Here is a 72,089-nt window from a genome sequence, read left to right on the forward strand (position 1 = left end):
CCTTCATGCTTACAAAATTTCAATAAGATAAAAAATTAATAGCTATGTCATCAATTAAATATTTAAATTTTGAGTTTTTGTAATTTAAAATTATACATAAAAATAAGTTTATAAATTGAATAGTAAATAACAACCAATTAACATAAAATTTAACTTAATAACTTTTTAAAAATATAAAAAACATTTAATTTAACGTGTTTTTTTTAACCTACTACCTCACTTTTTGCTCTTTTCTTTATTTAATCAGCCTGTGAATCTCAATACAAATTTTGAAACTTGTGGTCAGTTATGGAAGTGTAAAGGACAAGGCTTTACGTACGTTCACTTTTCACCCATTCAAATGGTCACCGACTCACGTGGCCTGTGGAGTATATTTTTTTCCTTTAACTTGGTAATAGTACAATTCTGATCTTTATAATACAAAAAAAAAAAAGTACAATAGAGTATATATCACAATTTCACATAAAAATAATTTTAAAAAAATTTCTAAATTAATATTTTTACGAAAATTTTTAAACATTTTTCTATATATAAATACTATATTATTATAAACTATACATATTATACTTATAATACAAGAGTATTAACTTTATTTTAAAAAAATTGTATTCTTATTATTAATATGGAATTAACGATAATTTTGAAACAATATATCATATATGGATAAATATTATTACCAAGTTGTCATTTTTCAAATACCATCCAAGAAAATAGTCAACAAAAAGGCCAACAAAGAAATTATTAAATAAAAAAGTAATAAGGTTCATGGATGCATTTAAATTATAAATTAGTGAGAAACCATGCATTGCACTGAAAAGTTTAACACAAGATTTCTTAACTTTTTTTAAAAATCTAAATATGAAATTTGTTTTTACATAAATTATAGATTATAGTATTTTTTAAGAGATAATTTTTAATTTATGACATCCAGTACTTCTAATGATTGCTTTTTCTAATCAAACCAAGACACCAATTGATTTTAGTATAGATGGGGAGCGAACCCTAAAATTTCTTATTCGATGACAAGCAACTTTACCAATTGAACTAATAAAAACTCACGTTATAGATTATAGATTATAGGCGGAAATGTACTTTTCGTCTCCACATTTTTCCCCGATTCCCATTTTGGTCCTTACATTTTATTTTTACTATATTTTTCCATTTTTAGAAAAAAACCGTCCATTTTAGTCATTTATGTCAATGCCCTAACAGCAAAATCTTAGGTGGCAAACGAAACTATTAAAATAATAATAAAAAATTATTTTGGTATTAAAAAATGGCACATCATCATCTAAATTTAAAAAATTAATTTATTAATTTTAACTAAATAAAAAAAATTAAAAATAGAATTAAAAACCAAAAATCACATGAATTGAAATCTAAGTGTGTCTTGAACAAGAATAACAAGAACACAAACCCAAATTTAAGAACAAGAAGAACATTTGCCTTTATTTGACATTTTTTCTTAGAAAAAAACACAAAATTAATCATTCACAAACCCAAAAAATTAAAATAAAACCAACACAACACTCCTACTCTCTCTCTCTCTCTCTCTCTCTCTTAACTGCTTAGACTCTTTCTTTTCTTCTATTTTCTTCTCTCTATATACAATAGTTATCTGAATCTGTAAAATTGAAATCAAACATATAATATATATACAGAAAACCCGATGAATAAAAAAAACCCAGAAAAACCTAATCTGATTTGAGCAACAACCCAAAAAAACCCAACCGTGTCTACATCCTCGACCTTACTCCCACTCCTTCCTCCCCTTTCGTAGAACTCGCCTTCTTCGACACTGTCTACAACGATTCTCTCTTTTTCGCTGCCATAGCTGATGGCTCTCTCAAGATCTACAATCTATCTCTTCCCACAATCTCCAACCCAATCCGCTCCCTCCACGAACACTCTCGCAAGGTCCAGTCCGTCGACTACAACCCCGTTCACCGCTACTCCTTCATCTCCTCGTTGTGGGATGACTCCACCATTAATGCCCATTTCCGTTCACCAATGAGAGAGAGAGAGAGAGAGAGAGAGAGAGAGAGAGAGAGAGAGAGAGAGAGAGAGAGAGAGAGAGAGAGAGAGAGAGAGAGAGAGAGTCTGAAATTGCATTTTGAAGAAAGATAGCTTGAGAGAGTTTGAACTGGTTTGGGATTTTTTTTTTTGGTTGATAATACTGGGTTGGGATTTTGATTTGGGTTTGTGGGTTTCAAATTTGTGTCTATATTCAATGTCTATTTTTTTAATGTGTTTGTTCGCCAAGAAAGTTTTAATTTGCCAAGAAAAGTTTTAACTTTGTGAGTTAAAATTAGGTTTGTGTTCTTGTTGTTCTTTTTCAAGACACACTTAAATCTCAATTCATATGATTTTTCTTTTTAATTTTTTTATTTAGTTAAAATTAATAAATTAATTTTTTAAAATTTAAATACTGAAGTTGTATTTTTTAATGCTAAAATAAAATTTATTATTATTATTTTGATAGTTCCATTTGCCACATAGGAATTTACCGTTAGGGCACTGACAGAAATGACTATAATGGATGGCGTTTTTCTAAAAAGTACTAAATGTGATAAAAATATAATGTAAGGACCAAAATGAGAACCGGGACAAAATATAGGGACGAAAAGTGCATTTCCACCTAGATTATATACCAATACAATTTACAATGACTTTTCACATTAAGCAGAAAGCACTCTCCCATTGGGAAAATCTATTTATTGCAAAAGTAAAAGTATTGCAATAGTTGCATATAATTATCACAATTAGACTCAGGGATAAAAAAAACAAAGCACAATTATAACTGGTATAATATTTTTGAATGAATTTAGAACAAAACTTAGGTTACAATAATTTAATTGCTATTTTATAAACAAGAACCACAAAAATAATTTAGAAGTTTTATCTAGAAAGAAATAAAATGGAAACTATGCATTGTTTTCAAGAATCCCACCCAAGTTGCATTTTTATTTTTTTGAAAGACACGGTAATACTTAGGGGTGGCAATTCGTATCGTATCGTGACAATTGTATAGGTCAACACTAACTTGACATATTTATTAAACCGGTCAAGATTCCTCAATCCTAACATGACTCATTTATTAAATGGGCCAATCGAGTCGACCTATTTATCAGATTTTATCAAAATAAGAAAAATTGTATTAACCAAATTGAATTATGAAAAAAAAAAATTTATATAAAATTCAAAACTAAAAAGTAACTACATCAAAAATAATAATTCAAAATTAAGGCATATCTCAATATCACAAATAATCAATCATAATATGTCAAAGAAAATAAAACATAACAACTAATAAGTTTATATACCTAGAATTTGAAGGGTATATTGGTAAATTTTTATTTAATTAAACGGAATAGTTTCCATGGATTAGACAATAATCCAACCTGTTTATTAAACGGGTTAGTCATGTCAACTGGAATATGACACTAACCCATTAAGCCTCAACCTATAACCTGTTGATTTCGTGTTATGTCGTGTCATGGGTTGTGTCTAATTTTGCCACCTCTAGTAATACCCATAATGGTCTTTTAGGAATAATCAATACTCTGTACAAAAAAATAAATGAAATACTTCTTAATTAAACCACAATTCTTTTAATATAAAAAATTGAATGATAAGTATAAGAAATAACTGATTAAGCATATACTAAGTTGCAATTAAAAAAAGAAAAGTATATAATGAGAATTTATAGTGATGGTGCTAAAATTTTATCTTTTAAAAATACAAACAGTTATTTTTTATTTATTTTACTATCTCACTTTACAATACATTCAATATCAAATGTTCTATTTTAGCATACAACACATTAAAATAATATAAACATCAAAGAAATTAACATTTTCTAAAAAAAATGAGTCATTTATTATATATATATATATATATATATATATATATATATATATATTTATGGAAAATTATTTCATTTTCCTTTGTTTGGTAATGTCCTTAAAAATGAAATTGAGTTGTTTTTAATAGTTTCTGAATTGCCTCTTAACTTTCTTTATTTAGAGTGGCATGTGATAGAGTTCTTTTCTAGAAATTTTAGTGAAAAACAATTTCTAAAAAATAAGTTATAATTTTAATAGTATTAGGTACATGTTAAAAACATTGAGCTATGTTGTACAAGCACGTTTATTAGCCAACTTTTATTATTATTACTCCATCCGTTTCAGTTTGTTTGTCCTTTATTCCATTTTGGGATGTCCCAAAATATTGTCCTATTTCTAAAAATAAAAGTTATTAGTTTACTAATGTTCCTATTATACCCCTACTTTATTTTCAAAACTATTTGAAAAAAAAAACTAACAAATATTTAAAAAATAATCTAATTGGGGCATCTTTTTAATTGCCTCATTAAGAATAACTCTTTTTTAAAAAAAGCTGATAAATTTATTTCAGGGTAGTTTTGTAAACTTATACATTTTTATAAGGTAGACAAGACAATAAATGATGTTCCCTTAAAAAATTTGACTTTTCAAACATGACAAATAAATTGGGACGGAGGAAGTATTTTTTTTTTTTGAAGCCGCCAACTTTTATTATTATAACAACATTACTTATGCTAATATACGATTAAAAAATAATACTCAAAATTTCTATTAAACTCCTAGAGATCTTTGATTATTAAGAGTAGTTTTTCTAAAATTTTTGAAATAGTACATTTAAGGTTAAAAACTAAAAATGTTGTTTTTCTACGTGACATGAAGAGAATAAAAAAACAACAAAGAGTAATGTTAGGTATTCAGATCTATAAACTATTTTTAAATGTTTTCACAATCTATTGATGTGAGTGGTTTATTTTTTTTGCTTATAAAAAACTAGTCACCACATCAACAGTTTATAAAAAAATTTCTATCTTTAGTATTTTTCAACAAAAGGTCACATATTTTGGTTGTTAGTTGAGCAATATTTTGGGAGGTGTGGTGAAGTAATAACTTGTACGTACCTATTTTTCGTAAAAAGGTAAAGCTACGTACTTACAGCAAATTAAATAGTATACGTTTGATTCTAAATTAAAAGACGAACTTATTTTACTATAAAAAATACTGAAGGTTGCTCTCAGATTAATAGTTAATAGTCTATTTAAAGAAATTTTTTATAAGAAAAAAAAACAATTAATGTTTTGACAACTTTTTTTCATTTTTCATAAAAGTTGTGTCAAAACTTTCCTAAAATAGATTGTTAACCATTGCCCTAAAGGTACTCGTTAGAATGACTCTTTTACTATTCAGCTTATTTTTGCTACTATTCATGGCCCCACTGCACTTTTTGGTACTATTTATGGATCACACTATACTATTTCAATTAACTTTTACTTTTATCTACGGTACTTTTAGCAAAAAATTTTTAGTTTCAGCAAAATAAGTGAATCACAAATAAACCCTAATGAAATATTTAACAATTCATTACTCTCTTATAACTCGAGTTCATAAAACTCAAATTTTACATGTAATCCAAGTTCTGCCCAATCAAGTTTCTTAAAAATGTGTCATGGTGGCACCGCTAATCTAGCATTTTTAAATTAAAAGTTCCAAAAAATATTTTTATTTTTATTTTTATTTTTTGGTTATTTGGTTTTTCAAAACTTTAATTGATTCATCCCCGTCAATGTCAGGAGTCAATGTTGGGGTCAATGATGGTGGAGAAATGTTAGGAATACATAATTTTTCACAATTTTGTGCCACAACTCATCACGTGTGTGTTCTGATGGATAGATGTGTGTCCTCACATGGCTCACTATCACACCTTTACCAATTATAATTTGCCACGTAACAAATTGTGGCACAAATATGTGAAAAATTATGTATTCCTAGCATTACTCCACCGCCATTGACCCCAACATTGACTCCTGACATTGACGGGGTTGAATTAATCAAAGTTTTGAAAAACCAAAATTGCCCATGTATTGTCCCTAGCAAATTGAACAATAATTGCCTGCGTATTGTCCCTATATATATATATATATATATATATATTTTTTTTTTGAAAGGAAACTTTGATATATTTCACCAAAGAAAATGAAAATGAAATACAAGCAGAGAGAAAGCCAAAGAAACAAGAAATACCAAAAGGGCCTTTAACACTTAGACCGATCAAGCAGAAGAGTTTGCTGCAGAAAAGGAGAGTCTATCCCGAACCAAGTTTGAGAGGTTTCTGCAGATCTGGTTACCTTGGCTAAATCGTGCGCAACTCTGTTGTAGTCTCTTTTCAGATGTCTTGCATTCCAGCTACTGAAGGAATCTAACGTGGCAAGAGAGCCTTGTATAATGGGGCCAATGTCTCCAAAGCCTAATTTTGAAACTAAGGCTTGGACAACAACAGTAGAGTCAGATTCTAAAATTACATTTGACAGCTTCAATTCACAAGCCAACACAACCCCTTCTTTAATGGCAAAAGCTTCAGTTACTTCCGCTGAGTAGGTAGCAGGTAGAAATTTCCCTCGTGCTGCAACCACACAACCTCTGCAGTCCCTAATTACAACTCCAACACTAAAAGGCTTTCCATTCTCTAATGTTTCTCCATCTCCATTAATCTTATATATATATTTGGAGGAGGAGCTGCCCATCCCACCTCAAGAGACTGTTGACTAAGAAGAGTTGCTGAGATGGCCCCCCTGAAATCACTCATTAATCTTTGAGCATATCCCTAAATTTGCGCTGATGGAAGCTCCACAGCCTCATGAACTACCTGGTTAAGGTTGTACCATATGGACCAAGCAGTGACAAAAAATAACTTCAAGTCATGAGAGGTGCCCTTCTCCAAGATTTGCATTGCAACATCTATGAAAGCATGGTTTTCAACCAACAAGCTTATAGGATAGGTTTGCCAATGCCACCATACTTCCCAGATTTTTTCACAGAAAATCAAGGCATGTTGGGTGCTTTCAGGGGCTTTTCCACATAAGGGGCACAAAGCATCAGTCCCGATTCCCCAATTGCTCAGGTTTACACATGTTGGTTGGCCATTTATACATGCTCTCCATGAAAATTTTTTGACTTTGGGGGGAATCTTAAGTTGCCACATTTTTTTCCATAACGGGGTTCTGTAGTCCCCATTAGAGAGCTTTCACCCCTCTCTATCTTGTCAGTTAGCAGAATGGCGACATAATAAGCACTTTTGACCGAGAAGACACCTCGCCTATTTCCAACCGAAACAATTTTATACTCCGGGAGGGAATAGCTTAATGGAATTTGGAGGATGGTGTCTGCCTCAAAGGGAAGAAAGAGGGCCTGCACCAGATCAATTTTCTAATCTTCATCAATAAGTGAGGAGACCATGGGGAAATCATCAAAAGTATGTGGGGGTGAGCATACTCTGTATGTGGTTGGTGTGGGTAGCCATTTGTCCTGCCAAATGTGGATTAACTTTCCATTACCCACATTCCATCTTGTAACTCTCCTAATGACTTCCAAACTGCTGTGAATACTTCGCCAAGCATAAGATGGGTTGCTCCCTAATTTTGCTCCTAAGACATCTCCATTAGGATAATACTTGGCTTTGTATATACGAGCCACAAGTGAGCTTTTATTTGTGAGGAGTCGCCATCCTTGTTTAGCTAACATTGCAAGATTGAAAGCTTGTAGATTTCGAAACCCCATACCACCCTCTAACTTTGACGTACACATTCTTTTCCACCCAACCCAAGCTATTTTTGCTTCTTCACCTTTCTGCTCCCACCAGAAATTTCTAGTCATCCTTTCCAAGTCTTCACATAATCCCTTTGGTAAAAGGAAGCAACTCATTGTATACGTTAGGATCGCTTGTGCAACCGCCTTGATTAGGATTTCCTTACCACCCAAAGACAACATTTTTTCCTTCCAACCCGATAGTTTCTTAGCCACCTTTTCTTTGATTTCTGCAAAAACTTGAATCTTGGATTTTCCAATCACAGATGGGAGGCCAAGGTATTTACCATGCCTGGAGTCCTGCATAGGGCCAAGAATGCTAAGAACTTCACCCATTTTCTCACTGGTTGTGTTCTGGCTAAAGAAAACTGATGATTTATCTGCATTAATTTTCTGCCCCGATGCTGCTTCATAGTGCTCTAGTATTTCTACAAGTTTGTGACGTTCTTGGCTATCTGCGTTACTGAACAAAAGTCTGTCATCAGCAAAGAACAGATGAGTGACTTTTGGACAGCCCCTGCAAATAGAGATACCACTGAGCCCATTTTTGTTATTAGCATCCACAATAAGAGCTGAAAAAGCTTTAGTGCATAAGAGAAATAGATAGGATGATTGGGGGTCACCCTGCCGTAGTCCCCTAGATGGAATTCTGTTGCCATGTACTTCCCCATTGATTAGGACCGAGTAGGAAATAGTTGAGATACATTTCATGATCCAAGCAATCCATTTTTCATGCAAACCCAGCTTCTTCATTACTTTTTCCACAAAAACCCACTCTACTCTGTCGTAGGCTTTGCTCATGTTTAGTTTAATCACCATATAGCTTTCTTTGCCTTCCTTCTTGTGCTCTAGATAGTGCATTACTTCAAAAGCAACAAGGATATTATCCGTAATCAACCGTTCTGATAAAAAGATACTCTGATTTTTTGAAATAATCTTAGGAAGCACTGCTTTGAGACGATTAGCCAGCACCTTGAAATCAACTTGTAAGTAACATTGCTAAGGCTAATAGGATGAAATTCCTTCATTCTAGTGGGGTTTTTAATTTTTGGCACCAGGGTTATATTTGTTTTATTAATCTCATCCATAGGCATATTAGAGTTCAGCACATTGAGCACCATTTTAGTAACATTTGAGCCAACAACATTCCAGAATTTTTGGAAAATTATAGCAGACATACCATCCGGTTTGGGGGCTTTTGTTGGATGCATCTGTTGGAGACCTGATCTGACCTCTTCTGCTGTGAACGCCTTGATGAGGTTCTCGTTCATATCATAGGTTACCTTAGGATGGATAAGGCTGGTCACTTCTTTAACTCGACTAGGACGTATGGTGGTGTAGATGTCCTTAAAGTATGATATGGTAGTGGTTGCTATGCTGGCTCTATCATCACACCAAGTTCCATTTTCACTCCATAAGCCAGTGATAGTTTTCTTTCTCCGTCGTTCTGAGGCACGATGGTGGAAATACTTTGTGTTTCGGTCTCCTTCACTAAGCCATTGGACTCTTGACCTTTGTGCCCACCAAATCTCTTCCCTGTCAAGAAGTTCATTAATTTCGCGCCTTAGTTGATTTATTTCTGCTCCATTCTGTCCCTTCTTATCTTGGATAATCAAATTACTGAGGACCTTCTTCTTCTTCTCCTTAATCTGTTTAGAAGTGTGGCCAAAAACTGAGTTGCTCCAATTTGTTAGGGCGGATGCGCACTGCGTAATCTTAGCTGCAATACCTCCTGGTGTGCTTGGTTCCATACTTTCATTCCAATTTTCTTCAATTAACTCTTTACAATTAGCTCTTCTAGTCCACATGGCTTCGAAATGGAACCTACGTCCTCTACGTTGTCCATTGGTTATGGACTCAGTTAATAAAAGTGGACAGTGATTAGATGTTGTGTCAAGTAGGTGGTGTACCTTAATACTGCTAAAGTGGTCAAGCTAGTCGACTGTTGCAAAAGCTCAATCAATCCTCGAATAAATTCTATTGCCCCCTTCTTGTTGGTTACACCAAGTAAAATCTAGATCACAATAACTCATATTTTTAAAGATAAAACTGTAAACCGCATTGCGAAAACTATCCATTTGTTGTTGAGGCTTTGAGGCACCTCCCAATTTTTCCTTTCTTGAGAGAATCTCATTAAAGTCTCCAAAACATAACCATGGAAGCTTGTATTGCCAGTTTAGAGTTTCCAAAAAGTCCCACGACTCCTTTCTTCGATAAGTTTTCGGATGCCCATAAAATCCAGTTATTCTCCACCTAAAGCCAGTTCCTTCCTCTGTTACCATAGCATCAATATGGTGCCTTGAAAAACTTTTGATTTCCAAATTCATTTCCTTTCTCCAAAACATTGCCAATCCCCCACCCTTTCCTTCTCTCGGGGGATCGAATTGATTATAGAAACATGAGTTTAATTAGTCGATTTATTAGTGAACAAGGAAAGATATTATCTAGACGGGTGAATAGATTAAACTTAAAACAACAACGATTAATTACTATTGCTATCAAGCAAGCTCGTATTTTATCTTTGTTACCCTTTCTTAATAATGAGAAACAATTTGAAAGAGGTGAGTCGGCTGCTAGGCTGAACACGAGGGAAAGATCATTTCTACCGATGCTGACAAGATACTTTTATCGGGCAAGGTGGATAAGGGGGATATTATAAGCATTCCATTAATTATGTAAACATAAAACCCATTTGCAAAATTAATTTTTTCCTTCACTCTCTTCATTCTATTAATTTTCATCTTTGTCTCAGATAAGAAGACAACTTTGGGATCCCATCGCCGCACATATTCACGCAGCGCTCCAACTGTCTGGGGGTTCCCAATTTTCTGGCAGTTCCATCCTAAGAGATTCATGGTGCTCGGCGGTGCTGGCCAGTAGCCACCGCCGTTTCATTAGTCAGAAAGGTATTACCTGTGTAAGGTCCTTCTCTGGCTCTCTTCTACCTTTTGCCTTCTTCTATCTCCTAGCTTTCCTCTTTATTTGTTCTTTTAGACCCAACATCATATTCTTGGACCTTCATAACAGTATCTCCTGCTGGCCTTGCTCTCTTGCCATTTTCTTCAAACTCCCTTTTACTTTTTGCTTCCTTTCTTTGTTTTGGGCCACATCCAAATACCCTATATCTTCAGACTTCTGTATGGCTGTATTAGGCTTCATTGGGCTTGTTATCTCTGGCTCATCCCCTTGTTTTTTCTTTGGTTGGCCCACTTTTGAACTTTCATCAGCCCATATCATATCCTTCTCTTTTGTCAAGTCAAACCTAAGAGCTTTCCGGAAGTCACGTGCATACTCTTTGCTTTGTGTACTTGATGTCGCCTTTTTAGAATTGTCCCATCTTGGCAACTGACAAGCCACTCGACCACCTGACCCCGCTTCCTTGCCTCTGGCCCCTCACTTTTCACTATTCCCAACTCCATACTGGCCATCGGATTTCTGGGTTCCTCCGCTGTACTCCACCATCGGACTGCTTGTATCTTCCGATGGTGTTTGAGACCTTGTCTTTTCCTTTCCATCATTTGATTGGTTGCTGCTCTCATTCCTGGGTTTTACTTTTTCTGCACTTCCTTTATAGTTTCCTTTTGCTCTGATCCAATCCTCATATTGGTGCTTCCTTTGTTGCCCATTAGAATATGTTGGACAATGTCTATCATCGTGTCCAATTCTTCCACAGAGAAAACAAATTGTTGGGAGCCTCTCATATTTAAATGTAACTCATGACCTTTCACCATCCAAGTTTGCTACTTGTCCTCCCCTCCGAAGAGGTTTGTCCACCTGCAATTCTACTCTAATTCTCATAGACTTGGCTTGATCAGACTGCCATGCTCTCATATCAGTTTCAATGTAGTTACCTATTTTACTTCCAATATCCTTCCCAGTTTCCTCAGACATATTTTCAAAAGGTAAACCCCATACCTGAACCCAAAATGGAGAGTGTGAGAAATCTATGTTTGTTACTGTTAATCCCTTTTTCCACCGTCGTAAAAGGATGAGGTTGTTATCAAAGTTCCAAGGTCCATTTTTTTCCACCCATTCCATTTGATACCTTGAACTGAAGGATATATACCATAACCCACCTCTACTATTCTGAGATCTGATCCCATTTTCCACGCTGATCTCAGTGTATTTTTGAGTTCACAGTGATTTTGCTGTCGATCTGACTGTAGTTTTCCAAAAAGACTCAACGAGCATTCCTCTAGCAGGTCCGGTTTGCTTTGGGTTATAATCTGGATGTCTTCTTCTTCTTCTTTAGTGAGTTGCAGATTTTGCAGCCCATCTAAAATTGTTTGTTCCATACTGTTAAGATTGGGAGTTGATCATGCTTCAGCAGTATTAAAACATGACCAAAGAGAGAACCCCAAGATAGGAATCTTAGGGAGGGAGAGTACTCTTACGGAGAGAGGGAGTGAAGCTCCTACGAGGGAGAGAAAAAAGTCCCTATATTTATAAATATAGAAGTGGATTAATGATACTGGCAAGAACTATCATGCTTCCTATCTCTCTTGCTCTTTATTTCTTTCTAAATATCAGTCACGAATCCCAGACAATCATGGCAGTAATCTAGAAGTGGATTAATGATACTGACAAGAACTAGCAGCATGTCTATTAGGTTTATGATTTTTATGAATTTTTTAAGTTAACTTGTGGATGCTATGTATTTGGTTTTCTTTGGAACTTCCATGTGATTTCTCCAGTATTTGTCTTCTCTACAGTACTCGATATTTGTAAATCGAATTCATGTATAAAAATTTCTACATTATACACTGGAGTTCTATGTTAAAATTTTTAAGAACTTGAGTTTAAAGAGCTCTAGTTTTATATTACAAAGAACTCGAGTTTATATAAAAACTTGAGTTTAAAGAGCTCTAGTTTTATATTACAAAGAACTTGAGTTATATATATGGGCCTTAATAAGTTAAAAAAAAAAAAAAAAAAAAACCCTAATCTTTTACCTTTTAAGCTACACGTGTATATACATACGAGGTTTCCTTTTGTTTCAGCCGTAACACATTATTGAACTTTTCTTTTCTTCACTGTGGTTGTGCATGGAAAATATAGGTATGTTTTTCTCCTCCTCTAAATTTAGGAAGTCTGAATATTCAATGGCTAGCAATTGTCCCACACTAACAAGAAAGACATGGGTTTGCACATGAAGTTATTTTAGTACCTAGTCCATAAACCTAATCTATCATTATATTAATGGAAAAAAGACTCCTATGATTGTTATCATACTTAGACTAGGCAAGTACATATAGGCATGTGTCATGGAATCGAGTTAAGAGGCGTTGATTTCATGAACCTCCACCTATCCTTATATTAATGGAAAATGAAAACTCTCACTTAATGTATAAAACACTTGTGAATGTTTAGACCTCTAAACACAAGTTTTCCAAAGCAAGCTTATATTCAAATAATAGATGTGCAGAATATGAAATATAAGCAATACCCAATTTGGAAAACTACTTTAACACATAATTAATTACAAACACAACAACAATTAATGGTTAAAGAGTAAGGGAAGAGAGATGCAAGAACAAGATAACACCGGCATGTGTTATCAAAGAGGAAACTGAAGAATTAGGGGAAAAACCTCTCTGCTGCCCTCCAAGCGGTAAATGATCCATTACAAAATCAGTTGGGATACATGAATAGCAATAGACCCTATAAGCCTAATCTACCCGATGCACTTAAGCCCTTCAAGCTTCTTGCTCCAACAAGATTAAATCGAACTGTGTCTTCTCTAGCTTTTCGGATCTCGCAATAAGCTTCATATTGCATCCACTATCTTTGGCATATTCCAATGCTTCCCAAAGCTCCAAAACACTCTCAACACTTTAATAGTTGTGGGTAGTGTTTGGGTACATATCTCCTTTCAATGGGTATAACAACGAGAGAGGGAAGAAGAAGAGATTACAAAGATTTCTCTCTAAGAATGAGTAGCTCTCTCTCTAACAAGGTGGGTGTGTTTTAGAAGCCTCTTTTAGGGTTTTTCTCTCAATGGGCTCCTCTAACATTTCTGTGAGTAATAAGGGTATGTATAGTATGAGTGATGGGCAAATAAGTCACACTAAAAAATTCTCTAACCAGTGAAATTCGCGGGTCACTCTTGGGTTGCCTGAGTAGCGAAATCCAGCTGGCACAGCTAGCACATGACTCTTCAACTTCCATAGCTGGCATTTGACTCTTCAGCTTCTGACATGTGCTCCCCATGTGACTTTTATCTGTCTTGATCAAATTTCGACTATCTAATACTAAACTCATTACAAATAAATCCCACAAAAATACAAGAAAATAAATTTATGCAATTACAACACTTTTTGTCATGGAATAAGCCAACACTAATGTTATGAGAAAAAGCATAACTTAACAGAAAAGATGTCCTATAATTGTTATTATATTAGATTAGGAATGATGCACATAGCCTTTTTGTAATCCCCCTGTTTTCATCATCAAATATAATCATGACCCTTTCAGCCACCAGCAGGTTGAGATTGCTTCTTAAAACAAGAAATTTTCAACAAAGAAAAAAAATCTAGATATTTCTTATACCCTTTCCAATGACATCAAAATAATGCCTTCATTGTTTTTCTATATTAGCAAAGAAAACATCCACTAACTATGAATGAAATTGGGCGGAAACGAGGGAAAAGAAATTTGAGCAGACCTACGCCCTACATATAGTTTGAATTATAAGGCAGCCTTTAGTAATTGCAATTAGAGTGGCGCAGCAGAAGTGTATCTCAAAGAATCTAACATCTTTGTAGGCTTTAATATTGATAGATAAAACTATTTAAGTGTGAAAACATATTTTTAAGTGGGAAAATCATGTATTGATGGACCTATTTTTGGTGTTGCTAGGTTCTAATTCTACTGATTTATTGTGACTCAAGGGTAGTTGATTTTATTGTTGAAAATAAGAGGTAAGTGGTGTTTACTAATTTTGGTGGGTTTTATCAAAACAGTTTTGATTATGAAACTATCCTTATATCAAAGAAATATGTTGATATTATTTAAATATATTGATATCCTATAAATGCTTGATGTGCACATTGTATGAAAACGTTGACTATTTGTTATATGAAAAACTTGTGGGACAACTTAAACTTATTTAAATTTGTATGTGTGGAGAAATCCTTGTATTTTGAGTATTATGACTGGATTATTTGTTGAAGGCATCTAAAATTTATTTTGAATCCTATGGCAAGTTGTGATTAAAAGCTTAATGCTGTATTAGTTCTTAGTAAGGGACAATCATACTGTAACTAGTCTTTAGCAAGAGACGATCCTAGAAAAGGGGACAGTGCACATTTGGTAGCTCCTTAGCAAGACAGAATACCATTAAGGATCCGAAAAGGGAGCTCCTTAGTAAGGGAGTACACCTTTAGGTTCCAAAGGAGCCACCCTTAAGAAAATGGATGAAAAGAGGGTTCCAGCCCTAAAAGGGGACAACACAACCCTGTTAACGGGGCGTAAACATTGATCACGAGAAAAACCTATGAAATTATTTATATGATGGTGTTGGTATATTATGATGGCTCACAATATACACTACAAAAAAATGCCTATTAGCGACCAAGAATTTTTGACGAACCCAAAAAGCCCTCTAAAAAAATATTATTTGCAATGACAAAATAAAGTCCTCGCGCTTGGTAAAATGTGAAATATTTGTGACCAACAAGAAAAGCTGTCGCAAATATGTGTTATAGCCGTTACAAATACTAATATTTTGGAGGGAAATTTTCCCTTCATATTATTTGCGAGGGACAATTAAAAATCTTTAGCAAAAAGTGTATTATTTGTGACGGTAAAAAAAAGCTGACACTAATACTAAATTATTTGCGAGGGCTACGATCGACCTTCATAAATAATCATTAAAATGTCAAAATTTTTGGAGGGAAATGTTCCCACCAAATTATTTTCGAGGGACAATAAAAATCCCTTGCAAAAAGTTTAATTTTTGTGTGGGTTAAAAATATTCCCTTACAAATACTAAATTATTTACAAATGCCACGATTGACCTTCGCAAAAAATCATTAAAAAGAAAATTGGAGATAAAAGTTATTGTAAAATTCAAAGAAAAATAAAAACAAACGTATAAACATATAGCACTTTGTATTCTTTAGATGAACCTTTTGTTTACAGTCTAAAAAAAAAAACCTTTTATATACATCCTATATAAGAAATGTCTATCGTTATTTTCTAAATAATTGTACCCATAAAAAAATGATAGCACTTTCAACTTCAGAATGGTAGCCTAAAATTCAAGAATTTCAGCCTTTTGTACTCTCTCTCTCTCTCTCTCTCTCTCTCTCTCTCAAAAGTGAATAAAAATTTATTCCCATTAAAATAATGCATAAAATATGAGTTTATAATTCAAATGGTAATTTACATCCGATTGGTATGAAAATTGGCATGCATGTTAAGAATATATAGAACATATAATCCAATGGTTGGATTTTCAAAATATGAATTCAATAATAAGTTATTGGGTGATGTAACATTTTTTAGAGTTACATCTCGTGTAACTTGAACCCAACTCTATATTTCTTAATTCAATGTGAATTTTGATAAATCTACCGTTAGATTACATTATCTTCACATATTTTTCATGCTTACAAAATTTCAAAGTGATCAAAGATTAATAGCTATGTCATCAATCAATTGTCTAGATTCAAGTTTTAGTAGTTTAAAATAATGCATAAAATATGAGTTTATAGATCAAATAGTAAATTACATCCAATTGATATGAAAATTGGCATGCATGTCAAGACCATATAGAAAATGTAATCCAATGGTTGGATTTTCAAAATATGAATTCAATAATAAGTTATTGGGTAGTGTAACATATTTTAAAGTTACGTCAAGTGTAACTTGAACCCAACCCTATATTTCTTAATTCGATGTGAATTTTGACAAATCTACCGTTAGATTACATTATCTTCATACATTTTTCATGGTTACAAAATTTGAAGGTAATCAAAGATTAATAAGCATGTCATCAATCGATTGTCTAAATTCAAGTTTTTATAATAAAGATGAGTTTATAGAACAAATGGTAAATTACATCCGATTAGCATGCATGTTAAGAACATATAGAAAATGTAATTCAACAATTGGATTTTCAAAATATGAATTCAATAATAAGTTACTAGATGGTTATATTTCAAATCTAATGGTTAAATTTCAAATCTAAGTATGGCACGGGAAGGACATGTGTTGTGTACCTATATGGCTATATATATTCTCTCAATTTGACCATCCAATTGGTTTTAAATTTTACCAACATCAATATGTCACCATACTTTTCAATCTTAATGATCAAGATTTAAATATGAATTTCACCAAGTCCAGTGGTATCGGGACCATCTATTAAGTTTGATCGGGTTTAACCAACTTTGACCATGCATTTCTCTAAATCCAATCGTTTGATTGTGACCATAATTTACTAGAATTAGCATTTCATTATACTCTTCAAATCTAGTGGTTAGATTTCAAATCTAAGTATGGCGCATGATGGAGTGTACTTGTATGGTTATGTTTACTCAATCTGACTATCCAATTGGCCTCAAATTTCACCAACACTAGTATGTCACCATACTCTTCAATCCTATTGATCAAGATTTAAATATGAATTTCACAAAGTCCAGTGGTATCGAGACCATCTATTAAGTTTGACTAGGTTTTACCAACTTTGACTAAACTTTGACCGCGCCTTTCTCTAAATCCAACCGTTTGATTGTGACCACAATTTACCAGAATTAACCTTTCATTACACTCTTCAAATCCAACAGTTAGATTTCAAATCCAACAGTTAGATTTCAAATCTAAGTACGGTGCGTGATGAACATATGTTGTGTATTTGTATGGTTATGTTTACTCAATTTGACTATCTAATTGGTCTCAAATTTCACCAACATCAATATGTCACCATACTCTTCAATCCTCTTGATCAAGATTTGAATATGAATTTCACCAAGTTCAGTGGTATCGGGACCATCTATTAAGTTTGATTGGGTTTGACTGGGTTTGACTAACTTTGACTAAATTTTGACCGCGCATTTCTCTAAATCCAACCGTTTGATTGTGACCATAATTTACTAAATTTAACCTTTCATTACACTCTCCAAATCCAACGATTAGATTTCAAATCTAAGTATGGTGCGTGATGGACATGTGTTGTGTACTTGTATGGTTATGTTTTCTCAATGTGACCATCCAATTAGTCATATTTTTTTTTAAAAAGTAAACGTAATTAGTCATATATTAAAATTCTTACATAAATTTAAAAATAGCTACAATAATTTTTTTTTAAAATTTTTAATAAGATAGAACGTGTGAAGCTCCTTGCCCGACAAAACACATCTTTCATTTCCCACACAAAAGTTTCATTTCTCACACAAAATTTTTACTCACATTTCAGCTAAAAATTTTTACTTTTTACTTGCTCAATTAAAATTTTTCATTTCCCACTACACAAATTTCATTTCCCACTCCACAAAACTCTCTCATTTTCTCTCTATCTCTCACACGGCCTCACACACACACACACAACCCAGCGGGCGCCGACGAGCAAAGCCGACGAGGACGAGCCCAGCCCAGCCCAACGACAACGCCGATGATGCCGAGCCCAGCCATCGACTCCTTTCCTCCCATACCCATCGGCTCTCTCTCCCTCACCACAAGATCCTTTCTCCCTTTCTCCCTCTCTCCCCTTACCACCCCCATACCCATTCATTTTTCCTCACCATATCCATACCCATTCTGATTTTGCTTGGTAAGTTATTTATTTGATTTTTTGTTTTGATTATTGTGAAATTTTGAGTTTGGATTTGGATACTTAACATTAGGTTATTTATTTAATTTTCAATTTTGATTTTTGTAAAATTTGGGTTTGGATTTTGTGGTGTAATATGTAGATACTTTATTTATTTATTTTTTTTAATGATTTCTGTGAAACTTGGGTTTGGATTTGGTGAAGTAATTTAATTTTTGTGTTTAGGCGGCATTTTGTTATGGTTTGTTTGTACTCTTTCTTTTTGTTCATGTCTATATCATTGCACTATGGCACTTTGCTAGCGTGGTTTCTGTGTTGGAACCCATTTATGGGCTTTCTACTTTGAAAAAGAGCAAGTCGAATTATTGTTGACCCTACCTCCGGTGATCAACCTCTCTTCAATGAGGACAAGTCAATTGTTGTGACGGTTTGTGCTTTCTAATTGCCCCTTTCATAATATTAAGAGCTGTTGTGTTTTGGCCCTTTTCATAAATTGAATGATGTTAGTATATTGCAAATTTTACTGCATCAATAAATTTTTTTAAAAAAGTGTATCAACTGGTCGGGCACTTTCCGTGCCAAATTCATTGACAACTTAATACAACCTTTGTAACTATTTTGTAAAAGAATAAATATGTTCTTACCATGCATTTTTTTTTTCTTCTTTTAAATTTTGTTTGCATTAGTAGGTAATAATGGAGTATGAATTATATCGTTCTATAGTTAGATCAATTTAATCTATATTCAATAGTTTTATTTTATTGATGAGGTTTCTATTGAACATCAGGTCAATGGTGAAATTTACAATCATGAAGATCTGAGGAAGCGATTGACAAATCACATATTTCGCACAGGCAGTGATTGCGATGTCATTGCGCACCTGGTGGGTGGCTTAACCTTGGCATATCATATCATTTCGATTGATCATGTGAAACATGTTTTTTTTTTTAATAATAAAAAAAATACATACGAATGATAGTTTCATGTTGAATTATGACCTATGATATTAGTTCGTGTTTTACAAATATTAACAGGCTTCCTTAATCTGTGTATGTAGTATGAGGAATATGAGTTGTTGAAGGGAAAGACCCTTTATGCCTTTGGGCTTGTTTTTGTGTACTTGGTGATCTGCGGGGTTATTGGTGGAGTATTTGGGTCAGTGGTTGTGCATGGAGTTAAAACCTCTTTTAGTTGGGTGAAGTGTTTTAAGGTCCTTAAAGCTGATATATATATATATATATATATATATATATATATATATATATCTGTATTAAAAAAAAAAACTCCAATATATCTGCTTTGAGTTTTCACTACAAAAAATTTAGAAGAAAAAAAAAGTTGAATTCAGCCACATATACATTTGAAACTATTGTTTGGCCAATATGAGAAAGTTTGTCTTATTAGTGGAGATTTGTGAAGCAATCCGTTTAAATGGTTGGTCTTCATGCTTTTGTAGGTAGTATATATATATATAGAGTCTCTGTGTGAGTGGATGGCTGCCTTAAGTGGCTACTCTTTCCTCGGAGTAATTTCTTATGTGTGTGTGGATGGCTGCCTATATTAGATGACAAGCAGGCCTTTGTTTGTACTTTTCACAATCTCTTATGGGTCTTGCCCCTTTCCTCCAAACAGCATTTTGACCAAGTGGGTTTTTGATTTGTGCAGGTCTGGAGCTATCTCCACGTGAAGGCCAACTGAAAGGTATTGTCCTTCTTTTCTCATTTGTGCCATTGTTTCTTCTTTTTCTTCTATTTTTCATGATGTGGTCTTCTTCCTTCGTTCATTCTTCTTCTTCTTTTTATTTTTTATTTTTTATTTTTTATTTTTTATTTTTTATTTATTATTTTTATACCTGTTACTTCTTGTTCTTTGTTTTGAGAATTCCACCGTACACATATGCCTTAAGAGAATTGAAGATGCTCATTTTTTTCTCCACTTGGTTACATATGCTTGCAATACTTTAATGTATTTAAAAAAAAATTGAAAAAGAAAAACCTTGACCTTTTGTTGTCTTCTTTTCTATCTGCCCATATTGGGGACTTGGAAAAATGCTCTGTTTTCCTCTATCCAATACCAAAATGTTAGGGTTTTGTGGAGAATAGGGGTTCTTTACCCTTTCATTATGTTCTAATGCAATCTATCTCTTCCTTTGTATTTTCTTAGTTTGAGTCTTTGGTTGTATTAATATAAAATTATGATTTCTGTGTGTTCAAGTTGTTCATTTACAATATTCTATTTTTCGTGACTAGGCTAGACTAGCGACGGTCTTCACAATGTGCTTTTAGGGACTCCTTATGGCTTCCAAGTATGTCAACATTTTGCCTGCTAGTGGAAGGAAAATTTTAAATGGGGTAATACTCGTCGACCCCAAAATTTTGAGACTAAAGCTTCTTGTTGCTGCTGTTGTTGTTGCTGCTGAATATGTCATGCTGATACTCACTTATTATTAACTTACTTTGCAACTTAGATTTACCTATCAGCAAATTTGAGCACCATAACTCATTGTTCCCACTATTTGTGTAATGCAGTTGGTCTTTCCACTTTTACTTCTATGTTTGATATTCTCTCAACTTGGTTTTACTTCCATGTTTGATATTCTCTCAACTTGGTCAAGCTATCACCATTGAGAAAATGCTTGAATGGTAACAATTATACTTTTCAATCTATGATTTCAAAGCACCACAAAGATTTTTTCTTTCTTTCTTTTTAATTACAATTTCATTCGTTTACAGGTGGTTTATTTGCATTATGTGGTTCAGCCAAAGGGTATAATTTTGATTTGCTTTCTGGTTGATGGCTTCAGATGCTCTTTGATGATATTGGAGAGGTGACAATTACTAATGATAGTGCTACAATACTGAAGATGCTATAATTTTTTTATGGCTTTTTGTGTACAAAGAACCACATATAAACAATTGCATTTTTTGGAAGTGTTGAAGGATTTGTTTAAATATTTTGGAACTTTGATAATGGTCATAGACAATATGTATTTGATAATATATTTCTTTGTTAATATAATGTTAGTTTGGAGACATTTGTGGTGTTATCTAGTTACATTTGTGGTATTGTCTTAGTGGAGCTAAAATTATTACAGGTTATTTGTAATAGATATGTGGGTTTAGAATCTAGGAGGGAAAAAAAAATCACCTATAGCGGCGGGCAAAAACTGCCGCTAAAGGACTAACATTTTAATATAATTGAAGACTTATAGCGGCATTTTTGGCCCGCCGCAATAGTACAATTTTTTGGTAGTGCAAATAACTAATTGCGAGGGTATAAAGGTCCTCACAAATAGTTGTTAACGACGACTACTTCCCCTCGCTAAAAATAAGTCGTTGACTTTTCTCGTCGTTTGGTAATATATTTGTGAGGGCGGATTTGTTTAGTAACAACGGTGGATTGTCCTCGTAAATTATCTGTTTGTGAAGGTATGGTTGCAAAATATCTTTTAGCAACAAGAGCAAATACGACGGCTTTCGAGGGCCATATACCCTCGCTAATAACCTTTTGCGATGATATTTGAATTTTTGCGATGACATTTTAACCTCACTAGTAGACTCTTTTTTTGTAGTGATAATAATATTTTTAGATGAAATATTTGATGTTAAAATACAGATAGTTTTGCAAGTTATAACTTTGTTGTATGGAATATCCATTTCAAGGTCCACACCGCAATGTTAGTAAATTTCACTTATTGAGTTATCTCACCATCCCTTTTATTTCCCTTTACAGATACATTAGAAGGATCATTGGAGTAGAGATTCTTGGAAGACAACAGTTACAAATTATATTGTAGAACTGAAGATTTTATTATTATTTTATGGTATTAAATGTTATACTGGAGAATTATTTTGAGAATATTTTATCTTTGGTGGGATTGGAGCTCTGACAATTGTGATGAGATTTTAGTTTGCTGGTTGCATTTATTTAATATTTTTATGGATTATTTAGATTGAATAGACTTTTATTATTTATAATTTTGTGGCGTTACAAAGAGTGTGAGTTTGTGGATAGATAGGTGGGTATGGGTGGCTGGTTTTTTTTTTTTTTTTTTTTTCTCTTCTGGTGGTGGTGGATATGGGTTTGCTGGGTTGTGAAGGTCTGTGTGAGTTTGCTAGGTTGGGAGAGACAGAGAGGAAGAGAGAGAAAGAAATATGTATTGCAGAATAAAGAAATAATAGAAAAAATGAATATTTAAATGAAGTGGTAAAAAATATAGAACTTTTAATGCTAGATATTTTGTAAAATGAGTTGTTAAAAGAAATAAAGTAATTTTTTAAAATGCTAAATATTAAAAATTTTGAGACTTTTGACGTGAATGCCCTAACAATTTGTAAGACAACAGAATTAGATTATTTTATAGGTTACCAAATCAGTTCAACGTTAACTCAGTGGAAATGAGGTAGGTAGCATACTAAGTACAAATAGATAGCTACGTATAATTGATAATTGAGATTCATTTCAAGGAAATTGAGGTAGTACAGGCAGCGCTCGGGAAAGAAATGGAGGATTCCCTACCTCTCCATGTTTGCCATGTCCAAACTCTCTCCATATTCATAAACAGATCACATGCACTTCTCCACTCCATAGCTTTAGCTTTCACGGCTTACTACAGAACCTCTTTTCTCTTCCAAGACCAAGATCCCAACACCAAAGCCACACCATTATTTCTACCATGGCTTCTTGTCTTCGCTTCTGAACTCCTCCTCTCTTTCACATGGCTCCTCGACCAAGCTTTTCGGTGGCGTCCAGTTACTCGAACAGTCTTTCCAGAGAGATTGCCAGAGGATGATAAGCTCCCAGCGATTGATGTGTTCATATGCACAACAGATCCAGACAAGGAACCAACTGTGGAGGTGATGAACACTGTGTTATCCGCCATGGCACTTGACTACCCGCCCGAGAAGCTTCATGTATATCTTTCAGATGATGGAGGGTCTCCTATAACTTTGCATGGTATGAAGGAGGCTTGGTCTTTTGCAAGGTGGTGGCTTCCTTTTTGTAGGAAGTACAGACTCAAGACGAGGTCCCCGGAGGCTTATTACTCGGCGGTTTCTAAGGATGATGACGAAGGTTCTGGGAGTTCCGAGTTCATGATAGAGAGACAGAAGATTAAGGTTAGTTTCCTCCCTGTGTGGGGGGGGGGGGGGGGGGGGTTCAATACGTCTACTGTTTATATACACAACTTTTTTCATAAATTCTTTCTCGCAGTTCTGTGGTAAGTTCTTAATTGAAAATAATAAAGTAGTGTTAGTGTTGAATTATGTGAAAGTTAGTACAGTATTACTTGATGAGTACGTGTACGTATGTGTCTAAAGTTTTGATTTTGTATTACCTAATTACTTGTGGACGTTTTAGTTTTCTTTTGGCCATAAATTTCTATGTATAGCAGCCTCAAATACCTGATATGGTGATATTGGTGCAGGAAAGATACGAGATGTTTAAGGAATCAATAAGAGAAGTAAGAGGAAGATTACTGGATCCAGTGCATGGCAGTGGGATCACTGCTCGAGATCACCCTTCTCTCATTGAGGTACCACTTTTCTTGTGTGGCAAAATTATTTTATGCAGTGTGATTGAGTTATAATTGATAACGTGATTTAAATTCATATTTTCAAGTTATAAAAGCATATTGCGTGTAAAACATACGACATAACAAACATTGCCTTTCTTTTTGTTAGACTGTGTCCTAGTATCAAGGTTGTTTTGTGCAAGAGAAAATCTATGAACACAATATTTTGTGTTACAACTTTGATGTAAAAGATTTTAAATGATAAAAAAAAATGGTGAGTCTATATGAAAAGTGATAGACAATCTATCACATAAAATATTTGTAAAAAAGATATGAGAAAAATGGTGGTCCTAGGGTTACTCTTTCTGCAAGCCTACTGGTCTCTATTGCTGGAATACAAATAAATTTTCGATACCCCATCAATTGTTTCTCAGCATTTGGTTGATTTACTTTGAAAAGTGAAAACCTTTCATGGATGCTTTGTATTTTGAAATTGTTGCATGATATTTTTATTATTAATCTTACTAACTACATTTGTTTCAATATACATAGTCAAACAATTATTCATTCACTAATTTCTCATTTGATTGATTTATTTAATATTTGTTAAGATCTCAATGAGCTTTTTCTAAGGTTTAAGATTAGCAAATTCTAGTTTTGTTGTTAGGCTAATTAAAAAATTTTCCCAAATTTTAGATCAACTTAGTTTGTTATTGAGATTTTCCTTTATGTTTAAAAATGTCAAGTTATTGTTAAGAATTAAAATGATTATATTTAAGTTTATTTCAGTTAGCCTTAAAATTATGATGTTCAAATTTTATTTTAATTAAATGTCAAAATAAGGAAAATGAGATAATAAATATTATAATAATTTTTTTTTTGTCCAATTCAAGGGGTTAGTTTGAACCCCGGGCTCCAAGTAGAGCAGCCCTGAAGAAATGACAAGGACAACTGCAGTGCAAATTAAAGTTGCGATGTCAACGTGTGGCCTGATAGGAAGATTGAGAAAATTCATTTATGCCTACAAATAAGTTATTTTTATTTATTTCTAAGAAAAAGAAGAAGTTATTTTATTAATGAAAAAGAGGAAAGAATAAAGTTTTAAGCACGCCCAATATTTATAATGCTTTATAGTATATAAAATCTATAAAAGTGTCAAACTTTAACGAGGTCTAGGATGATTGTTTGATGTAGATTATTAAATTTGGTAGTTGGTACACAACACTTGCTATTAAGACAATTTTTGTGTTGACTCGAGAAGCTTAAAGTTATTTTTATTTATTTCTAAGAAAAAGAAGAAGTTATTTTATTAATGAAAAAGAGGAAAGAATAAAGTTTTAAGCACGCCCAATATTTATAATGCTTTATAGTATATAAAATCTATAAAAGTGTCAAACTTTAACGAGGTCTAGGATGATTGTTTGATGTAGATTATTAAATTTGGTAGTTGGTACACAACACTTGCTATTAAGACAATTATGGTGTTGACTCGAGAAGCCTAAAGTTATTTTTATTTCTTTCTAAGAAAAAGAAGAAGTTATTTTTATTTTATTTTTATTTAAGGAAAGAATAAAGTTTTAAGCACGCCCAATATTTATAATGCTTTAAATAAAAAATTCATAAAAGTGTCAAACTTTAATGAGGTCTACGATGATTGTTTGATCTAGATTATTTAATTTGGTAGTTGGTACACAACTCTTGCTATTAAGACAATTATGGTGTTGACTCGAGAGGCTTAAAGTTATTTTTATTTCTTTCTAAGAAAAAAAAGAAGTTATTTTTATTTATAAAAAAGAGGAAAGAATAAAGGTTTAAGCACGCCTAATATTAATAATGCTTTAAATAAAAAATTCATAAAAGTGTCAAACTTTAACGAGGTCTAGGATGATTGTTTTATCTAGATTATTTAATTTGGTAGTTGGTACACAACTCTTGCTATTAAGACAATTATGGTGTTGACTCGAGAAGCTTAAAGTTATTTTTATTTCTTTCTAAGAAAAAGAAGAAGTTATTTTTATTTATAAAAAAGAGGAAAGAATAAAGTTTTAAGCACGCCTAATATTAATAATGCTTTAAATATAAAATTCATAAAAGTGTCAAACTTTAACGCTTTAAATATAAAATTCATAAAAGTGTCAAACTTTAACGAGGTCTAGGATGATTGTTTGATCTAGATTATTTAATTTGCTAGTTGGTACACAACACTTGCTATTAAGACAATTATGGTGTTGACTCGAGAAGCCTAAAGTCAAATGTGAGTTTGGCATTAATTGTGGGGTTAACTATCTCGAGAACTCCATTTACTCTAAGTGAAAAAGACAAAAAAATAAATAATAAAAAATCTTCATTTACAGATTTGTCAAGCTCTGATGGAGCTTGTAATGTGGGCTTTTCACTGTTTATATATTTATGCATTATGTTTGGATATTTTTAAGGTAATAATTATTTTATTTTTGAGAATTTTTAAGATAATTGTTAATAAATTATAATAAAATTTTTTTTACATTATTTTAATGAAAAATATAAAAAATTGTCAATAACATTCATTGCTTTATCATTCCCCTAATAAAATAATTCTAAAAATAACTCCTAAACAATGCCTTTAGAGCATTGGTTAATACTTCCTTTTATTCATTTTTGAAATACCATTTATTTATTTTCGATTGGAACAGTTTTCAAAGACTACATTATGGCACCTTGTACTTTAGGAAGTGATTTTTTTTTAATAAAATAGAATTTTCATTTAGGCTAGTGTTTGTTGAGCACATTTTTTTTTATTACTAAAATCGTGAGTTGACGACGTGATTTTAGTTATAAAAAAATGTGTGTAATAAGGTGTATGTAATAGTTTTTTTCTTGCATTTAAGGGAGGAAAGTGAGAGAATGAGCAATCTGCTATAGAGAAAATCATTTTTCACACATAATTTTATAATTTGTTGACTTATGTGATTGTGATTTGGAGACAGGAAGTGTCCACCATTTACAATGATATCCAACTGGACAAAGTTTAGCTATAAAACTGACTGTAACCTTAAACTACAATCTTACTCAATAAAATAAACATACTACATATTTTAAAATTTTAATAGTTGAATTACACATTCTTTACTATATTGGAATTTTTTGGTCCTCTGTCAAATGCCAATCTACCTCTTCTTTTTAGCCCCATGGAGGACGAGCATGCATTCGTAGAAAAGTAAAGGAGGAGGAGGAGGAGGAGGAGGAGGAGGAGGATTATTATTAATATTAAAGTCAAAAACTGGTACTGGCCAAAATTGATGGGAACGTCCATAATACTTTGAAACTGGCTAGAATTTGATTTTAGGTGGAACATGTTGTATTACCATACTGGATTGGATGCCGATATGAGATATTCCCATGGTTTTAAAAACCAGATTGAACCAACCGATTCAATTGGGAAACAGAGTCACAAACACCAATCCGGTCTGGTTCTCATTAAAAATAAAAAATTAAAGAAAAAGTAAGAAAAACCGGAAACCACAGGTTCAACCAAGAAAACCAAGAACCAGTATAGTTGAACCAGTTCTTGTATCTAAAGAATAATAAGAAGAAAAACTAGAAATGGTACAGACTTCTTAGATTTGCACTGAAATGAGATTGGGGAAAATCTCTAGTTTGTGGGTGGAAATTTTTTTTTTCTATTAGATGATATGTATGAGAAGGCTATGCTTTGAGCTTTGACTGGAATAAAATGTTGAGGAAGACGATCAAGAACTTATCTTAAAAAAGGGAGAGACTTGAGATTTGAGAGAGAGAGAGTAGGTGAGAGGATGTCTACTATATTAGTTACCGAAAAAGTGTGGGGAAAGGAACTAATGGTAGGTGTTAACGTGAATCAAAATAGCCAAATACTACTGTTTTTGAAAATATTTTGCAATCTACTACTATTTCTAAAATATGTAGGGATTTACCACTAATTGGGAACTTGAGTTTGGGGAAATCGAGTTTTTCATGGTACTTAAGTTCCACGAACTCGAGTTCCATGGAAAAATTTTGAAATTTTTTTATGCAACTTGAGTTTCATATAAAATTGCACTGCAAATTTGAAGGCTAATTTTTCAAAGAACTCAAATTTTTGGAACTTGAGTTATACGGCAAATTCGAGTTTCAAAAAGGTGGTGGATTGCAAAATATTTTATAAATAGTGGTAGATCTATACATATTTTTCCAAACGGTGATATATGGCTATTTTAGCCTGGTAAAATGTGGTGATAGATTTAAGCGGAAAACAAAAAAGAAAAAAAAAAGAAAACAAATGTAAACGTGTGACTAGGAAAGTGGGAATAAAATGAGTGACTTGTCTAGTCATTCTGACGTTTTCTGGACTTTGGTTTTTTTTTTTTTTTTTGTCATAGTTAAAAGTTAAAGTTCAACTATTAAACAATTACTTATAATGTACTTTGTATATAACAAACTATACTTTGTCAACAATCATAATTAGGAAAAAGAAAAAAGGAAGCATAAAGAAAATCTTTCAATTTTTTATATTTTCTTAATATAATTTATGAAAAATAAAAATTCACATAAACTTTATTTGAATATTTTAAATTATATTAATTATGATATCATTAGTTTGAACACCGGTTTGATCATGGTCGGACCACAAAATCAATAACTAGTCCTTTTTCTGGTTCTTAGTCAATTTCAATTTTTAAAACTATGGATATTCCAGTCGTTTCGGCCGGAACGAAATGAAATCAATAAGATTGATTTAGTCAATTTCATTTCAATAACGAAATGAAATCAATAATATTTAAGCTTAAGGATTACATATTAGTTGAAATATGTACTTATAAGTTATACCAATTAGGGTTCTGTTTCACCAAATCAGATTCTGAAATAGTATTCATAACTTTGATTTCACCTAAACTCTTATTTAAACAAACCCACTGTCACTCTCTAAACCCGGGCCTGGAAAGCATGAATCACCTAAATATTCAACCTATATATATCTCTATATCATATAGAAACCATGAATCAAATCAAATATTATATAATAAAAACTCTGTAAAATTTCCTCAATCAATAAGAGCTCTAATGAGATCATTCCACTCTATTTCTCAATACATAACTAAAACTTTAGCAAATAAAGTCTCCCATCCAACTAAGCTGCAACTGCCTTTACCTAAGGAATATTTGCTTCCCGATTACCTCTGCCATCTGAAAGAATGGGAATTAAGGGTGGTTGAGATACTTTAGTAAGATTGTAAGAGGACTTGCTAACCTCGGATGTGGGAGCGAACCTGTTCAGAAAAAATTACATATTTTTTTTCTTTCACAAAATCACTACTTTGCAAGGTATCAAGATCACAAAAGCTATTCATAAAAATGCAGGAAAATATTTCTTATAATGTCAATAGGGTCATAAAATATGATACATCATCAAACACAATCACATAAAACAATTCCCTAGATCTTTCTACTCATGGTCAATGTTATGCCCTATTGACAAGTTTTGCGGTCTTCTCTTTGGTACTGGAACCCTTTCTTTGGCATGGCTCTCTCTTTGGAACTGAAAGTTGGCTGGGATCCCTCTTTGGGGATTAGCTATGATTTCATGATTCTATTTGTTGGGTTAAGATGACTTGACTCCGGTTAATTAATTCAATTACCCAAGTTGATTAATTAGGTTCAATTGCATGCAAATCGTGGAGGCACCAACAAATCACCAAAAATACTAAATGCAACAGAAAATAAATTTGACATGGTAATTTGTTGACAAATGGGCAAAACCTCGCAAGACAAAAATTCCACCGGGTATATAAGGTCACCACTACCAAGAATCCACTAATCAACAATCAAACGGTTACAAGTATAAGGAATCTTAACAACTACCCTGGCTTATCTCGAAATACCAACCTACAATTGAACCTTTGCTCCAATACCTAATTGGACTTGATCTTATAGTACTTCTTTCTATGATCTTGTACTACTTCTTTCCTTTAATGCACAAATCTCCAATTTGTGACTAACTCTTTGCACGGATCCTAGTACGTGACTAACTCCACCAACTTAAACAGATGTTATTGGCTGCAAAGTTCTTCACTTCATCAACAATGAAGATCAAGAAGCACTTGGTTACAAAACTCTATGACGTACGAACGTAGTAGCTTCACACAGAGAAAATAAGTCTCTTGGTCTCTGTATCTGTGTGTGATGGCTTTTAAAATAAGCCTTATATATATTTAGCGTTTTGAGAAAAGAAACCCTAAACAAATACTTAAGCTTGGGCCGAATTTTAGATCTGGAAATTCTGAAATCGTAATTCTTGATAGATAGAGTTGTTGTCGAGCTATCTATCGAGCTTCACATTAAGTCTCGATAGCAGGCTTCTGTTGTGCAATCTGTTAAGACTTAATGAACAACTTTTCTTCACTTGTTTCTTGGACAATCTTCATGTCTTTACTACTTGACTTGAACAACATATTTCTTAAAGTACTAAACCTATCTTAAATCAACCCAATTATAAGTAAAATGCATTTTGTCAAAGGATTAACCAATTACAATAAATTATGACCCTACCAATCTCCCCCTTTGGCATTCCGTGACAAAACCACAAAAAACAATTATGAGAGAAGTCTAACATAACTGTCCCATAATTTACAGATGTACATAAGTCTAACCCTACAATGAACTCTTGAAGACTTTGCAAAAAAGAGAGATCATGGCATGATGATAGACTTGAAACCTGTCTTATTTGAAACATTTAAACAAGATTCATCAAAGCAACAAGTGTGAAACATAGACAATTTGTATACAAGAAGAAACATGTGCATAAAGATAGAAAAGAAACAACAGATGTGAGATAAAGGTGAAGAAAACATACATACATACATACATACATACATACATACATACATACATACATACATACATATATATATATATATATATATATATATATATATATATATATATATATATATATATATCAAGGAATACAATGTATGTGATAAAAGTGGTCATAAGACCATGGTACATGTAATGAGAAAAGACCTCATTACATCCCTCAAAAACACTTTCCCCCTATCTAGTATATCCTATGCTAGTTCTCCCCCTAAGACCTAGACTACTCTCATCTACAAAATAACTTCCCCTTTTTGTCACGAGTGACAAACAGTGTATCACCAAGAGGTCATCATATCATCATCATACTCTGAGCCAAAAGAATCATCATCATCATCTCCACCATCTGAAGAAGAAGACTCCTCAACATGCTCAAGTGAAGGTAAGGGCGCAAATCCACCAAGGAGAGACTGGAGGTGAGTGATGCGACCAACTCTGGTGTTCATCTGACACATCTCATTGGCTAGATGGTCAAGACGGCTACCAAAATCAGTATGCATGTGCTGAAGCTGCTCTATGATGTCAGCAAGGGAGATAGTTGCCCTAGATGAGGAAGAAGGGGTAGAGGAGGAAGAGGGTTGAGAGGAAGGGGTTGTAGGGTTAGCAGGGGTTGCATCCGTAGGCTTCACATGTGGCCACTTTGTAGCGAGCTGTGCTGCACTCCTCTGAATAGACTCCTTGCTAATGGAACCAATGACATAGAAGTGAGTAGAGGGAGGAATAGTGACATGCAAGTGTGTGAGGATGCGTGTGATAGCCGAAGGAAATATGAGCTTATCACATGTAGCCGTGTCTCGATAACAATCTATAACAGATTCTATCATGTGTGATAGAAAGTCTATAGAAAGACCTTCCATGAAGGAAAAAGGAAATGAGCATGAGGCTCAGTGATAGTATTATAGTGAGACCGTGGAATAAGTACAAAGGTTAGTGAGACCGTGGAATGAGTACAAAGATTAACACCAGATTAAAGATTTGCGGACCCTTAGCAAACTCAGTTGTAGAGTAATTTAGAGTACCTCCCAACAATAGGGCCTTCTTACAGAAGAGTGAGGCCAACTCGACTCTAGAGATGAAAGAGAGACGAGGATGACTAGGGTAATCTGGACAAGCCACCTTAGGAACATGTAGTATATTGGAAATGAAGTCCAAGGTGACTATGATACGTGTAGCATGAAATACTGTAGTAAATCAAGGTACAGAGGTATCGATGGTGTGCATGTTCGAGTAAAACTCCTATAAAACATGTCGGGACACCGAGAGCTAAATGCACTAGGTAGAGGAGTGTTTGGGAAGTCAAATAGAATGACCTGACGTTCAGAATGAATCGCTCGGTCAGAGAAGTTCTCAAAGAAGTCACTTTGTGCCTTCTCATCACAGAACCGAACAGAATCTGGGGGAAAAGAAGAAGCAGAAGAAGCATGACAAATTGGGTTTTTGGACAGAACATGCTTTTTAGGTGCCACAATATGGAGACTAAACTCGAGAGAGAGAGAGAGAGAGAAACAGAGTCACAACATAAATACAAGGCACATGAAAGGAGTAAAAGACAACGTGCAATGCATGATAATGCACAAACATGTTACATGCAAAAAAAATTGCATCATGGGCAAAAACTCAATCCAACCTAACAGCACTCACAGTGTATAAACAGTCACACAATCTTAGAATGCATGAAACATTGTTATAATGAACTTAGGATGCAATGCATGATCATGTGAATTCATTTTAACAAAATCCAACCCAAAATTTTTGACAAAATCACAAAAACCCCCAAAATTCTCCCAAACCTAAAACCTAGGTCACAAAAATGCGAGAAATGCATGAAGAAAGGGAAAAAAGAAAGATTTAGAGCATATACCAAGAGATTTGGACAAGAATTAGGCTGAAATCTTGATTGGAGGAGGAATTTTGGTGAAAAGAAGGGTTTTGGGTCGAGAGAGAAGTGAGAGAAATCGAGATATTTGATTTTGCATAAAACCGGGTCAGACCTAATATATATATATATATATATATATATAGAAAATGCATCTGCGATAGATCGACGAGGTGTCGAGCTGCTATCGAGAACAAATTCTTGATAGATCGAGAGGTATCAAGGAGGTATCGACGGCATTAAATCTCGATAGATCGAGGAAGGTATCTAAAAGCTATTGAGCAGAGAGAGACCTCAAAGAATTTGGCTTGATGGATCGGGCTATCTATCAAGAAGTATCGAGAGAAACCCTGAAATCTTGATAGAAGAGGCTTGTATCGAGGAGTTATCGAGTAGGTATTGAGGAGGTATCGAGCTATCTGTCGAGAATCCTAAAGAAGAGATTTCAAGGAGGAGAAATAACACAAGATGAATACAACCAAGATAACCATCAAGGCAAGTATTCAAATAGTATGTTAAGCACAAAAACACAACCTTAATCCTCAATGCAAAGCATTCCTAGATTGAAACACACTAAACAAGTCTAACCAAATTTTATTTAAAAACAAGTTTAGACAGTTTAGAAAGCATATACTACCACATGTATTCCTTGTGATGACCAAATCATATTGTACCTGTACAATAGTATCAAAATTAGCAAAGATCATATGTGTTGTGTGTGAAACTTTTGCAAAAGAGCATAAGTACATCATTATGTGAAAAGTAGTGATATGGGAGGATTAAATACATTCACACAAAGTCATAACTGTTTGATGGGGACTATTACCTTGGAGGTACATCATATAACTTTCACATCTCTTAGAAACACGCTTGCAACCATATTAAAAGCATTTTGATTCTTTTTGCTTTTCATGTTCTTTGCATATATATTTTTTAAGCATATCATGCATGGGCATACAAGAGAGAAAAGAAAGTACCCAATTATATAAGCTTGAACATCCTAATTTTGCTATGCAAGTGCTACACCTTACCGAGCACAGCTTTTATGAATTGCACACAGATATTTTATGATTGACGAGTTTTAGTACTGAGATAATTATTTATGTCTTTCTTTTATGATTTTTTAGTCCTTCTGATAAAAGGAGTGATATCAGTGTTAAGTACAAGAGATTACTTAATCTTACTTATCACAAACATGAGCCACAAAACTCACTTGCTTAGTTGTGCATAGAGATGCTCATCTAAGTTATAAGAGATACAAAATTTAGAAAATTTTGTTTCATTGGCCATTCAAGGTACACAAGTACCAATGTACACAAACACACACTGTTCTTATATTTTTTTGATTTTTCAAATTTATTTTATTTTATTTTTTTGAAAAACAAAATAAAGCAAAACTAAAAACACACAAACAAAAACATGTTTAAACAAATCAATGCATAAAAACTAGACTGACTCAAAACAATAAAGCAAAACACACAAGTAATGCAAACACACACAAAAAAAGGGAGAGAGAAAAGTGACTAAATCACTTAAAGTCCTTCCACACCTTGGAGGAACCTTTCCTTTTAGCGTACCCTTGAATCGGCAATGAGGGGGAAGAATTGCAACCATTCAAGTTGGAAAGGAACATGAGGGGTTTGAGGAGATCTCTAAGAGGAGCAAGAGAGGATGGAAACTGACTCAGGTTTCCTGATGAGACCATGTTGTTGCTCTGTTGAGTGGCTAGCCACTTATAGCAATTAGGTCGAGTATGTCCAGCTGCTCCACAATGATGACAGAGATGCTGCTTCTTCTGTTTAGACTTTTGAGCATTTCCCTTCTTGGCCCTAGGGTTTTTAGTTTCTTTCTTAGTAAGCTTAGAGGGTGCTCCTAAGATAGATTTATCCTTGTCTATATTCTAACTAGCTATCATGGTTTTGACATCATTATTTTCAGATTCAATATTATTAGCAAGAGAAACAAAAAAAAAATAGTACTAGAAGAAGCAATATTAGGAGCAGATAAATCGTACCCTAAACCGGTTCGATTGGAGGCAGATTTTTGCATACTGAGCATCTCATCAAGCTTTGCACTTGAAGTCCTCTCCAACTGAGCTCTGACTTGAAACAGCTCCGCTTCAAGCTTCTTGGTCTTCTCAGCCAAGAAATTGTTCTCAAACCTCAGTGCTCCAATAGTCTGATTGGCTTCATAAAACTTTGTGGAGATTTCTTCTCGTTGGAGCTCCACATCACTGAGCTTCTCAGTAGCCAACCTATACAACTTCTCCTGCTTTTCGGAGACCTTGTATAACTTTGCATAGGCTTTTTGAATGTCATCTTGTTTATCCATCTTCTCAAACTTTGACTCCACCAAGTCCTCTTCTTCATCCATATCTTCTACAACCCCCTCAGTAGGATTGATAGTGGTGGTGAAGGCATTTAGGATTCCATCATCCTCATTTTCGGAACTATCCTCAGGTTCAGTGTCGCTCAAAGTAGCAGCAAGTGCCTTGCTCTTCCCGATGGACTTGAGATAAGTAGGGCACTCTTGTTTCATGTAACCAAAGCCTTGACACCTAAAACACTTGGGTCCTAAGGGAACAGTGTACTAACCACCATCCCTAGCATCCCCCTTTCCTTTGTCTTGGCTCTTAGATTGAGAAGAACTAGATTACCTATGATTCTTGACAAAGTCCTTTGCATTGGCATTCTTCATGAACTTCTTGAATTGCCTTGTGATGTAGGACTACATTTTAGAATATTCGTTGTCTGAAGACTCATTCGTGTCACTGTTCTTGGCCTTCAGTGCAATGCTCCTACCCTTACTTGATTTCCCAATCCTTGTCAAACCCAACTCATAGATCTGCAAATTGCCAACCAACTCTATCAAAGGAATTTTATCGATGTCCTTTGATTCCTCAATAGTGGTGATCTTGGCATGAAATCTCTCGGGTAGAGATTTAAGTACCTTTCTCACAATCTTAGGTTCGAGAATAGTTTCTCCAAGATTAAAAGCTGAGCTCACTATGTCCTTGAGCTTGGCATAAAACTCATCAAATGACTCATCCTCCTCCATTTTAATCTCTTCGAAGCTAGTAGTGAGCCTCTGAAGTTTCGAGTCCTTAACAACCTTTATTCCCCCATAAGTTGTCTAGAGAATGGTCCATGTTTCCTTTGTAGTTTCAGTGGAGGATATCTCCTTAAACTCCTCATTCGTGACAGCACTGAATAAAACATTCAATACCTTGCTGTTGAAGTTTGCATCTTTGATCTTAGCATCATCCCAATCAGCCAGCGTTTCCTTTGGCTTGGTCCAGCCTATTTCCACAGCTTGTTACACTTTCTCATCTAGAGACTGCAAGAAAGCTCTCATGCGTACTTTTTAGTATGCATAGTTAGTACCATCAAATAACGGAGGTATAATGAGTAACTGTCCTCTATCCATGACAAACAGGGGCAATGAATTACATAACAAAGATTAAAACCTAATTAGAGTGTGTCTGCTCTGATACCAAAACCTAATTAGAGTGTGTCTACTCTGATACCACTTGATAGATCAAGAATATATTGACCCATTGTGATGAATAAATTGATTAATTAGCCAAGTTTATTAATTAATCAAATTAACATGCAATATACGTGGCAGCACAAACAAATCACCAACTAAAATAAAATGCAGCGAAAAATAAAGTTGACAAGGTAATTTGTTTACGAATGGGGAAAACCTCTAAGGCAAAAACTTGACCGGGTGATTTTAAGGTCACCACTCCCAAGAATTCACTATTATCATAACAAGCGGTTACAAGTAAAGGAATCCAAGTACCTTATACCAACCTACAATTGAATTCATACCCCAATACCCAATTGGACTTATTTTGTAGTGACAATCTCTCCTTTTAATGCATGGCTCCCAATACGTGACTAACCAATAGAGGCGCGGATTCCAATACATGACTTAATCACCAACTTGAGAAGGATGTTGGCTGCAAAGTTCTTCAGTTCATCACATGATGAAGATTACGAAACTCCTTGGTCACAAAACCCTACGGTATACAAACACAGTAGCTTCTTCAAGAGAAAGAAGAACTAGGGCAAATTTGGTTTCTGGTCACAATTTGCATGAACAATACTTTGCTTCACACTCGTGCAACTGTGCTCACTGTGACGACCCTTAAAATAATCCTTATATATGTTTAGGGTTGTGAGAAAATAATGCCTAAACACATACTAACAGATTGGATTGAAATCAGAACTGAAAATCTGATTTTCACAAACCTCGATAGATACCCTATCTATCGAGCAACTGTCGAGCATTGGACTTAAACAATTTTTTAAACCCCAATAGATACTAGCTGTCGAGATTTAAAATCTAGCACTTCATCATTTGATTCTTGGACAGACTTGCATGGTTTTAATACTTGAACTTGAAATCTTGTTTCTTGAAGTATTAAATACATCCTAGATTTACCCAAATACAAGTAAAGTGCGTTTTGTCAAAGGATTAATGAATTCTATATTGACATATGTTCCTAACATGAATCACATATGTCCTAACACGGGTCAATCGGGTTGCGGGTTGGGTTGACTCGTATTTTTCAAACAAGATTTTTTTTTCAATTAAAAAAAAAAATCAATGACTTTGACAACCTGTTTAGAGAGAATGAATAAAATCAATTAAGGAAATGAATTGCACTTAATGCCACTTGTTAATATCCTTTCAATTATGACAGTTTTGAGCATGACAAAAATTATTTATAGTTATAAATTCATTATGGAAAAAGTCTTCAATGTTAATAGTTCACTATCAAAATGCATATAATTACAAGTTTACAACTTCAAAAAGAGATAGAACTTAAAATAAACAAAATAAGTAAGCCAGCAAACCATCTTAAGTTTACATCACTAATAATATCATTCCTACAAAAGATTAAAAAAAAAAAAAAATACTACATGTCATGGACCAAAGTAGCAAATGTGTGAAATGTCAAATGTGTGAAAGTGTGAAAAGAAGGGCAGAGGCGCAAGAGACAAGAGTAGAGGAACCATGTTTCACGTTTGTGATTTTGCCTTTGGCTTTGGAGTACAGTTAGTCAACTAGTCAAATTGAATGAGATTTTTTTTTTAAATGGTTGTCTTGTGTTGTCTTATCTCATTCTCTCATTTCTGTGAAGCTTTATTGGTTGTGAAACTCAAATAATCAAATTGAATGTGAAGTTATTGTCTTGTCTTGTCTGTTGTCTATATCTATAATTTATTGGCTATTGGTTCTGGTGCTTTGTGCTTTATGCACCTAGTATTAGGACGTAGTCTAAATATTTTTGTAGCGAATTTTTTTTAATGGGTCGGGTCACGAGTTATTTGGGTCGGGTCGGGTCGGGTTGACCTGCAAAAAATCGGGTCAGGTTATGGGTCAACCTGTTTTTACTTCAGGTTAAAAAAATCGGGTTCGGGTCAGATATTTTTCGGGTCGAGTTAGAGAATTTGACCCGTTTTGCCATGTCTAGTTGTTGTCGAGCTATCTATCAAACTTTACATTAAGTCTCGATAACAGGCTTCTATTGAGTTATCTGTCGAGACTTAATAAACAACATTTCTTCACTTGTTTCTTGGACTAATCTTTATGTCTTTAATGCTTGACTTGAATAATATGTTTCTTGAAGTACTAAACCCATCTTAGATTTACCCCATTACAAGTAAAGTGCATTTTATCAAAAGATTAGCCAATTACAATAAATTATGAGCCTAACACTATTCATGAATTGTCGTATTAGGGTTTTAAAACTATTTCTTAAAGTGCCCACAACCAATATGTTTCGAAACAAATCTTACGAAAAAGATTCAATACAACCTTTGCAAAATAGATAAGTTAATATCATGATATTTCCATATCTTTGCAAGAAAAAATGACACATAACAAATCTTAAAAAACTTCATGAGTAAAAAAATAGGAAGTTCTCAAGACAATTTCTCACCACAATAATTTTGGAAAATATTCATAATCCCTTTTCTCAAAACATCATGACTAAAACTGAGCAGTGACTTTTTCAAAGCAAATGATAGGCAACTAAAACCATAATATTTTCAAAATATTCATACCCTTGAAATGTCTCATACATACATACATACATACATACATAAATACATACATACATACATATATATATATATCTATATATATATATATATATATATATAAAACTCAGCACATCCCACAATATTTTAACAAGTAATCAAGGCTTTCTTGTAATTATCAGGATCAAAAATTTCGAGAGTATGAAACAAGATGTATACATAAATGTAAATATTTCTTCATTATAACCATAGTTTTGATAGTTAAAACATGCAAATACCACTTACCTCTTGAATTCACAAACTGCAATCAACCACTCTTACGTCACAGTAAGGCCATAGAATTAGAACCTAGAAATACCAAAATGGAAGGCCTATCAATTTACACAAATTCTCTATTGCATAAACTATTCCAACGTGTTTCCATGGTAATAACATAGACAACACTATTGTAAGGCTTTTAGACCCCAATTGTCTCAGATTTAATTAACTTTTAACCAAATAATTAATTAGATTAATTATGATATTGATTAATAAGATTAACACATCAAACAAGCACAAATCACAAGAACACCAAGAATAATGATCCACAAAAAATTTTTGGAACTATAGTTTCATAGTAAAAAATTTGGAAATGATTTAAATTGAATAATCTTCAAAGCAACATTTCACTAATAGAATTGTAGTTTGTATAATAGATTTAATCCTAAATCAACTGCTACCTCATGTAGTGCTTACTGGCATGACCGCACGTAACTTCAAATCCACAGACTCTTCTACTGTGAAACTGTTTCACACAAATACACTAGTTTGTGACTTTGAGATCTCCACTCAAAAATTTAAACCAGCAACTGTGGTTGACTTGATGCAGCACCTTTGCTTTAAAACTGGATCTGTTGTTTGCCCAAGGTCTCTATTTGTAGCTTCAAAATGGTATGAAAAATCTCTAGACCTGTGTGCAAAACACTACCCTCTTGAATGTGTAAAAACATGCTCTAGTGTTTTTATTTAAATATCCTTCAATTCTATCAAAACCCTAGATCAAACAGCTGAAAGAAAAAGCCAGATATGAAATTTACAAAAATCTCATTTGGTCAAGGTGTGGATCTTTATCGGTTGAGATAAGTGAAACTTATCTGCAGTTTAATTTTTAAGATTTCTTAAGTCTTCAATTGCGCTGAACTTCATTTATTTTGTTTAATTGAATATTTCTACACTAAACAACTAGACAAACTAAGTTCGAAAATGTTACAATTCTTCATGGTTGCCAACCTAAAACTATTATTTCTATTGATTTTTTCATTCTTTTAACTGGTATCCACTTCATTTCTAGCATGTATTTTCAATTTTTCTAGCCCCCGATGTTCCAAGATCCATTCATCGAAAAGTTCAGAACAATTCTATGGTAAGCCAAATAGTTCATCATACATCAGATCCATGTTGTCTAATATTCCCTTACACCGCCTGCTATACTAGATAAGTTGATAAGCTAAAATCTTAGGATCTTAGCGTATAGAGAGAACCGCTTGTAGCAATACTCAATTGACAAATCTATTTGCTGCAGGTGACCATAAAAAGCACTTGGCTGGTTTACTTGAGGGCAAAATCGGATTACATACATCAACCCCTAACAATACCTATTCTAAATCAAGGATGCCCACTGGTCAAATTCTTTTAAACTAGGTGGATTTCCCCACTAGAAGTTCTCTGGGATAAGATATCATTCCTCCATGGGGACTTAGAAGAGAAAATATATACATATATATATATATATGAAATAGCTCGAAGGCATCAAATGATCTTGTAAAGTTTAAGACCCCTTAAACACAAAATGTTTAACCTAGTTATTTAGCCAAGTGATTACTTAGATAAATTATTCAGTTCTAGATTAACACATATAAATCATATCATGTAAATAATGCGGAAATATAAAAAACACAACTATATGATAACCCAGAAAAACCTAACCGGTAAAAAATTGGGGAGGATTTAACCTAGCTATCCTCAAGGTAAAAAATAGATCTACTAAGAAATAATTGAAGTTTGTACAATAAGACTTAGACTACTAACATCCTATTATTACCTCGTGTAGAAAACTTACTACCACGACCACGTGATAGCTCCGAATCCACGGACTACATCTTTCTTTGATCTGCTGCAACCACAAGTTCTCCTACTTGTAACTTTGAGACTCTACTCAAAGGTTTCAGATTTTCTTTAAGTTTTTTAAACAGCAACTAAAGTGATTATCAAGCTCTTGATACGAATCTTGATCTTAATAACCCTATGTGTGTGTATGAAGGTAAACACCTCTAGATCTCATAAAAAATTCACCACACAACACTCAAAAGGACTTCTAAAACGTAGTTAAGGTTTTTCCTTTTATACTTGGAGTAAAACATAAAACCCTACACGTCAAACAGGCTTGGGCTGAATTGAAAATTCTGCAGAAAAATAATTTTGCTCGAGATTCGATCCATCGAATTTAATTTTTGATAGATCGAGCCTTGCAGATTTTTTTCAATAATTTCTGCAATCACTCGATTCCAATTTTACAATTAAACACACTTTCAGTAAACCTAAATCTAGACTCTATGTTTTGATCATGGTTTGCCAACACATTACATATTGGAGTTTTAATACATTAGTCCCTAAGGTCTTAGAACCTAACAAATCTAACAAGGGAGAAGATGTACTTCAGATTGTAATTAAGAAAATTTTAAGTTGAAGTCTTTATTGAGTAATAATGAATTTGACACAAAGGAATTGGACTTATCAAGAAGATCCTTGATATAGAAATTCAACATGATAGAGGGACGGGAAACTTCTGGTTATCCCAGAGGAAATATCTTAAGAAAGTGTTAGAAGGTTTAGAATGCTTAATACTTAAACCTAATAGTACACCGCTTGCTTCCAATTTTAAATAATCGCCACAGATACGTCTTAGTTTAGTTAAGGAGTCAAAATGCAGTTGAGTGTTTTTATGTTGACTGCTATTTCTTATGTTGTTAGTGTTTTTATGTGAACCTTGACTGATATTCCTTATGTTGTTAGTGTGGTATGTAGATACATGATAGATCCACGAAAAAAAGAATTGGAACGTATTAAAATGTGTTTTCAAGAATCAAGTAGTTACTCACAACTACAAGGAGGCATTTGATCTGAGACCATGTATAGAATCTATTTGTTATGTTGATTTCGATTAAGAAAAGGGATATTGATTTTATAAGATCAATGACATGTTGTCTTTATGTTTGCTAGTGGTATAGTTTGCAGGAAGTTTACTTTGTAGGATACAATTTCTGTATCCACTATAGAGTCAAAATTTATGGTAGTAACATAGGCAACAAAAGAAGTATTTTGGTTCAAAGTACTACTTAATGAGCTTGATTTTAACAAGACAATATGATGTTGCATTGTGATAGCTACAGTGTAATTCATTGGACAACGAATCAAGTATAACATACATGAACAAAGCATATTCAATAAACTAAATATAAGATGCTAAAGCAAATTACTTTCAGCCTCTTAATTTCTTCCTCTCCTTTTATATGTTTTAATATTCCTTCCTTTTTCTATCATTCCTGCCATATAATATTTAATTTTGCGAGGTTGCCAGGTAATACAGGATAATTCCAATGATAGAGTGCAAGTAGACCAAGTTAAGACGCCTCTGCTTATTTATGTTTCTCGTGAAAAAAGGCCTTCTCATTCCCACCATTTTAAGGCTGGAGCGCTCAATGTCCTTGTATGAGTACTCTTTCCCTGCTATATATACTTATTCAGTATCATTTACGCATCAAGAACTTGACAAGTATTATTGCAGCAACGAGTCTCGTGCATGATAAGCAATTCCCCTTACATACTAGTGCTGGATTGTGATATGTATTGCAATGACCCGACTTCAGCTAGACGAGCAATGTGTTTTCATCTTGACTCTAAGTTCTTGCATTCGCTAGCTTTTGTTCAATTCCCTCAAAGATTCCATAATATCAGTAAGAATGACATCTATGACAGTCAGCTGAGATACGTATTTTCGGTATGGAAACAAAAACTGAATACTTACATATGCATGTACGAGGCTTTAAGACTGGATGAAGACAAAATTTTTCAATATTGGCTTAAATTTATACCCTTTTTAGGTACTGTGGCAAGGTGCAGATGGGCTCCAGGGACCGATCTTGTCTGGTACAGGTTTTTATATCAAAAGAGTGTCATTATGTGGAGGTTCTTCTATACAAGGTTTGTGGGATTTTGTCTGTTTCCATTGAATTATAGAAAGGGGTTACGTGAATATTTCAACTGAGAAGTTGGTGTGGAAGTAACCCTTTGTGCAGTTAAAATATTATTTGTCTTGACTCTTGACAAAAAATGTCATGACGATTGCTTGTTTCTAATGTCGTCACTTATTACTAATATGAGAGACTGATGCTAGTTCCACTAATTTCACTTTCTAGATATCGATCTTGAGGAACTTAAACATTCATTTGGTTCGTCGAATGAATTAATCAAATCCCTTCACGGAAGCTACAAGCCTTATGTGATTAATGACCAGTACGGATTGCTAGAAGAGACTCATTTATTAGCCTCGTGTACCTATGAAAATGACACTAAATGGGGCAAAGAGGCAAGTAGACCTAATGAGATATTCTTTCACTATAGGAAAATGTTAATTATATTACAAATTTTACTATATAAGCTAGACAAACTAATGTGACAATCTGTGCAATTAGTAGATTTCAAAAGCATAATAAATGAATATCTAAATTATATTTTGTAATTGGTAACACGATTGTATTGGTAATATAGTAAACTTTGTAGAATTCCTATCATCTTCCCTTCCTATATTAGTTTTTCAATTATAGACAAATGATATTACATATAAAATATTTTGACTTCTCATTTGCAGGTTGGTTTCTTATATAATTCTGTGGTGGAAGATTACTTTACAGGGTTCACCTTACATTGCAAAGGTTGGATTTCGGTTTATTGTGATCCATTGAGGCCACAATTCTTAGGAAGTGGCACCACCAATTTGAATGACTTCTTGATTCAAGGCATGAGATGGAGCTCTGGGTTGGTTGAAGTCAATTTCTCAAAGTTCTGCCCTCTTATATATGGACCAACAAGAATGTCTATATTTGAGAGCTTGTGCTATGCACAACTTGCATTTCACCCCATTTCATATTTCTTGTCATTATGGTGTTTTGCTACTATTCCTCAGTTATGTCTACTTAATGACATCCCATTGTACCCTAAGGTAAGAATATACACACATTTCTATCATGCCCTCTTGTTACTTTACTTTTAATAGTACATAAAACATTTTCCACATCTTGCAAGTATCTTCATCACTCAACTAGCACCTCCTGGTGTTTTCAATGAAGATTTTAAAGATTCAAATTCTCCCTTATTATGAAGTTATCCTCCCCCCACCCCCCCAAAAAAAAAATCCTATTTCCTAATAATCATCAATACTTGTTGACAGGTTTCAGAAACCTACTTTGTTATATTTTTGTTCATCTTTTCATCAGCCATTTCCAAACATTTACAAGAGGTTCTTTCAACTGGAGGATCATTCCAAACATGGAGAAATGAACAAAGGATATGGATGATGAAGTCAATTACATCTCACTTATATATGGAAGCTTAGATGCTATTATGAAGAGGATTGGAACAAGAGAAGCCAATTTCTTGCCCACCAACAAAGTTGAGGACGCTGAACAAGTGAAACTATACAAAATGGGCAAATTTGATTTCCAAACATCAAATATGTTTCTTGTTCCTATGGTTTCTCTAATCATCTTGAACTTGGTTTCCTTCATTGGTGGACTTGTCAGGGTGATCTTTGTGGGCAATTGGGACCAGATGCTTGTACAAGTTTTCATCTCATTCTATGTCTTAGTTATGAATTTCCCAATAATTGAGGCAATGATAGTAAGGAAGGATAAGGGACGTGTTCGACCATCAGTCACTATATTATCTGCTATGTTTTCAACTATTTTCTTGTTACTGGGATGTATCATTCTTTGTTGCTAAGTGTAAGACAATTTATTTAGTGCGCATTTCAAATTTGTTTTTTGCTACTAATTATAGCAATATTTACATTTTGAATTCAATAAATAAAAACTTCTTTATTATTATTATTTTATATATGTATATTTTATTGGTACTCTCTTGATTGTATTATATTCTTTTTTATAATGTGCATGCATGAGTCATTTGTAATCACTTATCTTACACACAGCTGATTTCACCTACTAGAACTAGTTGTCGGGTAATCCAAGTAATTTTCACCTCTAACAAGCTAAGCATTAATTGCAATATTTCAATCCTAACTTAAGATTCACACTAAATACAGTAATATTTTCATTCTAGAAAATAACATTACCTTTCTATCAAGCATTTGGAATTCTATTAGGATATTTCAACTCTTCGACGTGTTTGTAAAAAAATCCTAATTGTATTTTTTATTATGTATGTTTTGCAACTAAAGAATTAAAAAAAAAAAAAAAAAAACCTTGTCTTTCCAATATCTGGCACATAAGCTCCGTTTGGATACTCCATGCGTTTGGCATTTTCTGCATTTTTTGGTTTTTTTTTTTTTTTTTAGCGTCTCTTGTACTGTTTATGGAACATAAACAGTGCAATAAGGCTTATGAACAGTACCTTTTATTTATTTTTTTATTATTTTCAAATTTTAATTTTTTACAAAATAAACGATATTTAAACGCATCCATTGTTCAGTTTTTTTCCCTTGCACGAAGCTCTCACTGCTCCAGGTGACACTGTCTGATTGAACTCTACTAATTCGTTTTGTTTCATTTGCAGGCAGCAGCACACCCTCCTAGAATGGCCCAAACTCTCACACACAATTTTATAATAAGAATCATTGCTGCCTCCCATATATTGTTTTCCTATAGCCTCAGTGCCACTGGGCCACTATCAAATCATTTTGGGCTTTAATCCGTCGTGGGCTAGATTTAGTACCTATGTAACTCAACACTGGATTTGAATCTCATTTATAGTACTATAATAATAAATTATTAATTAATTTTTACGCTTTATGATAAAAGATGAGTAGCATCTGCGCTTTTTTTTTTTTTTTTCCCTAAAGGTCAACATATATATTCAATTCATCATAATTCGAAATGATTACATTTTGTAATTTCAAAAATACCGTAGGGTGCGATGAGATTTATAAAAACTATTTTTTTTCATTATTGTTGATGGTACAAGTTGAGTGAGCAATGTGAAACGATTTTCCTGGAATGGTCTTTCAACAAAATCATTCGTTAAAACAGTTGTTTCATTCTACTTAAACTATACCATCAAATTTGGTGAATACAAATTCAGCATGAAACTAGTAAAAAAAATTAAAGAAGTGAAAAATAAAGAAAAAGTAAACAAAAAAAATATTGACCTACCCAAAACTTTTAAGGATTTAGGAATTAACCACGGAATACACATCTTCAATTTAGTGAGAGCACCAATATTTATATATATTTTTTGTTTGATTGCGTGCATTGATTCATTTAATAAAAATGAATAGTATTAAACAAAAAAATATATATAAAAAAAATATGTTGGTGTAATTCTTATATGTTTTGACATGATGATAAAAGTAATTATAATGTAAATGATCTCATTGATTCAAATTCATTGTATCTAAATATCTATATCAAAAATAGTAATAATAATAATTGACCGTTGTTGGGTTTTGTTTGAATTGCGACCTTAGTTTTGAGTGGAATAGCCGCCCCCTTCAAGTGAATAATGCAGTATAAAAGTTTTTCTCTTGTTCCATCACTCATGTTTTCTTTTCTTTCTATTTTTCTTTTTGTACCAAAAGATATCAATTGAGTTAGAAAGCTATTGGTTATTACGTTTATAATTATCTAAAGACAAAATTTAGCTATAAAATTAGTTGTAATTTAAGATTACAACTTTACTCAATAAGATAAATATTACTACATATTTAATTTGAAAATCTAATTATTAAATTGTATGTTTTTTATGTTGTTAATACACAATTAAATTTTGTGTCAATCAAATATTATTTATTATATGGTCTATAAACTTATATTTTATACATAATTTTAAATTACAAAAACTTGTAATTTAGATAATTTATTGATGATATAGTTATTGATTTTTGCAAGTATGAAAGATATAAGAAGAAAATGTAATTTAATGGTAAATTTGTCAAAATTCACCTTTAATAAAAAGATTTCAAGTAATGTTGTAACCTAATACTACAACCAATTTTGTAATTAAACTTATACTCTAACTAATTTTTTTTATTTTTTTATTTTAACACTAGGAATTTGACAAAGTCCGAGACAAATGTATACAAAAACTATGTGAAAAGAGCATTCTAGATTTCTCGTGTTACGTGTGATACATTATTACTTCTTATAATTAATATTCTATGAGTAAAATTCATCCTGTTGTTGATAGTTGACGCATGACAATTGACTCAGCATAATGAGGTAGTACATACTATGTAATTAAATTTTAAATTAAATATAGCTCCCATTATTGAGATCCAGGGAATTGAGGGTAATACAAGCAATGCTCAAGAAGAAATGGAGGATTCTCTACCTCTCCATGTCTGCCATGTCCAGACTCTCTCCAAATTCATCAACAGGTCACATGTACTTCTCCACTCCATAGCATTAGCTTTCTTGATTTACTATAGAATCTCTTTTCTCTTCCAAGACCAAGATCCCAATGCCAAAGCCACACACTTATTTCTACCATGGCTTCTTGTCTTCGCTTCTGAGCTCCTTCTCTCTTTCATATGGCTCCTCGACCAAGCTTTTCGGTGGCGTCCAGTTACTCGAACAGTCTTTCCCGAGAGATTGCCAGAGGATGATAAGCTCCCAGCGATTGACGTGTTCATATGCACCACGGATCCAGACAAGGAACCGACTGTGGAGGTGATGAACACTGTGTTATCCGCCATGGCACTTGATTATCCGCCCGAGAGGCTTCATGTATATCTTTCAGATGACGGAGGGTCTCCTATAACTTTGTATGGTATGAAGGAGGCTTACTCGTTTGCAAGGTGGTGGCTTCCTTTTTGTAGGAAGCACAGAATCAAGACGAGGTCCCCAGAGACTTATTTTTCGGGTTCAAAGGATGATGACGAAGGTTCTGAGAGTTCCGAGTTCATGTTCGAGAGACGGAAAATTCAGGTTTGTGTGCGGAAGGTGAATTAGTTTTTACATACAAAACCTCTTATACAAACTTGTCACAATAAATTCTCTATTTATAAAATAATAGTCATGTTAACGGATGCACAATGGTTAATAAATTATAATAGTAAAATTTTAACACAATTTTTATAAGAGATTTAAAAAATTATCAACAATATTTATTATTTTATTATTTTTTTAATTTTTAAAATAATATCATGGTATTAGTGCCAAGGAAAACAATTCGGTATCATCCCAGCTGGTACGGCTGAAATTTCTCTTACTGATATTTACATCAATGCAAAAACAAGGTAGTTTTGTTCTAGTTTAAATACCAGTCTTACCAGGTCATTTCGGCTGTGCCGAAGACTAATATCGAATTTTGGCTGATAAATTCATACCGGACCGAAACAAAATTCTTCAAATTCTCTGCACAACATGAGAGAGAGAGAGAGAGAGAAATCTGTATTTGATTCGTTTTCAGTGTCCTATATTCTTCAATCTTCACGCAGCAAAATAGAGAGATGGAGAGCATTTGTTTATATCTGATCTATGTTAGGGAAAGAGAATAATAGAAGATAATGAGAGGAAAAAACCCAACGGAGGGGGAAAGAGAGTGGAGGTAGGTGGGGGTGTTGTAAAAAATTAAATGAGGGTCAACCTAAAGAGTGAGGGAAAGAGTGCCGCATGTGTTTTCTTCTAGGAAATAGAGTCCCACTTTTTTTTTTTTTTTTTAATACTTTATCCTTATATTAAATATATTAATTTAAATATATAATATTTATATATAATGTGGTAATTTTGAAATGATAAATCGGTATTGATCGGTATCGAAATATTTTATTATTTGGACCAAACCGAAAAGGTCTTCGACACAAAATTGATTCCCTTGATTAGTGCTAGAATATGTGAAAACTAATAACAATTTTTTATGTATATATGCAGTATTACTCTATGTGGGTTGGTGATTATGAGTGAGTTTGTGTTTGTTAAAATTTTTGATTTTGCATTTCCAAATTCATTGTGGACATTTTAGTTTTCTTTTGGCCAGAAATGTTTATGTTTTAGTAGCTTCGGATAGCTGATATAGAGGTGAAATATTTGGTGCAGGAAAGATACGAGATATTTAAGGAGTCAATAGCAAATATAAGAGGAAGAGTGGATGGTAGTAAAATCACGGCTCGAGATCACCCTTCTCTAATTGAGGTACCAGTTTTTTCCTTTTTCTATAGACTGTGTCAAAGGACTCAAAATGCTGTTTCGGTTTTGTTCAACCCTACATTGTCATCATTTGTCTCTTATTAGCATTTGGTTGATTTAAGAAATGATAAGGACAACTGCAGTATGAATTAATGCCTAGGGAGATCAATAAAATTGGATAAGCACGCCCAATAGTAATGTTTTAGTTTTAAAATTAGTCCAACTTTAACTAGGATAATAGTCCGATCTAGATTAATTTATTTGGTTCATTTCAAATTTGTTAATTAAGACAAGTAATCCGTTTACTCAAAAAGAGGAAGAAAAAAGTAAAGTAATACGGCCAAATGTGAGTTTAACGTTTAGTGTAGGGTTAAGCATCTCCATATACATTCATCAAATTAAAAAAGACAAAAGACAAAGGCTGAGTTTGGATACAGTGGCCAGTGTCCAGTGTCCACGATTCTGCGTTTGTTTTTTTTTTTCTGCTGATGCACGGGTCAGGGGGGACAGCGGCTACTGTTCATGTTACTGTGCATGAACAGTAACCGCATTTGTTGACTTTTCAGCACATCTGTGGGTCCCGTGTACTGTTCACGGGACCCACAAACTTCACTTTTCAGAATTTTTTTTATTAAAAATGGGTTCCACTGTACTATTCACATATTTAAAAATTATTTTGGTACAGTATTTTCAGTTTTCAGTTTTCAGTTTTCAACAATAAGCTCTATCCAAACGGACCCAAAAAATAAAGGAATTCTTCATATACAATCATCAAATCTTCAAAGATTGTGCCTTCACTGTCATGTACTTTAGCAAGGGGGCTTTTTGAATAAAATAGATTTTGTATTTAACAGGAAGAAAGAAGGCGAATATTAAAGAGTGCGGTAGGTAATCAATAACTCCGGAGTTGCACATAATTTTTGCAAAATTGTTTACAATCGCCTAGTAAATTATTATTATTATTATTAATTTAAAAGTAATATTAAAGAAAGACTTGTACAAGTTTGTTTAAGATTCACTTATTTTGTTAAATTGAAAATTTTTTGTTAAAAATACTATAGAGAAAAGTAAAAGTTAGTTAAAATAGTACCGTGAGACTCATGAATAGTACTAAAAAGTACAGTGAGACCATAAAAGTAGCAAAAGTAAGCTGAATAGTAGTAAAAATAAGCTAAATAGTAGTAAAAATAAGCTGACTTTTTAATTTTTGCCAAACACACCCATAATAAACAATGAATAGTAGCAAAAATAAGCTGAATTGTAAAATAAGCTAACTTTTTAATTTTTACCAAATACACCCATAATAAACAATAAAATTTGCCAACAAAATTGCTATAAAAATATTATGATTATTATGTTTGTAACATCACTTAAAACTAGAAAGTAAATTTTCTTTTTAAGTTAAACTTCGGTTAGGGACGTATACAAAATTGTGTAAAATAATTTGTTTGCAATGAAAAGACTACTCCTTTTTCTGATCCTGACTATGTTGACACATACGTGGCTTGAATTGCTGCTTGCACCGTGCTATAATAGCTCTCCAATGACATCTTTATCTTTTTTTCTATGAGATAGAGCATGTGCGTCTCTATTGCATTAGCGGAAGTCAGATTTGGGTTTTGGATTTTGAATTTGATTGTTCCAATGATATTTTATCTTTTCTCTATGAGATAGAGCATATGTATGTCTCTATGAAAATAACATCACAATGTTTGGTTAATTAGTTTCATTCCATAAGTTGAAACTTTCTTAAAAAAAAAATTAGTTTCATTCCATTATTGTTCTAAGAATGTAATATTGCTATTTACAGTGAATTTCTAAAAATATCTGTATGTAAAAGCACAAAATTTAGTGGTCCAAGCCTACTGAAAATAGTGATATTGAAATTCCTAAACTCTGTCCAAATCAATAAATACTTGTAAAGAGGGTGAGATGAACAAGTTTGGACTTTTCCTAAGGACACAGATAGAGAAGGAGGGACCAAAGGTCTAAGATTTATACATATGAATGGATCTTTACAAGCTTGCTCAAAGACAATGTTTTTTGTTGTTATAAGTTTGGTTCTCTCTCTCTCTCTCTCTCTCTCTCTCTCTCTCTCTCTCTCTCTCTCTCTCTCTCTCTCTCTCTCTCTCTCTCTCTCTCTCTCTCTCTCTCTCTCTCTCTCTCAAGTTGTGATCTCCCCCTCTTTTCCATTTCTTCCTTCCCTTTTATACTTCTCAATGTGTCACATCTTGGCCCTTCATCTCCACCTACCCAAATTCTCATCACAACACTTGTCCCTTTAAACTTCTAATGAAAGTGGTAGAAAGAGCTGTATAGCTGTGAACTCCATTGTTCAGGTCACTTCTTCATCAATGCAACTGATGAAGCTGTTACCAACCATTTAATGCGGAGGCAGTAAGCTACTTCTCACTGAAAACTTCCTTTACTTTGGAATTATGATGCCTTAATAATAATGATAACAACTCAATGATTCCTTCCTCAGTCCTCGGGCTTCCACAATATCCATCAAAATAACTACAATTATATTTTTTTATTATAAAAAACTAGAAAATAATTAAACTAAATTTTACTTCACTTTCCCTCACTTTCTCACCAACCAAACAAGTTAAATACATATAAATAATAACAAATTTCTTTTCACTTTCTCACCATCCAAACAAAAGGAATCTATCCATAACCCAGCTACTATTCGTAATTGAAATAACCAAATAACACAACAAAAATAGCATATATACACAACTTTTCTCAACAACAAAACATAGACAATGCACGGTAAAACCTAAAAAGATAAATAAAATAAATTACTAAAAATGAGCAAGAGAAAATCAAGTTGAGTAAAGGAAGGAGCATAATCAGAGTCCAAAATCAAGTTTGAACTATGACCGAGTGATCAACTAGATTCCTCCAAAACTCGAACCCGAAACGCCCAAGCTTGATCAAGTTGTTGTGGTGGCTTTGGCAAATCATTATGACTTGATCTTTGAGCTTTGGTTTGTCTATAAGATGGTAAACGAGAAAAAGGTAGAGAATCGCAAGTTGCAAGGTGACTGTTTGGTTTCTAGGAAAGGCTGAGAGAAAGTGAGAGAAAAGTTTTGGGTAATCTTGTCCAAAATATTAAAAAAAATCCACGACTATTTAGTAAATAAAATTATTAACATGGACAATTTTGTCAATTGAAAAAATTATAACATTTACATACATAAGTAAGAGCATTCACATCAAACAACTTACAAATTTTAGCTTTTAATAACTTAAAAAACTATTTTATCCATTTTAACACCTCACTTTACAATTCATCCAACATCAAAGGTCTTTTTTTTCGCATCAAGCTAAAAACAATTCTTTTTTTTATATATATATATATTAATTTCTCTCTCTCACCCTTTCTTGTCATTCTCTCTCCTTCTTTCTCTCATACCATCTCCAATAGATTAGTTATATCTATTTTTTGGAGAGAAAACACCACTGTTCACACTCTAAAAGATTCTCCAAATGCAACACTTTTCCAAATATTTTTTGAAGTTGCTACAGTGCTTCTCTATATATAGAAAACACTGTAGCAACTCCATATGAATTTTTATACTTAAAAAAAAAAATCATACAACTCAATAAAAAACAATTCTTTCTCTTTCCTCTCAAAACAGCTACAAACATTCACAACGGCTATAAACATAACAATCATTTCCCTTAAACATCTCTAAACTCAAGCATAATCAAAATACAAACTCAAAAACACAAGCTTAAAATTAATCAAATCATAACAAAAAAAAAAAAAAAAAAAGATAGAAGCCATCTGATCCATCTAGGCTGCATTGGGGAGAAAGACGAGCGGCGATGGAGCAGAAGGTGCAGCTTGGCACAATGAACACCGATTCTGCGCCTGCCTATGTCCTTCGATCAATGGTGGAGCAAGCAATCGCTTATTCTTTATCTGTTTTTTATCACTGCTAGAGAGTGTTCTAGAATCAAGTAGAAATAGTTTAAAAAAAAAAAAAAGTGAGCTAGAGAAAGAAAGAGAGAGAGCTGGAGAAAGAAAGAGAGAGAGCCGGAGAAATTGAGATCCGGAATGAAATAGAAAAAGAAAAAGAAGGGTAGATAGAGATAGGAGTGGAATACGTGTGTGGTGGAGAAAAAACTAAGAGAAAAAAAGAAAAGAAACGTATGGATGTAATTAAGAAAGGAAAAATAATATAAAAAATAAGAAATAACAATTAAGAAATGCTAACACAATATTTTTACAATAAATTTTAAGTAATAGATTGTTATTAGCTAATATTGGTGAGTAAAAAAATAATTTCGACAGTGAGTTCAAATTAGAACTTGTAACAACTTTTCACATAAGATTTTGAAGTGATTCTTGTGAAAGTATTGTGAAAAATGTTTTGAATATAACACTTTTCATTGAAAAATATAATTGTTGAGAATGAATATAGGAAGAATAAATGATGATAAAAAAATAATAAAAAATAAATGAAGAAATAATGTTTAAATGAACCGGAGAAAATGATAAAGAATTTATTAGAAAATGTATTTTGAAAAAGTAATTAATTAAAAGCTAAATGTAAACGTTCACCTGCAAAAATTTAGATAAGGTGATGGAGAGCCACCCTCACAATACGCCATTCACCGTCTCCACAAACCACAACCAACCACTACCCAATCTCATGCCACAGTCTCAACCTGATTTCAATTACAATCCCCAAACCACAATTGCAACACGATTTCAACCCACCACCACCCCCTGGCACCATCATTCACATCCATTGCCAGCAACCCACAATCCCCTGCCACAATCTCAAACCAAGTTCAACCCACCACCACCACCACGGAGTCACAAACCAACAATCCCACCCAAACCCAGTGGTATCTAAAAATTTTCTCATTCGCCACCGCCTTGGCCATGATCCTCACCATAGCCATAGCCTTCACCATACATTTCAATAGAGCCAAAGTTTCTTCATCTGCCAAAATCGGAGCCCAAACCCACCGATCTCGACAATCTACAACCCACGAACCCATAACCCACGAACCTAGAACACCATCGACGATCTCAACAACCATTGCACGCCAACACCAACCACCTCACATGATCTCACCATAGCCCAAGCTGTTGCCGATCTTTGGTAAGGAAGGCGTCGTTTCTTGTTGGTTTTGATTGGTGGTGCCGTGGGTGAGAGTTGGTTGAGATGGTGAGATGGAGAGGTCGTGGGTGAAAGTTGGTTGAGATGGTGAAAGGGAGAGGAAGAAGCTTGGGTGAGACGGTGTGGTGGGTGAGAGAGCTATGTGTGACAGAAGATAAGTGAGAGGAGAAAAGAGAAGAGAGGAGAGAGGTGTGTGACAGATGAGAGAGGTTGTCTGAGAGATAGAGGCACGGGAGAGAGAGAGAGATTACGAGAGAGATTAATAAAATCATGTAGTATAAGTTGCTACTACTAGCAACTTATTGTAGCAAGTTGCTAAAAAGATTTGAAGTTTTAGCACCATTAATGCAGAGGGAATTTTGATGATTTTGTTGCTAAAATAACGTTCAAGTATTTATCTCTTTCTTAGTATGAATGCTCTAATGTAAGATTACCTTATTTAATAAAGTAATGAAATTAAGATGATACGATATATTTTGTAATCTTATATTATTTTTATCTTAAAAAAAAAATTAAGTGAACCAAATATTATAATGTTCACATTATGATAATGTGCATTATATTAAATGACACGTTATGGCGAACCAACCCCCGCTCCCCCCCTAAAAAAAAAAAAAACCCCTAAAAGGATATACATTAGGATCAATGCCTTTTTAGTCAAATTTGGTCTAAAATGCTACTTTAGCTAATCTATTATCATGCACAACTACAACAACCTCAAAACTCTGTCACCATCCCATTTTGTTTTTAGATTTTTTTCCTCTCCCGTTATTCCCAAATTTCAACCATTCTTCTTTCTGATCAACTCGATCGTCATGTCACAAAAACAGATTCACAAACACAAACCAGCCCCAACTGATTCCAATCTCATCCTTCATTCATAGAATCGTTCACAAGTCACATTATTTCAAATCTCAACCAGATCTTGACTCACAATATATATTTGGATCGACCCATACTAGCCCCAACAGAATCACTCACAACATTCCAAATTTCATAGAATCACTCACTGCTTGTTCTTGTTCTTGTTATGTCTCCAAATCATATTCAACAAGATAGAGAGAAATTTAAGCCTGTAATAGTGGTTTGACTGTTGTCCCAGCCAAAACCCAAATTAGTATCGCATATATTAACTTGGAGAAGTGAAAAATTGGAAGAAAACAAACTTTGACCCAAATGGCATACTTATAATTGGAACTTGGAAGTGTAAGGTAAAAAATAAAATCATGTGATCAAGACCCATCCCATATAGATAACTTACTAAATGAAAAAAGGGGGAAAATGTCTTTCGAGAAATCAACTATAAGATGCTATTTATCTTTAATTTCCACAGTTACATCCTATTTTTAGAAATATTTGCACCAAAAAATTTCAGGTGATACAAGATAATTCCAATGATAAAGTGCAAGTAGACCAAGTTAAGATACCTCTCCTTGTTTATGTTGCTCGTGAGAAAAGGCCTTCTCATTCTCACCATTTTAAAGCTGGAGCACTCAATGTCCTTGTATGAGCATTCTTTCCCTCTTTTATATAATTTTATTAAATATCATTTATGCATCAAAAAGTTGACAAGTATTATTGCAGCAACGGGTCTCTTGCATGCTAAGCAATTCCCCTTACATACTAGTGCTGGATTGTGATATGTATTGCAATGACCCAACTTCGGCTAGACGAGCAATGTGTTTCCATCTTGACTCAAAGATCTCGCCTTTGCTAGCTTTTGTTCAATTCCCTCAGAGATTTCGTAATATCAGTAAGAGCGACATCTATGACAGTCAGCTGAGAATGATATTTTCGGTATGGAATAAAAACTATGTGCTTACATATGCATGCACGAGCCTTTAAGATTAGATAAAGAAAAACAAAATTCAAAATTGGAATTTATATTCCCTTTAGGTACAATGGCAAGGGATAGATGGGCTCAAGGGACCAATCTTGTCTGGTACAGGTTTTTATATCAAGAGGGTGTCAATATGTGGACGTTCTATACAAGGTTTGTTGGATTTTTTTAGTCAATTGCTATTGAATTGTAGGAAGGGAGTGTATGAATATTTCAACAAAGAAATTAGTGTGGAAGTAACACTGTGCCGTTGAAATATCATTTGCCTTGATAAAAACATGTCATTGCTTATGAAAGACTGATGGTAGTTCCAATATTACTTTCCAGATATTGATCTAGAGGAACTTAAACAATCATTTGGTTCATCCAATGAATTAATCAAATCCCTCCTGGGAAACTACAAGTCTAATGCGCTTAATGTCCAGCATAGATTGCTAGAAGAGACTCAATTGTTAGCCTCCTGTACCTATGAAAAAGACACTAAATGGGGCAAAGAGGCAAGTAAACCTCATGAGACTTCTTTTTTTCCTATATTAGTTTTTCAATTATTGATTCATATATAAAATATTTTTACTTCTCCTTTGCAGGTTGGTTTCTTATATGATTCTGTGGTTGAAGATTACCTTACAGGGTTCACCTTACATTGCAAAGGTTGGACTTCGGTTTATTGTGATCCATCGAGGCCACAATTCTTGGGAAATGGCACCACCAATTTGAATGACTGCTTGATTCAAGGCATGAGATGGAGCTCTGGATTGGCTGAAGTCGGTTTCTCAAAGTTCTGCCCTCTTATATATGGACCACCAAGAATGTCTATTTTTGTGAGCATGTGCTACGGATATTATGCATTTTCCGCCCTATTATATTTCTTGCCATTATGGTGTTTTGCCACTATTCCTCAGCTATGTTTACTTAACGACATCCCATTGTACCCTAAGGTAAGAACGATAGACACATTTCCCTCATGCATTCATATTGCTTTTAGTACATAAACATTGTCCATATTCATTAAAAAAAAAAAAAGCATTTTCCATATCTTGCAAGTAGATTTGTAGCTCAATTAGCATCTCTGGGTGTTTCCAATTGAGACATTTAGTATTCAAATTTCCCCTCCCTATTGTAATTTTCAAAGTATTCCTCCCCCTCCTAAAAAAAATATATATATATATATATATATATATATATATATATATATATTTCCCATTTCCTAATAATCCTCGTTACTTTTTGACAGGTTTCAAACTCCTACTTTGTTATATTTTTGTTCATATTTTTGTCGTCCATTTCCAAAAATTTACAAGAGGTTCTTGCAACTGGAGGGTCATTCCAAACATGGAGAAATGAACAAAGGATGTGGATGATGAAGTCAATTACATCTCACTTGTATGGAAGCTTAGATGCTATTATGAAGAGGATTGGAATGAGAGAAGCCAGTTTCTTGCCCACCAACAAAGTTGAGGACGCTGAACAAGTGAAACTATACAAAATGGGCAAATTTGATTTCCAAACATCAAATATGTTTCTTGTTCCTATGGTTTCTCTAATCATCTTGAACTTGGTTTCCTTCATTGGTGGACTTGTCAGGGTGATCTTTGTGGGCAATTGGGACCAGATGCTTGTGCAAGTTTTCATCTCATTCTATATCTCAGTTATGAATTTCCCAATAATTGAGGCAATGATAATAAGGAAGGATAAGGGACGTGTTCGACCATCAGTCACTGTATTATCCGCTATGTTTTCAACTATTTTCTTGTTACTGGGATGTATCATTTTCTGTTGCTAAGCGTAATACAATTTATTTAGTAGTGCACATTTCAAATTTGTTTTTTGCTACTAATTATAGCGATATTTACCTTTTGAATTCAATAAATAAAAACTTCTTTATTTCTAATATTTTATATATGTATATTTTGTTGGTACGTTCTTCATTGTGTTATATTCTTCTTTTTTCAATGTACATGCATGAGTAATCCGTAATCATTTTCCCTACGCACAACTGATTATCACCTGCTAGAACAGTTATCAGGTAATCCAATTGATTTTCACCCCTAACAGGCAAAACATCAATTGCAATATTTCAATTCTAACTTGGGATTCACACTAAATACAGTAATATTTTCATTCTAGAAAATAACTTTACTCTACTGAGATTCACTCATTTTGGATATTTCAACTCTTCTACGTGCTTGTAGCACTTTAAAAATCTTCTTTAAAAAAATCCTAAAGAAAAAAAACACACACTCTTGTCTTTTTTATATCTGGCACATACTCTGTACAGATTTTTCCCCTTTGAGTGATGCTCTCACAGTCTCACTGCGCCAGGTGACACTGTCTGATTTGAACTCTACTAATTCGTTTTGTTTCATTTGCAGGCAGCACCACACCCTCTTAGAATGGCCCAAACTTTCACACACAAACTTGGTGAATACAAATTCAGCATGAAACTAATAAAAAAAAAATTAAAGAAGTGAAAAATAAAGAAAAAGTAAAAAAAAAAAAAACCTTGTGGGGAGTAAAAGGACCCAAATGGGCATATGGGCCTTTGGACTGTAGCATGGAGGGCCGACCTGCCCCGGAATTGAACTCTACGAATTGGCCAATACGCCGAGGGTCCAAGAGTGCAGCCGAGGATGACCTTCTCCTCGAACAAGCCCAAGAGAATTCAAAGCTTCATTATGAAGGTCAAAGCACAACTCTAGAAAGACTAATGGTTAAAGGGGGAAACTCTGAACCTTCTCGATACACCAGTGTTAAGGAAAATATCTAGAGCAAAGGCTGCCACCTCCGCATTAAAGGCTCTGCACCTACCTCCCTGGCCGCATTAATGGGGAAGTGACCCCTGAACAGTAGGGTAGAAACTTCTAGTCAGGGTCCCAAAAGGCATCTAAAAAAGGGGTATTTAAGGGGGAGGAAAGCTAAAGAAGGGGGGGATCTCTCTTGCTCTCTCTCGCTTACTCTCTCTCTCTAAAGAAAAAGAAAAGAAATTAAGGATTGTAACCTGTAAGAAAGAAAGAGAAATAATACAGAATTGGTCTTCGGCTTACATCCGAGGAGGCCTATTTGCAATTAACAATTGTTATTCACAAGTGTTTGTAACTCTCAGGCTGTTGTCAAGTTCTCAGTACCTTTAACCTAGATTTCAAGCCCACACTCTACAAATTTTATTGTTTAAGGCTCATTGGGCCTGAGCCCATAATCTTCTTTGGGTCCAGGTGCAATTGTGCACTTACAATTGGCGCCGTCTGTGGGGAATCTAGTCTGGAAGGAGTTGGGATACTATGGCAGGCTTGGGTTCTCACCATGCAGAGTCACAAGGATCACAGCCGGAGGATCTTTTTGAGCGTCTCGAGCATCGAAGGGATCGTGAGGGAAGTGTCCATACAGAACACCCCGGGGCTAGCACCACCCGTGAGGATGGTGCTAAAGCCATGCAGAAGGAAATTAATCGTTTGAAGAGAAAGCTACGCCGCGCCAGACGTAGGTCTTCACCATCCTCATCTGATCCTTCCTCAGAGGAGGTACGGGGAGGTAGCTACAGCTCAAGGTCATGCTCACCCCTCGGTGCAATGTCCTTTGGTGAGGAGGACGACCAGCCAGCTCGCAGACGCAAGAAGCTTCCTTCTAGGGGCTCAGGGAACGATGCTATGAGTCGGGCGTTGCACCAACTCTCCAAATCTCCGTTTTCACGGAGGATTGAGAAGGGGAGGCTTCCTAGGAGGTTTACTCAACCCACCTTTACCATCTACAATGGCCGGACTGATCCGGTGGAGCACGTGAGTCACTTTAACCAGAGGATGGCAGTGCACTCTCACAACGAGACCCTGATGTGTAAAGTTTTCCCCTCTAGCTTGGGACCTGTTGCTATGAGGTGGTTCAACGGCCTTAAAACGGGGTCTATAGGTTCGTTCGGGGAGCTTACTAGAGCATTCGCTTCGCGGTTCATTACGTGTAGTAGAGTACCTCGGCCATTGGACTCGCTGTTATCCATGACCATGAGGGAAGGTGAGACGTTGAAAGCATACTCTGACCGTTACTGGGAGATGTTTAATGAAATAGATGGCGACTTTGATGAGGTGGCGCTCAATACCTTTAAAGTAGGTCTTCCTACTGATCAGGACTTGAGAAAGTCTTTGACTAAAAAGCCCGTCCGCAGCGTACGTCGCCTCATGGACCGTATTGACGAGTACAAGAGGGTGGAGGAAGACCAACAGCAAGGAAAGGGTAAGGAGAAGGTTATCCCGCAGGAGAGAAGGGATTTCAGGTCGGACAGGTACCACAATAACAAGCCGAGGAGAGATTACGTCGGGCGGCCGGCTCGAAGGCACCTCGGGCGGTGAACACCGTGTTCGAGAACCAGGTACATCGATTCTTGGAGAAAGTTCGTAAGGAGCCCTTCTTTAGATGGCACGATAAGATGGCAGGAGACCTGCAAAGAGGAATCAGAACCTCTTTTGCCGAGGATTCCACCGGGATGTGGGCCACGCTGATGAGATGTCGGACCCTTTGGAATCACTTGGAGCAGCTTGTCGGTGAAGGAAAAGCAGCGACCACTGTGCCAACCTAGCGGGCAGGGCAGTCAATCTGGTTCAAACAATCAGAGGAATAATTCATCTCGGCCGGCGTTAGGAACAATTAATGTTATTTTTACTGCACCTGGCAGGACCGGCTCGGCTTCCACTAGGGTGATGACAGTTTCACATCCTCAGGCCGAGGAGTTGGGCTGCAGGCCGAAGAGGTTGAAGCTAAATTTGCCCGTCTTGGGATTCTCCGAGGAGGATAAGGTAGGGACTATCCAACCCCATGATGATGCTCTTGTAGTTACGCTTAGGATAGGGAACTATGATGTGAGGAGGGTTATGATAGATCACGGCAGCGGTGCAGATGTCATGTACCCTGATCTATTTAAGGGGTTAAGATTGAAGCTGGAAGATCTTACTCCTTATGACTCGCCACTTATAAGCTTCGAAGGGAGGGCCGTTGTGCCGAAGGGACAGATTCATTTGCCCGTTCAATCTGGCTCAGAAACGGTTGAAGTGGATTTCATTGTGGTTGACGCGTACTCTCCATACACAGCCATCCTCGCCAGGCCTTGGTTGCACGCTCTGGGAGCTGTCTCCTCTACCTTGCATGTTAAAGTTAAATTCCCCTCGGGGGAATATGTTGAGGAAGTTCTCGGCAGCCAATCGGTGGCCAGGCAATGCATATCGGCTGCAGTGCTGCACCAGACAGAAGCCAAGTCTTCGGCTTTGATCACCAAAGACTTATAGCAGTTAACAGCTCCTGATGCATCTGGAATGATGACAGGAGAGGAAGCCCATTGTGAGGAGTTAGAGAAGTTTTTGATAGCCAATGATCCGGAGAGGTTCTTCCAAGTCGGCATACGTTTTCCTCACTAGGAGAAAATGAAGTTGTTGGAATTTCTGAAGGACAATATTGATGTTTTTGCGTGGGACCCGTATGAGGCTCCAGGTGTAGATCCGAGCTTCATTTGCCATCGTTTTAATGTCAACCCTGCCATTGTTCCGAGAAAGCAGCCACCTCGGCGTTCTTCCAAAGAACATTCCGAGGCTGTAAAGGAAGAGGTGCTTAAACTTAAGAGGGCTGGGGCTATTAAAGAAGTTTTCTACCCTGAGTGGCTGGCGCACACGGTTGTAGTTTAAAAGAAGAATGGAACGTGGAGAGTATGTGTGGACTTCACGGATTTGAACAAGGCCTGCCCCAAGGATTCGTTCCCAATGCCGCGTATTGATCAACTGGTGGACACCACTGTCGGACATCATCAGATGAGTTTTTTGGATGCCTTCCAGGGTTACCATCAGATTCCCTTGGTGGTGGAGGATCAAGAGAAGACGGCTTTCATTACTCCAACGGGGAACTACCACTATAAGGTCATGCCATTTGGGTTGAAAAATGCTGGGGCTACTTACCAAAGAATGATGACCAGGATGTTCGAACAGCAATTGGGGAAGACCCTTGAGGTGTATGTAGATGATATGGTGGTGAAAAGTAAAACAATACCTTCACACGTCAAAGATCTAGCCGACACCTTCCAGGTGCTAAGAAAGTACAAGCTGCGCCTTAACGCCTCAAAGTGCTCTTTTGGCGTGGGGTCCGGAAAGTTTTTGGGTTACATGATTACTCACAGAGGCATAGAGGTGAACCTAGCGTAGGTCAAGGCTATTCAGGATTTGTAGCCGCCTCGGAACCCAAAAGAGATCTAGAAATTGACCGGAATGATTGCCGCATTGAATAGGTTTATTTCTCGGTCCACTGACCGATGTCGTCCTTTCTTCCAATTGTTGAATAAATGGAAAGGGTTTCAATGGACCGAGGATTGCGTGTTAGCTTTTCAGCAGCTTAAGCAATATCTTTCTCGGCCACCCATCTTGTCTCGCCCTGAGGCGGACGAGGTCTTGTTTGCTTATCTGGCCGGTCGTCCACGCGGTCGCTGGTCCTTATAAGGAATGAAAGCGGGGTGCAAAGACCGATCTACTACGTCAAGGAAGTCTTTAAATGAGGCCGAGGTGCGCTATTTGCTCTTGGAGAAAGCACTTCTGGCCATAGTTCACGCCACGCGCAAGCTTCCTCATTATTTTCAGTCTCACACCGTAGTGGTTCTGACCCAATTGCCTCTCAAGGCGGTGTTACGCAGCGTCGATTACTCTGGTAGGGTGGCAAAGTGGGGAACCATTTTAGGGGCTTTTGACGTTAAATACAAGCCTCGCACCTCGGTGAAGGGCCAGGTCCTCGCTGACTTGGTGGCGAGTTTGCGAACCATTGCTAGAAGAAACTCTAAAAGAAGCACACACGGATGGAAAATCAGTTGGTGTGATAACGGCCGCAGTGCCTTCGACTTGGAAAGTGTACGTGGATGGGGCTGCTAATCAGAGAGGGTCTGGTGTTGGACTTGTTCTAATGTCCCCTGAGGGAATTGTCTTCGAAAAATCTTTGAGATTGGCATTCTCGGCTATTAACAATGAGGCTGAGTATGAAGCAGTCTTGGTGGGCATGCAGATGGTACGTAGGATGGGTGGAAAGGAAATCCATGTGTTCTCGGACTCTCAGTTAGTGGTCGGCCAAGTCATGGGGACCATGGAGGCTAGAGACCCCAGAATGCAGGAATATTTGGCCCAGGTCAAGCGTCAGCAAGCTGAATTTGACTCCTTCGTCCTAACTCACATCTCTAGAAGTGGAAACACCCATGCCGATTCTTTGGCTACGTTAGCAACGTCCTCGGCTCAGGGCTTGCCTAGGATTGTCCTCGTGGAGGATTTGCTGGAGCCAACTCTTACCCCCGCCAAGGCGGCCCGCATCCATCTAATAAGGCCTGGACCTAGTTGGATTGACCCGGTCATATCTTTTCTTAGGAATGATATCCTTCCTGAAGACAAGTCTGAAGCAGATAAGATACGTCGAAAGGCGCCACGTTTTTGGTTGTCCGAGGACCAAAAACTGTACAAACAATCCTTCTCAGGACCGTACTTGTTGTGTGTGCACCCTGAATCAACGGAAGCACTTCTGGAGGAACTGCATGAAGGGATTTGTGGAAGCCACATTGGGGGAAGGTCCTTAGCCCATAGGGCCTTGACTCAGGGTTATTGGTGGCCCAATATGCAGAGAGAGGCTCAAGACTATGCTAGAAAATGTGATCAATGCCAGAGGTTCACCCCTAATATTCATCAACCTGGAGGGGTTCTAAACCCTCTCTCCAGTCCTTGGCCTTTTGCGCAGTAGGGATTGGATATAGTGAGGCCGTTTTCGAGAGCTGCAGGAAACAAAAGATGGCTTCTTGTGGAAACAGACTATTTCACTAAATGGGTTGAGGCCGAGCCTTTAGCAAATATCAGAGATGTTGATTCCAAGAAGTTTGTCTGGAAAAATATTGTCACTAGATTCGGTATACCACACACACTTATCTCAGACAATGGCGTTCAATTTGACAGCAAGGCCTTTAGGCAATATTGTGGTGACATGGGTATTATGAATAGATACTCCACCCCAGCTTATCCTCAGGGAAATGGGCAAGCCGAGGCCGTGAACAAGGTCATAGTTAGTGGGCTCAAGAAAAGGTTGGACAATGCGAAAGGCAGATGGGTGGAAGAGCTCCCTCATGTTCTGTGGACGTATCGGACCACACCGCGCAGGTCCACGAGAGAAACGACATTCTCTATGACTTATGGAGCCGAGGCGGTGATACCTCTGGAATCTGGTTTTCCCACCCTAAAGACGAGCTCTTTTAGCCCGGAGAATAACAGTGGGCTCCTGGAGAAAGGTCTTGATTTACTTGAGGAACGACGCGAGGCAGCTATGGTCCAAATGGCCTATTATCAACAGAAGCTAAAACGGGGATATGATGCTCACGTGAAGCTAAAGCCGCTCGCAATTGGTGATCTTGTACTGAGGAAAGTTGTGGGCACTTCTAAGAACCCAGCTTGGGGTAAGTTAGGACCCAACTAGGAAGGCCCTTATCGCATTATTTCAGTAGCAGGCATAGGGTCATATTGGCTAGCTGACTTAGATGAAAGAATTGTACCACGCCCATGGAATGTAAATAACCTTAGAAGGTATTATTATTAATAAAATGTGCTTTTGTTAGTTAACATTTCAAAGGTTATAAGTACCTCTTACATATTTGAAGTTACAGTTCTTAAGAATCAAACGGAAACTTGGTTAAGTGTAGTCCTCGGACCACAAACCTTGTGGAAATTGATGTCTTGTCATTTGTTAAACAGAACCTTAGTTATGCCGGGTCCTCGGACCTCCTACTTTGGGGAAATTAACATTTGAAGTTACAGTTCTTAAGAATCAAACAGAAACTTGGTTAAATGTAGTCCTTGGACCACAAACCTTGTGGAAATTGATGTCTTGTCATTTGTTAAACATAACCTTAGTTATGCCAAGTCCTCGGACCTCCTACTTTGGGGAAATTAACATTTGAAGTTACAGTTCTTAAGAATCAAACAGAAACTTGGTTAAGTGTAGTCCTCGGACCACAAACCTTGTGGAAATTGATGTCTTGTCATTTGTTAAACAGAACCTTAGTTATGCCGGGTCCTCGGACCTCCTACTTTGGGGAAATTAACATTTGAAGTTACAGTTCTTAAGAATCAAACAGAAACTTGGTTAAGTGTAGTCCTTGGACCACAAACCATGTGGAAATTGATGTCTTGTCATTTGTTAAACAGAACCTTAGTTATGCCGGGTCCTCGGACCTCCTACTTTGGAGAAATTAACATTTGAAGTTACAGTTCTTAAGAATCAAACAGAAACTTGGTTAAGTGTAGTCCTCGGACCACAAACCTTGTGGAAATTGATGTATTGTCATTTGTTAAACAGAACCTTAGTTATGCCGGGTCCTCGGACCTCCTACTTTGGGGAAATTAACATTTGAAGTTACAGTTCTTAAGAATCAAACAGAAACTTGGTTAAGTGTAGTCCTCGGACCACAAACCTCGTGGAAATTGATGTCTTGTCATTTGTTAAACAGAACCTTAGTTATGCCGGGTCCTCGGACCTCCTACTTTGGAGAAATTAACATTTGAAGTTACAGTTCTTAAGAATCAAACAGAAACTTGGTTAAGTGTAGTCCTTGGACCACAAACCTTGTGGAAATTGATGTCTTGTCATTTGTTAAACAGAACCTTAGTTATGCCGGGTCCTCGGACCTCCTACTTTGGGGAAATTAACATTTGAAGTTAGAGTTTTTAAGAATCAAACAGAAACTTGGTTAAGTGTAGTCCTCGGACCACAAACCTCGTGGAAATTGATGTCCTGTCATTTGTTAAACAGAACCTTAGTTATGCCGGGTCCTCGGACCTCCTACTTTAGGGAAATTAACATTTGAAGTTACAGTTCTTAAGAATCAAACAGAAACTTGGTTAAGTGTAGTCCTCGGACCACAAACCTTGTGGAAATTGATGTCTTGTCATTTGTTAAACAGAACCTTAGTTATGCCGGGTCCTCGGACCTCCTACTTTGGGGAAATTAACATTTGAAGTTACAGTTCTTAAGAATCAAACAGAAACTTGGCTAAGTGTAGTCCTTGGACTACAAACCTCGTGGAAATTGATGTCTTGTCATTTGTTAAACAGAACCTTAGTTATGCCGGGTCCTCGGACCTCCTACTTTGGGGAAATTAACATTTGAAGTTACAGTTCTTAAGAATCAAACAGAAACTTGGTTAAGTGTAGTCCTCGGACCACAAACATTGTGGAAATTAAGGTATTGTCATTTGTTAAAACGAACCTTAGTTATGCCGAGTCCTCGGACCTCCTACTTTGGGGAAATTAACATTTGAAGTTACAGTTCTTAAGAATCAAACAGAAACTTGGTTAAGTGTAGTCCTCGGACCACAAACCTCGTGGAAATTGATGTCTTGTCATTTGTTAAACAGAACCTTAGTTATGCCGGGTCCTCGGACCTCCTACTTTGGGGAAATTAACATTTGAAGTTACAGTTCTTAAGAATCAAACAGAAACTTGGTTAAGTGTAGTCCTCGGACCACAAACCTCGTGGAAATTGATGTCTTGTCATCTGTTAAACGGAACCTTAGTTATGTCGGGTCCTCGGACCTCCTACTTTGGGGAAATTAACATTTGAAGTTACAGTTTTTAAGAATCAAACAGAAACTTGGTTAAGTGTAGTCCTCGGACCACAAACCTTGTGAAAATTGATGTCTTGTCATCTATTAAACAGAACCTTAGTTATGCCGGGTCCTCGGACCTCCTACTTTGGGGAAATTAACATTTGAAGTTACAATTCTTAAGAATCAAACAGAAACTTGGTTAAGTGTAGTCCTCGGACCACAAACCTTGTGGAAATTGATGTCTTGTCATTTGTTAAACAGAACCTTAGTTATGCCGGGTCCTCGGACCTCCTACTTTGGGAAAATTAACATTTGAAGTTACAGTTCTTAAGAATCAAACAGAAACTTGGTTAAGTGTAGTCCTCGGACCACAAACCTTGTGGAAATTGATGTCTTGTCATTTGTTAAACAGAATCTTAGTTATGACGGGTCCTCAGACCTCCTACTTTGGGGAAATTAACATTTGAAGTTACAGTTCTTAAGAATCAAACAGAAACTTGGTTAAGTGTAGTCCTCGGACCACAAACCTTGCGGAAATCATTATCTCACCATTCATTAATTTGGATCTCAAGTTCTTCATTTTTTAAGTGTTAAACAAATTTTTGTGAGGAATGGTCTTCGGACCTTACATCCTACTGAAAGCAATATTTCAGATTACAACGGTTTAGCTGTCATGTGAGTTGTCTAAACTGTGGCATTATTTGATGTCTAAATTAAGTTACGTGGCTGTTTTGAAGTCATAGTGGTTTGCATGGTGGAGTTATACTTATTTGTTCTGTTTTCCCTTTAACTATTTGTTATTGAAAACTTTCATGGCAAGCACAAAAAGAATAAAGTAAAATAAAGACAACATGAATGAAAGTTGAATAAAAATTTTCTTCATTAATTATATAGAAAGAAGGGAAGTACAGAAAGTTCCTATACTAGGCCCTAAACTAGGGAAGGGGGATCTTGAAGGAAGTGTGAGCCGTCGAGCCTCAGTACTCTTCAATTCCTCCAAAGGTGGACAAGACTTGTTTCCCTTTGTCTCAGAAGGAATGAGGGGCTCCACACTTTGGATCCTGCTCCTTCTCGGCACCACCGCACTCGTCCTTCTCTTTATGGGAACCTTCGTGTCTATAGGAGCAGAGACAAGCTCTTGCACCACAGAGGAAGGGCGGGAGAGGCAGGCCACACGGTGAGGTCTTCAATTTCCCGTATGTTTAGGGGGAGCCAAATGTTCTCCCGGGCTTCCTCGCCTCGAAGTTTGAGGAACCCCTGCCGCATTCATGGCCTCTCCCAACAGCTGACAGTACTCTCGGCATAAGGCCGCAAAAGCCTCTGTCAGCTCTTCTTGTGTTCTAGTCACCCCCTCCTGATAACTGGCCTTCTTCGCGGCCTCTAGGGTGTGCTTGTGGGCGCGGGCTTCATCCTTCGCACGTGTAAGCTCCTTTTCTAAGTCAGAATGTGCCCGTTGGACTTGGGCAAGCTTGTCATCCTTTTGGCGGAGAAGCTTACGCTGCCCCTCCACTTGTCCCTCCATCGTCTTCAGGCTGGCCTTGTCACCATCTCTTTCTCTTTTCAAGTCTGCCACCTGTGACGTGAGCTTCCTGTTTTCAGCTAGGGCCTGGCCTAGGGACCTTTCTGCCTCTTGTCTTAGCTCCTGCTCCATCCCAGCGTGCTTCCGAGAGTCATCCACGAACTTCTCGGCCGCGAAAACCTCTTGGATGGACTGCAAAAATGTTAGGAGGTTAAATGCAGTGAAGTGTTTACAAATAAAAATATAATAGGAGTGTAAGATGGAACTTACCAGAGCTAAACCCCTCTTTAACGAGAGGAACAGCTGCGGCTGGCCCATCTTCTCCAAGGATTCCATATCCTTGGGCAACAAAAGAGGACGCTCCAACACCTCGGCTAAGTGGTGTGCGTGGCCCTGTTGGACTGCCCTAATGCTGGAGTGGCAGGGAATTGGGGCGCCGTCCAGCCTCAAGTCAGGAGACCAGCTGGCTGGTGCTCGGCGAACCTCGGCCACGTCCCTGATCTCCCCACTCTCAACTGAGCGGGCGCGCCCTTTGCCCTTGTCCAGCTTCTGTTGCTGGGCCGGCGGTGGCTGTTGTTTCAGCTTCTTTGACTTCTCGCCACCAGCCCCCTCGGCATCCACTTTTCTTTTCTTCTTAGAATCGTCAGTGGGAGGTTTTGGCTCGGCTGGAGGAGGGGGTGGTGGCAAGGCAGGGGGAGCTTAGGACCCTCTTGCTTCTTTCTTTGCCACTCGGGCGCCTCTATCAGTCATAAGGTCCTTTAGCTTGTCCATCCATTCTTCAATGGAACTATCGTCTGGACGCGCTATCACTAGACCCGCGATCCCAGAGGCCTCGGCTTCTTCTTCTTCCTCGTCGGAAAGGATAACACATGGGTTTCCGCGAGGTCGTGGGGAGTCCTCGAGCTGAAACTGGTCTATCTCCTCGTCCAACGTGTTCGAGGAAGACACCCGCTCCTCTGGAACAGCAATTGCCTGAGGGTGCACAGCGAGGGGAACTGCCGCTATGGCCTGTGCGTACAACACTGTGTTTGGGGCGTCAGGGATGTCGTCGTCGGCCAGAAAGTGGGGTCTGGCTACGTTAATTTTCCTACGCCTTCGGTCACCCGCGATTATCGCGTTCTCGATCTCTTGGAAGTCCGAGGAGACGGGATTGTACCCCAGAATCAAGTGGGCCGCCCTAAGTTGTAAGTCTCTGCTAACGAATACCTCGGAACGTAGCACTCTATTCAAATCTGCAACGTTGCAGTGGCTCAAGCGTGGGCGTACGTTTTGCTTATCTGCAAAGAAAAACATCCAAATAAACAAACATGGTCAGAGGCGCAAAACATATAACAAATTAAAGGTAGACGCTTAAGAAATTGCAAATGCACATTCCTAGATGATTCAGGGAGTTATGGGATGGGAAGTTAAATCCTAAAGGTGTCGCACCTGGATCTCCCTACTCAACTGGGCAGTGGGGGCCGTCGTGCCAGTTGCCAGAAACGATGAGGTAGTCATCCTTCATGCCTTTATTGGACTTGGGCAAACAGGAGATCAACCTAACTACGCTAGAGCGGGATTTGATGTAGTAACCTACTCCAGTGAGTTTGTGGCATTCGTACATGAAGACGACATCATGTCAGGTGAGGTTCAGACCCATTTGCTCGTTTAGAGCGTCGACGCTACCCAAAACTCTAAAAACGTTTGGGGCGCATTGATCGGGACACAACCGGTGGTTGCGGAGGTACTCCCTGGTTACAAGCTTCATTGGGAAGGTCATCCCACCTTCTACAAAGGCTACCATTGGGATGATAACCTCTCCAGCCTTCCTAGAACCGGCCACGGCTTCCACCGGGCAATATTCTAAACCTACGTCGCTGGGAATACGATACTTGGCTCTAAAGCCTTCCATCCCAGCGGCGGTATCAACTAGACATTTAAACTTTCCCATCAGAAAGAAACGAAAAACTAGGTTCTATGAGGGAGAACTGTTATAAGGGGAGCCGATGACAGGGTCCGAGGAGAAAGGATTAAGAGAAAAGAAATGAGAACTTACAAATTTCAAGTTGTGCAAATTTCCACGGATGTCTGCAGACAAAAGGTGATTGCTGATGTTTTGATGGGATTAGCCTCTGGAGAAATAAATGAAGGCGCAGGTTCCCGAAGCGTCACGACGTGCAGGAAGCGGCTTCGAAATTGTATTTGTCCCGCCCAAATTTTCATGGAGTAACAAGGACCGTTGGATGCTCATCTCACCGTTGAACGTGGGGGACAAAGTATAACTTACGGTAATAAATGCGCGCGTTTTTGAAAATAAAACTGCCAAGTGGCATCCTCTGGGACGCGAAACGGTCTTCACACGTGTAGTTATTTACGGAACGTGTGGGGAAAGTCTTCGTTGGATCAAAACCCTATTTTTCTCCTCGGATGATGAAAAATAGAGTTTTGAGGGGCTATTGTGGGGAGTAAAAGGACCCAAATGGGCATATAGGCCTTTGGACTGTAGCATGGAGGGCCGACCTGCCCCGGAATTGAACTCTACGAATTGGCCAATACGCCGAGGGTCCAAGGGTGCAGCCGAGGAGGACCTTCTCCTCGGACAAGCCCAAGAGAATTCAAAGCTTCATTATGAAGGTCAAAGCACAACTCTAGAAAGATTAATGGTTAAAGGGGGAAACTCTGAACCTTCTCGATACACCAGTGTTAAGGAAAATATCTAGAGCAAAGGCTGCCACGTCCGCATTAAAGGCTCTGCACCTACCTCCTTGGCCGCATTAATGGGGAAGTGACCCCTGAACAGAAGGGTAGAAACTTCTAGTCAGGGTCCCAAAAGGCATCTAAAAAAGGGGTATTTAAGGGGGAGGAAAGCTAAAGAAGGGGGGATCTCTCTTGCTCTCTCTCGCTTACTCTCTCTCTCTAAAGAAAAAGAAAAGAAATTAAGGATTGTAGCCTGTAAGAAAGAAAGAGAAATAATACAGAATTGGTCCTCGGCTTACATCCGAGGAGGCCTATTTGCAATTAACAATTGTTATTCACAAGTGTTTGTAACTCTCAGGCTGTTGTCAAGTTCTCAGTACCTTTAACCTAGATTTCAAGCCCACACTCTACAAATTTTATTGTTTAAGGCTCATTGGGCCTGAGTCCATAATCTTCTTTGGGTCCAGGTGCAATTGTGCACTTACAAACCTACCAAAAGTTTTAAGGATTTAGGAATTAACCACGGAATACACATCTTCATTTTAGTGAGAGCACATAATATATATATATATATATATATATATATATATGTGTGTGTGTGTGTGTGTGTGTGTGTGTGTGTGTGTGTGTGTGTGTATATTGGTTGCGTGCTTTTAATTCATTTAAAAAATAAATAGTCTAAACGACAAAAAAAAGAGAAAAATTTGTTTGTATAATTTTTATATGTTTTGACATGATGATAAAAGGTAATTATAATGTAAATGATCTCATTGATTCAAATTTATTGTATCTAAATATGTATTTATATCGAAAATAGTAATAATAATAATATATTTACCAAATTTATTGGGTTTTGTTTGAATTGCGACTGTAGTTTTGAGTGGAATAACTGCCCCTCCAAGTGAATGATAAAAGGTAATTATAATGTAAATGAATCAATATGTAAATGATCTCATTGATTCAAATTCATTGCATCTAAATATGTATCTATATCGAAAATAGTAATACTAATAATTGACCAAATTTATTGGGTTTTGTTTGAATTGCGACTTTAGTTTTGAGTGGAATAACCGCCCCCTTCAAGTGAATAATGCGGTATAAAAGTCTTTCTCTTGTTCCATCACCCATGTGTCTCTTTTGTTTGTTTGTTCTCTTTTCTTGCGGTTTTCGTTTTTGTATTATTTGGTCAACTTGGGTGGCACC

At 35.8% G+C, this 72,089-nt stretch overlaps 2 protein-coding genes and 1 pseudogene across 2 annotated transcripts; 2 read left to right on the forward strand and 1 right to left on the reverse strand.

The window, feature by feature from the left end:
- Window positions 1–6,094: 6,094 nt before the first annotated feature.
- Window positions 6,095–6,583, reverse strand: LOC142624968 (uncharacterized). The gene has a single exon (XM_075798686.1). The coding sequence runs from the start codon at window positions 6,581–6,583 to the stop codon at window positions 6,095–6,097; it is 489 nt and encodes a 162-aa protein (XP_075654801.1).
- A 16,336-nt stretch (window positions 6,584–22,919) lies between these two features.
- LOC142626455 (quillaic acid 3-O-glycosyltransferase CSL1-like) lies at window positions 22,920–44,777 on the forward strand (annotated as a pseudogene).
- A 2,445-nt stretch (window positions 44,778–47,222) lies between these two features.
- Window positions 47,223–57,904, forward strand: LOC142624657 (quillaic acid 3-O-glycosyltransferase CSL1-like). Its single transcript, XM_075798320.1, has 8 exons — window positions 47,223–47,937; window positions 49,033–49,128; window positions 55,642–55,770; window positions 55,851–56,063; window positions 56,163–56,259; window positions 56,434–56,603; window positions 56,694–57,044; window positions 57,341–57,904. Exons 1-8 carry the CDS (start codon window positions 47,311–47,313, stop codon window positions 57,887–57,889), a joined length of 2,232 nt encoding a protein of 743 aa, XP_075654435.1. The 5' UTR covers window positions 47,223–47,310; the 3' UTR covers window positions 57,890–57,904.
- Window positions 57,905–72,089: the final 14,185 nt, after the last annotated feature.

The sequence above is a fragment of the Castanea sativa genome, chromosome 2 (assembly GCF_040712315.1).
Source record: "Castanea sativa cultivar Marrone di Chiusa Pesio chromosome 2, ASM4071231v1".
In the NCBI taxonomy this organism is placed as follows: domain Eukaryota; kingdom Viridiplantae; phylum Streptophyta; class Magnoliopsida; order Fagales; family Fagaceae; genus Castanea; species Castanea sativa.

What these genes read in the sequence shown, in the direction of transcription:
- LOC142624657 (XM_075798320.1), top strand. Translation starts at nt 47,311, where the DNA reads ATGGAGGATTCTCTACCTCTCCATGTCTGCCATGTCCAGACTCTCTCC. An exon ending in CTGGAGCACTCAATGTCCTT is followed by an intron (nt 55,771 to 55,850) that starts GTATGAGCATTC and finishes GTATTATTGCAG; the next exon opens with CAACGGGTCTCTTGCATGCT. An exon ending in AGCTGAGAATGATATTTTCG is followed by an intron (nt 56,064 to 56,162) that starts GTATGGAATAAA and finishes TATTCCCTTTAG; the next exon opens with GTACAATGGCAAGGGATAGA.
- LOC142624968 (XM_075798686.1), bottom strand. Translation starts at nt 6,583, where the DNA reads ATGGGCAGCTCCTCCTCCAAATATATATATAAGATTAATGGAGATGGA.